Source organism: Acanthochromis polyacanthus, chromosome 20, assembly GCF_021347895.1.
Source record: "Acanthochromis polyacanthus isolate Apoly-LR-REF ecotype Palm Island chromosome 20, KAUST_Apoly_ChrSc, whole genome shotgun sequence".
NCBI classification, from domain to species: Eukaryota; Metazoa; Chordata; class Actinopteri; family Pomacentridae; genus Acanthochromis; species Acanthochromis polyacanthus.
This window is the reverse complement of record NC_067132.1, coordinates 8936551-9008639: the sequence shown is the minus strand read 5'-3', so window position 1 is coordinate 9008639 and position 72089 is coordinate 8936551. Positions and strand designations below refer to the sequence as shown.

Below are 72089 nucleotides of genomic sequence, written 5' to 3'. Positions count from 1 at the left end.
AGGGGTCATGCTCAAGTAAGCGTGCCCTCTCTAGATGGACTTTTAAAGGCTGTAAATCATACAATTGCTCTTGCCAATATGTGGTAATCAGAGGGTTTTGTTACCAACACCAAATTAGTCTAATATTCTAATCAGAGTATAATGTTTTTACCAACATTAGTGTGTAAGTTTATAGTGTGTGCCACTGCCAAAACTGAGCTTGGTCAGGTTTGCTGGTCTACATAGCTGTGGTCCAGACTGCATGACAGAATCCTGATAGCCAGCCTGAGACATCAACCATCACATTGCAAACTGTGGTGTCGAGTACAGCGTGCCTTTCAGAGCCATGGCACGGTACATAGATAATGAGCAGCCCCAAGCTTTGTAAGCTCTTTGACAAGTGAACCATCTGGCCAAAAAAAAAAAATCATCTTTCATTGAAGGCTGATGATCAGGCTTGAAGTTCTCAAAATTACTGAAGGATATAGAACTATTTGTATAGTAATTACATGACTGTGATCATCAGCATGATCTACAACGGATTAAATGTCAAATTTTGGTCCCACAAGGTTGTAAACTATCTTAAAAATGCATGCACAAATCAGTACTCTTTACATTTGAGATATTAGCCTCAGTTCTTACAGTGCCTATCATAAGTATTCACCCCCTTTGATGTTTTACCCTTTTATTGCTTTCATAAATCAATCATGGTCAATAAAATTCAGCTTTTTTACCAAAAAATTTATTGGAAAAAACTCTTTAATATCAAAGTGAAAACAGATTTCTATAAAGTAATGTTAATGAAAGAAAATTATATAAATGAAAATAATTGTTTGCATAATTATTCACCCCCTTTTTAATTTAATGGTCTAGTTCAATAGAGGTCCATCAAATTGTTGCCAATAGTCTCACAATTAGTGAAATGAAGATCACCTGAGTGGTGTGGGTGTGTTTCAAGTGATTGAGTTGTAAAACACCTGTGTCTGAAGGGTCCAGAGAGTGGTTGATCGGTATTCCTGGCTACCATTACACCATGAAGACAGAATAACACTCTAAGCAACTCAGGGAAAGGGTTATTGAGAAGTACAATTCAGGGGATGGTTACAAAAAAATTTCCAAGGCACTGAACATCCCCCGGAGTTCAGTGAAATCAATTATCAGGAAATGGAAGGAATATGGCACTTGTGTGAATCTGCCTAGATCAGGCCGCCCTCGTAAACTGAGTGACCGTGCAAGTAGGAGACTAGTGAGAGAAGCCACCAAGACCCCTACAACTACTCTGAAGGAGTTACAAGCTTCAGCTGCTGAGATGGGAGAGACTGTGCATGTAGCAACTGCTGCCCGGGTTCTTCACCGGTCAAAGCTTTATGGGAGAGTGGCAATGAGAAAGCCACTGTTGAAGAAAAGTCATATTAGATCTCGACTAGAGTTTGCCAAAAAGCATGTGGAAGACTCCATGGTCAAGTGGAAGAAGATTCTTTGGTCTGATGAGACCAAAATTGAGCTTTTTGGCCATCAGACAAGACGTCATGTTTGGCGGAAACCAAACTCTGCACATCACCAAAAACACACCATCCCCACTGTGATGCATGGTGGTGGCAGCATCATGCTGTGGGGATGTTTCTCAGCAACTGGACCTGGAAGGCTTGTAAAGATAGAGGGCAGAATGAATGCTGCAAAATACACTGAAATCCTCGGTGACAATCTTTTTCAGTCTGCAAGAGAACTACGTGTTGGGAGAAGATTTATTTTCCGGCAAGAAAATGATCCAAAACATACTGCAAAAGCTACACAGGAATGGTTAAAAAAGAACCAGGTAAATGTTCTGGAGTGGCCGAGTCAAAGCCCAGACCTCAATCCTATAGAGAATTTGTGGCTGGACTTGAAAAGGGCTGTTCATGCCCGATACCCGCACAACCTGACAGAGCTTGAGCAGTTTTGCAAAGAAGAATGGAGCAAAATTGCAGTGATTGAGACCTATCCACACAGACTCACTGCTGTGATTGCTGCCAAAGGTGCATCTACTAAATACTGACTTGAAGGGGGTGAATAATTATGCAAACAATTATTTTTCATTTATATAATTTTCTTTCATTAACATTGCTTTATAGAAATCTGTTTTCACTTTGACATTAAAGAGTTTTTTCCAATAATTTTTTTGTTAAAACAGCTAAATTTTATTGACCATGATTGATTTATGAAAGCAATAAAAGGGTAAAACATCAAAGGGGGTGAATACTTATGATTGGCACTGTAGTTGTTCCTTCTTCAAAAACAAATGTATATTGGTCATTTATTGAGCTGGAGTGTGTGACATTTACTGCTGGTGCTTGGTTGACTGATGTCTGCTCTGTGTTGAGTCCCTGAGTACAGGAAAGAGACTGAGTATAAATCAACATCGTAGCACAAACATATGTTTGTGGAAAACAGAAAAATATGTGGCCATCTGTACTGTATATTGCCACAAGTGCATTCAGGCCAAGGTTTCCACAGAGCAATTTTCTATTATTATTAAATAGGCTTTTGCTTAATACAATAAACAAATGCTGACTGTGATTAGTTTGAAATGTCATCGTTGGAATTATCCTAAACCAGCTTTGGTAGCATCAAGTAGGTACATTGATTAGATTATTTCATAATTGCATACAGATATTCAGTTTGTTTTTCTGCAGTTTGCAAAGACCTTCAGATCATCAGGAAGATATCTGCCTGGCAGGGATTACACACGTTTCATTTTACCTGAACATATGACCTATACAGAATACATTTCTAACTTGGCTGTCTCCAAGCAAAGCTCATCGACTGTATGGATTTCAAACAATAAACAGCCACTGCTCCACCATCCCTCCTGATGACCCCTGAGGAAAAATACGGGAAGTATGTTTAAGTCAAGGGAAAGGAGTGAGCTTATCCCTACCATCAGTAGCGTAATTAGGCCCTTTGCACTTGATTAGTCATAGTTAAGAAGCAACCTCTGACCTCCTGACAACATTCTAGTGGTGATATCATCGGGAGCTTGTATGTGTAATGCAAGCAAAGGACAAAGGAAAGAATCAATACAAAGCGAAAGAGATAAGAATTAGACATGTCTGGTGGTGCTAGACAGGTCATGTGAGTAGGGCAATGAGAAACCTGACCTCAGACCAAAAGCTTGCTCATATTTTGTGGAGTAGAACTGCTGAAAAATGCCACTGGGTTGTCTGTGGAAATGATTCGAGAGACCTAATCTTCTTATTTCCCTTTTCCTGTCAACAGCCTCCTCTTAAGATTCACCGATGACACATTTGACCCAGAACAATCAGCAACAATAGGTGAGTAAAACACGTGAGTTAAGTTTATGAACAGTGAAGTTTGGCATTGTTAGTTACAACTACAGTATTATCAGTAAAGTCAAAAGGAGCGACAAACTTTAATGGTAGTGAACGATTGCTTGGGTAGAGCTTGAATTTGAGGAGTTACAAGGTGTGATCAAGAAGTACAGAGTCTGTGCCTATTATAAGGAAACACTATTTGTTTTAGAATTTCACCATGATCCCCTTCAAAGCAGTCTTTCTGTGCAGTGTTCCCAGCACTCCTGCCTCAGTTGGAATGCTCTCTGGAGGTTCTGTTGTGATCACTTAAAGGTTTTAAACTTTGGCAAAGAACAAACATAAAAATCTTGGTGAAAACGACTCAGCCTTGATGTTACGGCTCATCTGTGGTGACAGGTTTGAGTCTACAGCTGTGACCAAACAGCTGTCTTCACAGTGGAAGAGCCCACAGTGTCCAAGACTTAGGAAGGAGCATGAGGTCAACAAAGCTACCAAAAGCATGTTCCTCTTTTTGTTTGACGTTCTCGTGGTTGTGCGTGAAGAATTCTTCCTCCGTGATCAGACTGTCAGTGCTGACTTCGACTGTAACATCCTGAGGCATCTGAGGCAGAACATTCAGTGCTAATGACCCAAACTGTTGCACATGCCGTCATGCCAGTGCACACCCGCTCGCAGCCTGTTCAGAGCGCACAAGTTTGCTGGCCGTGCCAACACAGTTCTGACTCCCTACCCACTCTAATTGCCAGGTTTGGCTCACTGTGACTTCTTCCTCTTCCCCAAAATGAAATGCGAGTTGAAGAGTCGCTGTTTTGAAACGTGCTGGAGAGATCCGTGGCACGTCAAAGGTGGTGCTTGATGCGTCTACAGAGTGAAACTTTTAAGGAGTGTGGTAGGAGTGCAATGAGTGGTGTATCGCTGCACAAGGAAACCACTTTGAAGCGGACAGGGACCAATTTTAAATCAGATGCACGTTTAGCTTTTTGGAAACAATCTTTGAACTTCTTGATCACACCTCATATGAGCAGCTCATTTACTCATGAAAGTCATTTGCTGGTGTAGTAGGAAACTTACTAGCTTATGTTAAACATATTAGCTCATTGGTTACTAATGACATCCATATGTGCAGGAATCGACATGGTAAGGATTATTTCAAGTGCAAGTGCACTTTAAATTGCAATGCATATGAACAAACAGTCCATTCTGTGGCTGCTTTGCTACATACAACCTGTAAAATCTAATGTGATCAAATATAACATTTCAGCCTTAAATTCTATCTTCACATAGTTTCTAATATTTGGTTTGGATTAAGAATACAGGAGAGATATTCACTGAATGCCTTCATTAATGAGGTTGTAAGGGTTTCTAATATGTTGCCCACAAACACAGCACCACCGCTGTCCAGGACGGCAGCTCATTAGGTCAGTGAGAATATTTGTGCTGTCCAAAAGATTGTATGGAATTGGAATTTTAAGAACTGTACACTACTCCTGTAAATAAAATTAGCTATCACATTCACTCTGCTTCCTAGTCCATAGTTTGTAGGCCCTACTGAGGCTTCTGGCAGATGCTGTACATGGTTCTTAACAACAAATCCCCAAAGTGACAGATCCCTTGTTATGTGCTGCAGGGCCAGCATTGGCTCGATAGACAGTTAGATACTTTATTAATCCAGAGGGAAATTTAAGTGTTCAGCAGCTTACATACAACATAAAATAACAAAAAAAAGCAGGTTAGTAACACTGACAGTAAAGGTTAGTATATAAGCTATGCTAACTTAAAGGGGAACTTCTGTTTTTTTCAACCTGGGGTCTGTTTTCATATGTCTTTTCATACATGTGAGTGATGGAGAAATGAATTTTCGACATAGCTCCAGTGTTTAGCCAGGCAGGCAGCTTCGCAGCTCCGCTAGCAGCTCAGCTAGCGAAAAGTATGGGGCAACTTGCCCCCCTGTGTCAAAGTCCGCCCCAACATGCTGTTTTTCCCCACACTGACCGGCTCGGATAGTCTCAACGAGTGTCCCACACCGGCAAAACCGGTGTTTTGGCGCGAGCTATCGCGCGATTTCGGAACGAGATTTACTTTCTAGCGTCCTGAGATTTGGATACAGACCACAACAAATAGCGATCGCCAAGTAATGTGGAGGTTTTCGTTCACTTCTCATCTCTAGTATGTTGTGGGACACTCATTGAGACTTTCTGAGCCGGTCAGTGTGGGGGAAAAAAAGCACTTTAGGGCGGACTTTGACACGGGGGGGGGGGGGGGGGGGGGCAAGTTGCCCCATACTTTTCGCTAGCTGAGCTGCGAAGCTGCCTGCCTGGCTAAATACTGGAGTTATGTCGAAAATTCATTTCTCCATCACTCACATGTATGAAAAGACATATGAAAACAGACCCCAGGTTGAAAAAAAACAAAGTTCCCCTTTAAGATCAATAGGGTCACTAGGAATAAGATCACGAGGCAGGCTTCATGTGTTTATTCCACTCCCACTATTTACAGCAAATAATTTCAAACAGAACTTAAAAGTCAAGCATTTTTTTTTATATTGGAATCAAAGTCAAGCTGAGGTCACCACACAGACATGTGGCCTGTTAGGAAGTTCTGCTAACAGAAGGTCTGAACCTTTAGCAAGCTAAAAATAACAGTCACTATGTTACGACTAGGGATGTGCGTAACGAGTCGTCATTTATTAAACGTTTAGTATTTTACTAGTCGGTTAAACGCTGCATTAAGCATCATGCACCTTGTTCTTCGTGCGTCTGCCTCGACTTCTTTGGAAACAGGCTGAGCAGCCAGGGAGAGAACTGCTCCTCCTCCCCTCCCCTCACGCACACGTAGCAGGGGGCAGGGCCACACAGTTTGGGGAAGAAAGTTTGGAAAGGTGATTTGGGAAGATGGCGACGCTCCCGCGTAAGAAAATCAGCACCGTTTGGCAGTATTTTGACGCAGCAGATGACAACAAGGTCGCCTGTTGGCTGTGTAAGCAGAAACCAGTGTTGCCAACTTAGCGACTTTCTCACTAAATCTAGTGACTTTCCAAAGCGTCCTAGCGACTTTTTTTGTCAAAAGCGACTAGCGACAAATCTAGCGACTTTTTCTGCCGTTTTGGAGACTGACAGAAAACTCGGATCATTCTGCAGTTACTGTCCTCAACAAGCAGCAGGTGCTGCTGTGAGCTTCTCCCCGTCCTGAAGCACAGGCTGTCAGTCCAGTAACCCCGCAGCAGTCCTAGTGTCTGAGTGAGTAAGGGAGACAGACATCACTCCTCGGCCAGACAGCAGATGAATCGCGCATGCGCAAAGTCACTACAGATCCCATCCAGACTTGCGGAGCGGAATATAAATGAAAATGTTTCTTTACTGTCATTATGTGGCTTTATAGACTAGTCGACTAGTCGCAAATTTTTTTTAGACTAGTCGGTGGGGAAATTAGTCGAAATTCCCATCCCTAGTTACGACACACCATCACAGCCACAAAGCTCTTTGATTGATTTTGAGGAGTGTGAAAAAGTTCTGCAGCAGACCACACTATCCATCTCATCTTGTGGACTTAATGGTGCATTATTTTACAAGTAGAGGTTTCTCCAAATTCTGGCCAATCTGCAAATGATATTAGCGTATTTTAATGGTGCAAATCATTTGATACATCAAGGACGCACCTGCTGTATTTTCAGGTGGTATTAAAGCTGTAGCTACCTTAATGGCTCTAAGTTCATGAAAGTGTTGAACAGCTCAAGATTTATGATGTTCTAGAAGAATTTAGATGTAGGACTCTGATTTCTGACTCTGATTTATGTGTCTTTGTGAAGTGCATATAGCTCACAAGACTGCCTTTGTTAAAACTACCAAAAGCACAGATTTCATGAGAGGCTGCACCAGTGAAAACACTTTGTTTTGTCAAGGTCAAGACAAGGACTGCTACTGTTTTACTTGGCCTGCTGGGATTCTTTGCCAAACAGATGTCTTTACTGGATTCAGTTTTACCTCTTTGACTCAAGTCTGTTAACATTCAGTCTCAAAGCATTTCATCCTCATCACCTGAAGCAGTTCCTCTGCGGTTGTATTACTTCTTCTGTCAGAAAGCTGACCTTTTGGCCTAAAGGTATTAAATAATCAAGAACTGGCCACTGCACCATTGTTTGTAAAGGTAATAAGCAGACAGGTGAGCAGGTTAGCTGCCATGGTACTTTGATAACTTCAGCACCTCATTACTTCATGGCAGCATCATTGCAAAAGGTGGAAAGAAAGACAATAATGGGAAACACTGACAGATCATTTCTCCTGCTAACTGTAACTCTCAGCATATGGCTTTAGTAGAATGTGTTGCAATGGCCCAGTGTATTTGTATCATACGATGAGGACTGTTTACGGATCTGCCTCAAACGAGTTGGCCTGCAGAGATCGGCCCAGCCTTGACGCCGAGCATTAGTATCATCGTGTTGTCTTGTGATATTACAAACAGATGCTTAACTGTATGTTCCCTGGGAAAGACCTGTCTGAATTTGTAGTGAATTAGAGCAGGAGAGACCGGTCCAGGTTTCAGCTAAATGTTTAGTGTAAACTCGTTTCCACATGCATCGGGAAGCAGTATCTGAGAAACCCTGCTGGACTGGAGGAAGTTGTAGTTGTTGTGATTGACTGTGTGTATATGTGTTTGGGGGAGGGTACACATACTGTATGTCATATATCCTAAGCCTGTCTGCATGTCCCCTTTCTCCTCCTCTGTCTCTTTTCTGTTTTGGCTCTGAACTTAACGCTCCTCCCCGGTCCCAGATGTAAAAACAAGCCTGTCACAAGTGTACATTTCCCTGGTAAATCTGTCAGTGGACGCAAAAAATCAGGCCAATATGTCATCCAGACACTGCACGCTCTGCACACCAAGACACTGCACAAAGGCAATAGAGGAGATTTACTTGTTGAGGATAAGAGGGACAACATTGTTATTTTCATGTAAATGTCTGTTCCTTTGGGACCTGGCAGGGATCTTTAGGGGTGAATCATTGCTCTCTGAGCCATTTCACAGGTGGTGGTGGGTTTTCGTTTTTTTAATACAGACCTGTATTGGTTTCAGTTTAGGACATTAGACCACACTGTCCCTTTTGTGGTGGATATGAATGCACAGTCACACCATAATTTAAGTACAGGACATTGGATGGGCGTAGTGCCAGTCTGAGTAGCCTGGGTTACCAGAAGTTCAGAGGCATTGTGTGGTACGTGTGTTTTGACAATTCATCATCGATAATTATAGTCTGTCGCCATGATATAATATTCTTGGCAATATTCTTGGCTAAACCTGTAAGAGTCATCATACTGGGACTGGAGTAGGATGAGGTAACCATGTCAGTTTGAGTGACAGACTGACTTCTCTTTGTCTAGGTGTTGACTTCAAAGTGAAGACCATTTCTGTGGATGGCAACAAGGCAAAGCTGGCAATATGGGTAAGTTACAACTCAGTTATCTGTCCAGTACTTCAGTAACACTCATTTAAACACACAAGCAACTCTTGTCTGTCAGTCAGAGCCATGATTAACTATCAAACACCTCCAAGACTCCCGTTTTGCTATTCTCTCATGTATCCAGTAGATGGCGCTAATGCAACACCGTTTCTGCCCAGATGTGCCTTAAGGAGCACAGAGGAGTGTGTTGTGTTGTTCACGTCCATGTGCCCTGGTTTTCCTTGTGTTTGAGCCACTACTTTGTCTTGTGTGTCCAGCGGTGCTGAGCTGTGTGTGTTTTGCAGGACACTGCAGGACAGGAGCGCTTCCGAACGCTGACGCCGAGTTACTACCGTGGTGCCCAGGGAGTCATCCTGGGTAAGCAAAGCCGTTGACACCATCATTGTTCAAGCAGTGTATGTGTGCGTGCATGCATGTGTGTGCGCCCTCTTAACTTTACAGTCAGGCTCCTGTAGTAAAGAGAGTGATGACTTTTCATCCTGTGACCCACGCATATACACACACTCTCTCTGGAAGTCAGTTTATACCCTGAAGTCGGTCTCCTCATGTGGGCATGCATGTACAGCATGTGTACACACACATATACAGAGGAAGTAAGTTAAACCTCTAAAACAGACTTCCTCTGCAGTCCATGGTTTTTGACCACACTAATGATGTAGAGAAACAGAAGGCGTCTTTGCTGTATCACTGGGATCATGAGCTTAGGTCCATTTTTTGTGTCGGCTATTTAATTTAAATTATTGTTCTTAATATTAGTAATTTTGTCTTAGTTGTATTTTTAGTTTTTATCAGTTGAAAGAAGTCAGTGGTCTGTGCTTTTAAAGCAATCAAATGTGTTGTGAAATTCAAGACTTCTTCACTCTCTACCGTTTGACTTCATTAGTTTTGAAGACAGTTGTGTGTTCTACTTGGTCCTGTGTGAAAGATTTCATTACCGCAAGACATGTGATTATTATGCTGATGAAATTATTCCGATCATGGAAAATAATACAGCTGTATCATGGATTCAGAATGCAGAATAATACAGTTAAGTAGTTTGTAAATGTGCAATCAGGGTACATATTGGCTTTGGTGAGATAGACCAGTTATCAACAGTTGTCAATTTTTTTCAATTGTAAGTGTTTCTTTCTTAACCCATTCCCTATAGAATATCTTAATATTAAAATGTGGCACTTTAGCCCTAATGTATGTCTCATCCTCTCTGTCTGTGGTCTCGAGTAATCTGCCCACACGTCCCAAGTAATATTCTGTCAACACTGAAAGGTTGATAGACGGTTAAAAAAAGCAATTTTAGGAAAGTTTTATGTTGGAGTTTTTATTTGTCTAAATTTTGACACCCAGCTTTTAATTATAGCTGCAAACATAAATACAAATACCAGTTATCTCCTTGATTACCAATAATCAGTACTTTTCTTGACGTAAACATCAGGTCAACACCTGATTCTCAGCATGTTTTGTTCATTCTGTTTTCCCCAGTGTATGATGTCACACGACGAGAGACCTTTACCAAGCTTGACAACTGGCTCAATGAGCTCGAGACGTACTGTACAAGGAATGACCTTGTAAAAATGCTTGTGGGGAATAAAATTGATAAGGTGAGTGGGATTACGGTTGTGTACAAACCGGCTGCAGGCTGTTTGAGTAAAGATCAGCAACAAATTAAGATTTTTAAATTCAGCTTCAAGTACATTTTGCCTCTGCTTTTTAAAAAGGTTTTATCTCATTTTTAAAACTGTTTAACTGCATCTTCAGGTGCAAAAAATGCATTATGGAGCATCATACCATGCAGAACAGGGATATAAATTGCCAGAAATAATGTTTTTAAAAGTCAGCTTACACCTAGTTGACAAATTACTGAACTGAATAACAGTGGCACTTTCATATTTTTGGCAGCTGGTTCTTTACCAGGATACCAGAATAAGTCTGTGGGGATAAAGATGCCCACTAAGTACAGTATTATGAATTTATTGTGTCCTGTTCTTTGTCTGTGAAAATCACTTTTCCCTCTCTGCCCTTTGACGACCACAGTAGCTGACAGCTCCGCCCGGCAGACCTCAAATAAGCCATTACCTCTCCTTTGTTTTAGGAAAACCACGAGCTAGACAGGGCCGAAGGGCTGAAGTTTGCAAGAAAACATTCCATGCTTTTTATAGGTAAGTCAAGAGGATTCCCCGTTTCTACTAAGACCTGCTGGGCACATGAGTTACAGCAGACTGTTACACAGAGGAAACGGCTTTTGAAATAACTGTCATACTTGCTGAGGAATGCTTGCATAGATCTGTTTATAAAACAGGCTGCATATATCATCTTCAGTGTGCTCTTCTTTTTTCCTCACTACTTTATCTTTGACATATATCAGTGAAGGAGCATCTAAAAGAGTCGACCTGCTCTACAAATTAAACATCTAGTTTTAATCTTCATCAAGTATTGATAAATAATATTTTAGAAATGCTTGTTGGAATGCAAACATTTGAAGCTTATCTCTTCGTTTTCCAAGTCATTTCCTACTATATTAATTCTGATATGGTTTTCTAAATAAGATTCATTTCTTATCCTGCAGTTCTGACTGTTGTGATGTTTCTGGAAGTTGTCATGTTGTGCAGCGGGTGTTGACTATATCCCCTAATAACCGCCTAAGGTCCACTATTAGTGTCTGGAGTTGACAGTTATTGTTGAGACATTTTCCACCAGTCGCTGCTCCCGTATGGTGGCCCTGCCGATGATGACATCAAGACGCAGACATTAACAGTTTTCGTATCTGTCTTTCATCTTCTTGTCTCCACCCTTTCTGTCTTCCTTCTCCACACACTCATCTCTCCACTCTGCACCCTTTCATCTATTTCTTGATTTTCTCAAATCTTGTTTTTCCTTTTCTGTCCCTGTCACTTCACTCTTTTTTTCCTCCTTCTCTCCGTCTACACTCTGTTCTCTCAGAGGCGAGTGCAAAGACGAGGGACGGTGTTCAGTGTGCATTTGAGGAGCTGGTGGAGAAGATCATCCAGACTCCCGGCTTATGGCAGAGCGAGAACCACGGCCGAGCTGTCCAGCTCACCGACGAAGATGCAGGAGGTGGAACCTGCGGTGGCTACTGCTCCCTTGTCTAAACAACATACTCATCTACATTCACACACACACACACACACACACACACACACACACACACACACACACACACACGCTCAAACATAGACATGAATACCTTGTCCTCGAACACAAGCATGCACAAACACACACCCTTGAAAGAACAGCCCCCCTCCCACTATGTGCTGTCCTGAGCTGAGCTCCCTCCTCAGACATGAAGGCAGTGGATGTCCGACTGTCTCCCCACCGCTGAGCTGAAAGGGTGGACCGTCCACACACTCTGTGTTCACACAGACACTACTTTTGCACACTTTCTAATAACAATGCTGCGCTAAAATGCAAATACAGCTCAGCTTTCCTCTTAATGGAATTTGAGTGAGTGTTTCTCTCTTCTGTTTTGTTTTGAGTTACAGTTTTTTGCAGTTTCAGGACCTTGGTCAAAATATGAACCATTCTCGCTTGATACTCCTTTGATTTGGTCGTAGCATTGCATTCAAATTCGTCCAAAAGTTTAAGCCAAAGTTAGTCAGACATATGGCTAAATCTCTGAAGTATGATAATGAGAATGGAAAATGTTGACCAAGGTTCCTTTGTGTCTCCAGCATGCTTTTTGTCCTCGGAGCACTTTGCCTTAGCAAGCACATCTGTATCCATGCAGGGCCGACGTTTCTCCCTCTGCTCTGTCCTGTTCTTCATCCTGTCCCCCCAAGCACAGGCTCTAGGAATATTATGCTGCTTATGGAGAAGCTTATCAAGCCAAGCCGTCTCGTGTTCCATCTCACCACTCAGCTAAAGGCTTGGATCATGTGTCTCTGTTGTCTACACAACTGTCTGATTGCTTTCCAAGTGTTTGGAACATTTTTTTATGTCTTTTATTGACTTGGACTTCAAACCTTTGCTGTGTTTTGAAGAGCGCATAAATCAAAGAGACTGGCACCAGCAGGCTTTCCACTGGGTGCTGAAGAAGAGGGAACCTCTTAAAACTGCACGCCTTTTTTGTAACAAGTTGCTTTAATGGAGTGCGATCTACTGGCACTCGTTCACTCAGACAGATAATATCAGTAATATCACTAGCAATGCTACAGTCCTTCATATAGATCCCTTTGACTGGACAGAGACAAAGGAAAAGTGTTCAATATTAAACAGGGCAGTGAGTCATAAGGGTGTTTCCACTGAAATTGGAAAATCAAAGAAAAAGCTGTGTGCTGCACATTGCTAATGGATTTTACAGTGCTCCCATCTCTGTGTTAGTATCTGAGAAACAGTTATAAATGTACTGTGTCCCTGACCTCTGACCATGTTTGTAGTATCCGAGTGCTGGTGTATATTCTGGGAAACGTAGTCCTGAGAGTTTAATCTCTTTGCAGGGATGGTGAAAGTGACATGGATTCAAGCATGTCTTCTCACATGTAGACTTTTTTTTTTAAATGTCTTTTTAATTGCATGGGAAATCTGTGTGCCATTCTTTTGTGTTTGTCTGTCCAGTGAATGACCTTCAGAGGCTATTTACTGTAAACACTTTAACTTATATTTAGCTAAAACTAAAGCTTTGCATTCAAGCTTGCCGTTTGAATTCAATATAAAATAAAACTGAAGTAGGCTTTTACTTATTGAACTGCTATAGCTGTCTTTTTTGTGTGTGTTCAGAAGTATGTTGAAACAAGTATACCTTGTAAATTGTGTTTATTTTAGGAATTTGTTGGGATGATTCCTGTATGAATTGTAAAGCTGAATGTAAACATATTTCATTACAAAACCGCCCTGTGTATTAAACTAAATAAAATTCTTTTTTTTAAGTGAATAGAGTGGATTCTGCTTGTGGTAACGCAAACTTCCACAGCTGCTGACATCTGCTGCTTAAAGAGCCAGGAAGAATAAGCCTTTTTATAATTGCGCCGATGTCCAAGTCTTCAACGGAGATGACCAATAACTCTGCTGTCATCGTTGCCATGTTAGAAATGTCACTGTTAGGTGATGGGTTTTTCACTCAGCGCCCTTCACATTCCTCTGTCCTCAGAATAAAGACTTGTGTTTAAACAGTGTCCGAGGAACCCTCAGACCCCAGACGTGTGATCCGTCTAAATCATCTTTTTGGCTAGCGTCTCAGGAAACACCACCACAGCCATAACTCACTCTATCACTGCTCTAACTGGGATGTGCATAATTCCTGGGCCATTATGAAAGGGTTGGGGTTGGCAGCTAGACCGAGGACTCTTCCCGTGTAGCAGATCCCTCATCTCTTGCCGCAGTCCGGGCAGCTGTCTGGAAATATGTCTCAGTCAAACAACAACGGAGGCATACAGCGCATTAATGCCTTCATGCGGTCCAACCATGTGCTGAGCTGCAGCGCTGTTGCTTCCTCATGCCTACACTGGAAAAACATCAAGTACTCTAGGAGCTGAGCTGACAGTTTCTGTATTTTTGAGGATAATTTGTAGAGCCGCTTGATTCCCACTCCTTTTATTGCTGCATTGTGAGAAGCAGTGTGGATAGTTACTGAAAAAAAGCTCATGGTGTTTTGAAAATTAAAAATTACCTACTCTATAAATTTAGAAATATATTTTAATGCGCCTTTTACAGTCTACTTGCTAGCAGTGTAATCACACAATTGATGAGTACCCCAAAAATTTATTCTGGTGTTCTACAGTATGATTGTCCAACTTTTACACACATCTGGATCTGAACTTGTAATTTGTTGGGCAATTTGCCTAATTAAAATTCTTAGCATTCTCACACATTTTTAGTGGCCCTGTTTTAAACTCCCAGGGGCCAATTTGACTCAGTTTTGATTTTTTTTTGTTTTGTTTTGTTTGCTAATACATTGGACATGCATTTGAGAATGAAGAGAGCTCAGTGTCATTGGTATGAATGCTGAATATTACTTCTGCTCCCACGTTTCTGCTGCCTGTACCTCTCATTTACTCACATCCCTGTCTATAAGTTATCTGCATCTCCATTGACAAGTATTTAGTACAATAACAACCTCCTTAGCTCTAAGTGTCGCAGATGTCTGACTACTTACCAACTTGTGATTTCTAGTCTATGACCCCACTCTTAATATGCTCATTATCATTTCCAATATAGTCGCACTTGATTGTCTCATGAAGTCCGTACTGTTTGAAGAAATGCTGTGTGTTGAAACAAGAAAAACACATTCTCCTTTGCTAACAAGAAGTGATAGAAGACTGCTAATATTTGCCCATATTGATGACACTAGAAGTAAATTCAACCTCTCTGGGAAATGTACCCAATCTAACAGCAATCCATCCAACAGTTGTTTACAACTTGCTCAAAACCAAAAGCTTGTCATGGCACTACAGAAAGATCAGGGAATCGCCAAACTCATAGTCTTTATAATCAAATGATCATGAATGTTTGTACAAAATTTTGTGGCAAATAATGCAATAGTTGGACTAAAGTCATGGACAAACAAAAAGACATTGGTGGTGTGTGGTCATATCCCGCAGCTGGTGGCAACAGGTCAAAAGTACTCATTTCATCATTCTGAGGGATCGCAAGCCAAAATGCTTGGGGGTCACTGATATACTAGCAGTACGTTGGTTTCTGAGCCACAGACTTCTTCCAGCAGCAGAGCAAACACAAAAAACAGCCGTGAGGATTGGCTGTTGTTGAGATTGAAGAGAGGACCAAACACTCTTTGGCACCCCATGCTGTAGTAACATGCCAGACTCCCAGAACCCTCATGTCCTGCCCCACCTTGTTGTCTCAGAAGCCTGAGAGCGGCTCTGCTCTCTGGGACTGCTTGATGGACTGCTTTCTGTCCTGCTGTCTGTGTCTGAGCATGCGGCCAGGCGCTAAGCTACCAGAGCAGATCTGGCTCTCATTAGCACGGTCCTGTCTCCGTGCTCCTTATGGATTAGCGTTCAGACGAGCCCCTCAGGAGAGCAGTCATGCTGTCGTGTGTAAAAATGTTACGAGACGTCGGGCATCGTTTCATAAGGTGTTGGGTTCCCAGACGTCACTCACTTTGTCATGCTTATTGCCGGTTTGCTATCAGGTAATTGTTTTGCCATGTTGACTTATAAGAGTGAAGAAGAGAGTGAGAGGATGATTGGAAAGATCATCCTCTAGCACCACCACCTGAACTGCATATTGAGGTAAGGGACTAATATGTTGGCCATAAGGACAGCTTTGTGATAATGAGAACGTGATAGGGCAGGGCGACATAGAGAGGTGCAGCAGGACTTCACTTTAACAGAGCCTCTAGATGAGGGTTCAAGGCCCTCTTGGTTTGGGGGCTGAACCTTTGCAAACAAGATCAAACCCTTTTTTCTCCCAACTTGTTCTGGGTAAAAGGAACCTGTAGGTCTGCACACTGTTTCACTGTTTACATTCTGAGGTGAGGTAGAGGAAAATGCCCTTCTGCTCCTGCTCCTTCCTGCCTCCAAAGTCAGTCCAAGTCAAGCTTTGGCCTCTCTTAGGTTACCCTCTGAGCACCAGAAGACTGTGAGGTAATGACCGGCATGACCAGAACTGATGGCTCTGTCACTGCAGGTGGAAAAACTTTGATTACGTGGAACGTCGTGTTTACATTGTTGCACCCGTTTACATTTAGACCCTCTGACATTTCATCAGGCATCGAGAGCGTCCCGTTTCAGGCCTGATCTGTTTTGAGCTGTGTGACCTCCTGTGTCCTTTGGGTTACAGAGAAGTCAGTCAGTCCCCCCACTCCTCTAGACTCACTGGGCCAATCCCTGAACCTTCTTGTGTGGGCCCGGTGTAGGTATTTTTTGTATAAAATAATATTTCAGCCAAGACGACTACCTGAATGGTCACCGTGTTAAATGTCAGCTAAACACATTTTTGAGAAAAAGGTGTGTCAGGAAATATTATGGATTCTGTCAACACAGAGGATGGCTCACATCTTCAGAAGCAGCAGCCTTGTAGTGTAGCTGTACCCATCAATCATATCAGGCCCCCTATAACTTAATAAGAACAGGCCCTGGGTAAGGAGGAAACCTCTATCTTTGTTTGGTGTGAACCTCTGGCCTCCGATCCATGTAAGTCAATTCAGTTAGTAATAGGGCTGTAATTGAGTTTCCTCATATTTGATACCCTGTCAATCTAATTTAAACCTAAATGATTGTATTGTAACCCACTCTTGTTATTTTCCAAAACACGGCACCATGTGTACAGGCCCTAAAGTAAGCAGGAGACAGGGACTCCTCACCCTCCAAGAGAAAACTCCTCTTGCCGTGGGGGTTGCTTTCATCCCGGCCTCGGGTTACTGTGGCAATAAGCACAAAGGCCGGAGACAGGCCAGCAGCAGGGGCACTGCTGCTTTATAGAAACAAAATGGAAGGATGAGCAACTTCATTCATCATCCCACCACCCATAATTCCCCATGTTCGCGGCGCTCGCATCCCGTGTGGCATATCTCTGGCCACACGCCGCCTCTCCCTCTCAGATTCCGCGGTCGTGTCGTCATTCACCGTGTCAGGATGCCCGTCCAGATCTCACTCATGCTAGTGCTGCAACATGGAAGCAAATACCCATGTACTCAGGCCAGCGGCTTCTATAATAAACTAATCACATTGTATCAACATGGGCTGGGTGTAAGCTTTCCACATGCCTCAAACATTTTCATGGACTAGACGCATGCTCAGCTGCAGTGCTTTGCTTCCAGCGAGAAAAAAAAATTAATAAACTCCCTTTTTGGGTGAGATGATTGGCATGTATAGAAACAAATTCATTATTTTGTATAAATAATCTGGCCCCTGTGTAGTAATTTCACTGCTTATTTTTCTTCGCCAAGCTGATCTCAATTTTGGGGTCGGACCAGAGAATTTGTTGCAAACCACCAAGACAAAAAGACCCCAATTTCACTCACTTTGAAGAGACAAGGAGGTCTGGAAGGCTGTAGAAGATCCACAATTGCTTGACAGAGCCTCTTTTCTACCAGGGCAGACCTTCACCGAGCAGAGACTAGAGAGAAACTTTTTGGCACTTTATGTAGGTCTCACAGGATCTTGTAGCTTGAGGCCTTAACCTTAGTCCTTTGTGCCTTGCATGTAACCTGAGTTTAGGTTTATTACTACAAACCACAGGAAGCTCAGGGTGCTTGACTGTATAGTGGACAATTGAATTTGAAAACACAAAGCCAGCCTCTACCTCTCCCACCCTCCCACCAGCACGCTAAAGTCAAATAAAGCTCTCTCCAAGGAAATCGTACCCAGGTCACGCAAACACAAGATACTTTCATTTCATTCGGGCTGTGTGTATCCACTATCCACTTTGTCGCAGGATTTCCTTTCAATCAGATTATGTGGAATAACAGAGGCGTGACAAGTGTTTTGTAACCACATAGCTTGTGAGAGTCAATTAGTGGGGTTCAAGGACAGGTACCTCTGTCTGTCTAATGGCCTGAGAGAAGACATTGTTTGATCTCTGGTTACTCAAAGCCACAGTTCAGGACATGAGGAAGCAGGTCTTTGAGTGGAGATTTGTCAGAGCAGTCGTTCTGAGCGAGTACACTGCAGTTCGTCAGCTTTGTACTGAAGAAATTTATAAATAGCCATAAAAAAATCCCCAAAAAACCACAACCTACAAATCTAGCTTAGCAGAGGAACATATGATTTAGATCAAATCAAGATATTTCACAAGATCTTCTCGTCTGCATCCCTTTTACTCATAATTAGATGACGCATGGTTTTTGTAATTCTTTATCTTCCCGATTTTAAAGATGTTCTGTAAATAACATCCACGTTAAAATCTATACTTTTACAAACAGTAGTCTGTTCTTGTACCAGATTTGACTATAGAATATATTTTTTTACTGTGTTTAGATCAGCTAAAAATGTCACTATTTTACAGATAGTTGCTGATTTGTTCAATTACAGACAATATCTAGTAAAATCATGGGGAAAAAAACATCAATCTATGTTGTAAAAAATGTCTAAAAATGTTCATATCAGACATCTGTATTTTCATGAATAGCGTTTTGGTATTTTACAAAGTGTTGCCATAAAAATCCACTGAAAATCTCATTATTTTACAGTTTTAGTAATGTTTTCACCTTTTCTATCTTACCTTTTCTAAAGCTTTTGCTGCCAGATTGTCTTTTTATGAGATGTTTTTAACAATATTTTGTTTCCTTGTCAAGAATTTATTGAGAGGATGAATGCCACTCTCACTTCTGTATGCTAAATGGACAATAAGCAGCTGTTGGCTTTAGTTTATCATAAAGACAAGGGAAAACAGGGACTCTGGTGAAACCAGAACTTGTTTATACACTTCAATTTTTGTATAAATTAGAGATACAGTGTGTTAAAGAGTGAGCTTTTGATGCTGGTACGGGATTTTTAACTCTAGACACAGTCAGCTAGCTGGTTTCCCCTGTTTCCAGTTTTCATGCTAAACTTAAGCTTTAATCCAACCAGCTGCTGGCAGAAAAGTATCCATCTTTTCAGCTAACATTCAGCAAAAAATAAGTGAATAACTGCATTTTCAAAAAATTTCCCCTAAAGCAGCAATTCAGAACACAGCAGGACCTCCGTCAGTATAATGTAGAACCAGGGAGGAAGAGGCAGAAAGGAGAAACAGAGGAACATCCACAGTGGATTTGGCGTTTAAATCTGGTGTGTTCTGGAGACAGCAGCCAGCCCTTGATCTCTGCACAGTGGAGGTGGTAATGGATGGCAGCTCATGACCTCACTGAAATATATATGTGCTACTGTCTGATGCTTGATTGGATGAATGTAAATATTTGAGCGCAGCACGGCGGCCTGCTGGGAAGCCGAGCCCAGACATCCAGCACCATAAGTGAATTTGGGAGCCGCTCTGGGCCTTGTGAGCCAGAAGCCAAGGTTGGAGCGGTAGGGAAGGAGAACCGTGCAACACCCACACACACACTGCTGTTACACTATCTGTTCGCAGCCCCAGGAGGGCAGCAGGCAGCAGTAGGGTGAGGTGGGGGGAGTTGGTCTTTTATTACAAGCCCACTCTGGGCACGGTGTTTGTGAAGGCTGATGTAAAGCAAGACAAGGAGAAGAGAGCTCTGCTGCTCTGCTTTAACACCAGCTGCAGCTCAGCGGGGCGATAACATGAGCCATATTGCAACTGGGGTATTGAGGTGTAGACAAAATAGTCACCCCAGTACTGTAGCTACCTTTACACCCCAATACTCATACACAGAGTCAGAAAGACACTGCAGGCAGGCAGGCATAAAGGAATGCCCACATGGACGCACATCTGGTTAGCAAGTCTGTGGCATGAAGGTGTCAGTTTCCAACATCCAACATCTGAAACAAACAATCAAAAGCAGTTCGCCTCTAAATTCCAAGAATAGCACAGACCCACAAAGACAAAACACAGTAAATACAGAACTGGTTAAACATGAGCTGAAACAAGAAAATGGTATTTAGGCTTTCACTTTACATCTTCAAGTATCATGCCATAGAAATGTGTAATTAAAAAGACTGTAAAATTTACAAAGCTTCAAAAGCTCAAGAACTAAAGACGTTATAGGAGACAGACTCTGAACTTAAAGAATCCTGAATAGAAATTAAAGGAGGAGCTCTGTAACACCAATGATGGTGGTTGAATGAAACATGTCCTGCTCCTTCCCCTCAAAACACAATCATCTGCTTTTTAACAACCGAACCAGAAAGTCAATCATTTTGTTGTACAGACACAAGTGCAGTGTTGTCTGTGTTGTCTGTGTGTATGAGAAGGGCAACTTGCTGGAAAAACACCTTTTATATCAGATATTATATCAGATATTGCAGGAAGCAGCATTTGATACCACTATGAGTGAGAAAGATACATTTACACAGAGTACTAATAACAGAAAACAACACATTCATTCTGACACATTTTTGTTTCAGAATCGGTTGTTTTGACTGATCTGTCTCTCCAAATACAAACCAAATGGGCCAACAGACTTTCTCAGTTGCTACAGTATAACTCACTGATGTCCGTGCTAATGCTGGAGCGGCCAAGTTGCCGCGGGTGCAAATATTCTGACAGTTGTCTCAGGTGAATGGTGCAATATTTGCTTTCTGTCATGGCAACACTGACAAGTTGCATGCACAATTGACGAAATGCTTCAGGATGTGACCTGGCACCACTGAAACCAATTTTTGTGGGACGTATTCAAAAGGAGAGAAAGAGAAAGAGGGGAGCTCAGACTTTGGAGACTTTCTGCAGTAGTGTGAATACAACCTCACTCCTCTGCAGGCCCCTTGTTAGTAATGCTGATTAACAGAATGCTCTCCTCTCCGTCCACCAGCGCTGACACCAAGCCCACAATGGTCACAGGCAGGCGACTCTGAATGAAAAGGATACTGTATGTGACCATATATGTCTCCATGTGGTGGTCCCACAGCCACCTGCACCCAAAAATGGTATAAAGCAGGATGATTGAATTTAGAGGAAGGCTGCTGCACACTGTGCACTCTGTAGGCACTGAAAGGGCCATATTTTCCAGAGGCCTCGGGAGGTCCTGTGCACTTCTTGCCAAATGGTGCTAAAGTCACACAGCAGGCTATAAAGCGCTACTGTACACATCGCTGAGGTCTTAGATGATCCACAGCTGAAGATGGGACTGAGGCGTCTCCAACAGCAGGAAACCATGCAGAGGTCCTTTCTAGAAACTGGGCTCAGGTTTGGATTCAAAGCACCTGCTTTGGCTTACGCTGCTTTCCAGCTATGAGCGTCTAATTGGTCCAATATTTTAAAACATAATTCCCCACGATGTGTCCAACAAACTCGACAGGGTTTATGCAGTCTGACCAAAGCAGTCAGAGTGTTTACTTTGTTATAATAACACTGAAGGATTAAAAAATCTAGCTGTTGTCGATTGCAATACCTTGCAGTAGTCTTTCTGTTTCTTTATGCATTGCTACAAAAAAACATTTAGGGAAAAGGAAAGAAATAAAAATACATTCAATATCTAACTTTCCACATTTTTTAACCTCTCGATACACAAGTGGGTCAAAAATGACCCAATGAGGTCGTTTTCTTGCAATATCTTTGTAATGAAAGGTTTTTGTCATTTCAATGTCCAGCTATTCCTCAAAAACATGTTTCTAAAATCATTCCATTTAAATTTTTGAGTTACCTTTAATATTTTTAAAGAAATTGTAATATCAGTATCGCTATCCCAATCTCTTTATCACTTATAATATCATACAAGAGGTGATGTAGGGACGGAGAGCAGCAACAGTTGGAATAAAACAGTGGAAAAACGTCAAAAAATTGTTTGTTCTGAGAAATCCGTTTCTTTGTCAATTATCAAAATCTGTGAAAGTGAAAAATAAACATTGTTCAAACATGAAATTATTCTTGTGTGGGCAAAAATAGAATACAAACAATAATACAAATGATTATTCTTAACCAAAATGACAAAAATGGCATAAAATCACTTTGATTCTTATGTGGGTCATTTTTGACCCACGTATGGAAAAGTGTCGGTCCAATAAGGCTTAAACAAACAGTTGTAATCTTGGTATGTCATATGAATAGTGCACACATTTGAAAAATTACCCCTTTAAAAACAGTTTTCAAAAGCTAAAGTGGTCTGTTCATAATGTACACATAAATAAATGTAATCATTGTCATACATTATATAACATTTGTACATAGTATTACATATGCTTAATAAATGCATACAGCACAGTATAATGCTTTTGTAAGCAAAATAAGTTATTCTTTGACAGCTTCTTCTATCACGCATCTATACACCGTTATTAAATGCTTGATAATACATTTACACAGTTTTCTGCAATTATAAATGACTGCAAGCATTAAAAATTTCTCACAGCTTGTTGTAAACCACTTTATCAACTGTATCAAAGATCACAAATACATAATAAAAGATGAGTTTCAGATGCTACACGTTTGTAGAAGAATCTCATCTTACCAACTTACAACTACATTATAATGTGTCTCAAAATGTTCCGCATCATTTCCTAGGTTTATAAAAACTCAGAAACATATTTCAATGACAATATAAAGCAATGTAAAGTCTGCTGTAAAAAGTTCATTTACAATCACAACACATCTATTTGTTAATACATATTTATTGAAATGATGAATATCCAAAGAGGAGAGTCTTGATTTTGGAACATCCTTCACAAATTAGTCTCTTTCTGCTTCTATATTCTATCCCATGCATATCTGATACTAAATCACGCATACCACAAAAAGGGTTTGACAGTAAACACCGCAAGTATTAATCACAAATGTGTGATTAATGTAACAACCAGCAAACAGCTGCTTTCAATTACGGTTTACACACTGTGGAAATGCGACGGTATATTTATCACAGACAGCTTCAAATGTGAAAAGTAGTTCACCGCAAGAGAGTTTAAAAGTAAAGTGCACTGCATTTGGTACCAGGAGGCAACTTTCTGTATTTTCAAATTATAGCCAGTGAATAAAGATAAATTCGAGGCAGCACAAAGAGAAACGTGGTATTCCAGCAGAGGCATAAATTGAGACAAATAATCACTCCTCCCAGCACTAATGGCTTGGATGTGAAGAAAGACGAATGGGTGTTTAATGCAGCGGGATCTGTCCTGACTTCTCCATACCCGACGGTCACATACCCACACTTTCTGAACAGGATTGGATGTCTGATAAATGTCAGTCCGCTACAGCAGTGAGTGAAATCAGAACCTGGCTTCATCAAAGTGCAAAACACCTCTTGAGGAGATCGTGAATCCAGACAGCTTTTTACACCAAACATGTGTACATATTTATCTGATGAGAGGGAGGGTAAAAAACAAAACAAAAATAAGAGCTCCATAACTCACATCTGGAAGAGTGAGCTCCTGCATTGGCCGAGTGTGCCCATTTGATTCCAGATTTATGGTAACATTACAGCTTTGGCTCCTGTTGTGTGCTTGTGCAATGTGAGGCCTATTTATTCGCTGGCCTTCAGACCTGGCTGCCACACTCTGCCATGCTGCCTGCCAGGTCTCCAGCCTCTCACACCGTCTCCCTCCACCTCCCTCTATGCTTAAGTATCACAATATGCTCTTATAAAATGCTCAGATGTGTGTGTGTCCTGTGTTTGATGTCTCTGGCTGTTCATTAGTGCCATCCTTTTAAAGTTAGTCTTGGGAGTTTTATTACATCTGGACAAAGAGGTCGCTATGTGTGGGATTCTTTTTGAACATGTTGATGAAGGAGATGGGACCCACCACACTGTCCCTTCACACACACTCATATACATTCACATACACACAGGCAAACGTGATTCTACCCTACTCAGTCTATCAACAATGTATTTTTGTGTTCCCAAACACAAAGTGTTAACGTGAGAGGACCTTCCAGTCTCTCTCCAGGCCTCGTTCACTGCCAAACCGCATTCCTCCGGCAGCTGCCATTTCTTACATCTGCTGCATTGACGTGGTTTCACTTGACTGTAGTGAGGAATTTATTTAGCTTTTCTGTGATGAAATATTACACAGAGACATCAGGCCCTGCTCTCCTCTATGTCTTATTTGTGATCCCCCGGCTGTCATTATGCTCTGAGTGGTTGTGGCTTCTGTTTTACTCTGCAGTCTGCCCCGTGCTGCTGCTGGTGGTGCTGCTGGTGGTGGTGGTGGGAATGCTCTCTGCCCTCACTGGATTTCAAGCTGCATCCCAATGTGGGCTCTGGGTCCTAAGAAAAAAAATGAACCAGCCCACTTCCACTCCCAACACAGCCACTCATGGGTGGATTTTAAGTTTGTAACCAGACAAAAATGTATTTTAAGGTTACTTTATTTGACATTTTTGCATTTATTCAGACAGTGTAGTAGAAGCAGACAGGAAAGAGACCAGAGGAGCGACATGTAGTAAAGATCTAGCATGTGAGGACATGAACCTGGGTCTCACTGCTGATGGCTGTTGCACCTATTAACTTGGCTGTCGTACCATCCTGTAATTCAGTATTTTCATGTAATTGTTATTTGCATAAGGCTGCATGTGGCTCAATGGTAGCACTGTTGTCTTGCAGCTAGAAAGTTCGCGTCTCGACCTGGAATCTTTCTGTATGGAGTTTGCATGTTCTCCCTGTGCATGCGTGGGTTTTCTCCAGGTTCTCCAGCTTCCACCCACAGTCCAAAAACATGCTGAGATTAATTGGTAACTCTAAATTGTCCGCATCTGTGAATGTGAGTGTTATTGTTTGTCTCTATATGTAGCCCTGTGATAAACTTTTACCTGTCCAGGTGTCCCCTGCCTTTGCCCTCAGTCAGCTGGGATAGGCTCCAACCCCTCCACAATTCTAATCTGAATTAAGCAGTGTATAGATTAGGGATGGATGTTATTTGTATAGTAGCTTTTAAATGAAAGTTGCTTAGTATTAAGCTAAACTTCAATAAAAACTAAAATAAATTTTAATTAAAGGAGCAAAAGCATCTGCAAAAGCCGCACTTGTCCATATTTACACTACAACCATGGAAACCAGAATTACGGCCTCATATGTTTCCTCAAACTAGTGAAGTTGCAGTTTACATTCATGTCTATCCAGACTTCACTTTTAACTCTTTGGACATTCAGTGTCATCATTTCATCATTTCACCGTGCTCGACATTTGTATGAAATTTCATCATAATCAATGTATGAATTCTTCAGTTACAGACAAAAACATGTTTTGTTGGATACCAGCAACTTTGGACTTTTGACCACTAAATTCTAATGAAGTGTACAGGAGCTCAAGAGAAACCAGATTAATGAGAATGGAGACAGATGGACTTCCAATGTGCAAACATATAGATGTTAGGTTTGTAGACATCCCAGAAAAGTAATACATATGTGTAATGTCTAGGTTGTGGTTCGTAGTGATAAGCACACAGACTCATGTTCCTTGTCTCTGCAGTTCTCCCATAGGTGTATATAAAGATGTGGACAAACTCTCTTGGACGTCACACATGGGTTTCCTGAACAGCAGTTTTGAAGCTCATCCATGCATTTGAAGCTTATTCCTAAAGGTGTCATGTGATTGGAGCTGAGGCGGATCATGCAAACATCTCTAAGCAATGGATTTTCCTGTAATGGACTCTTAATTATGCATAACATTACCTCCTAATACAATTTAAACAGGTGAGTTGTCACAAATAGAAAAAACTGCTATAGAGACTGAAATCATTTTTCTTGTAGCAGGCTGTAAAAATGTTTAGGGTGATATCAGCTAAAATGGGCCACTTTTTGGTAAATCGCTTGTAGCACTAACAAAAAACAATATATTCTATTAAAATGTGGTTTTATGGCTAGTAATGGATGTTTTCTTTTAATTTTGTTTTGAAATTATCTAGTAAATAGGATTGTTTAGTTCCTACAGGTCTTGATACAACAGCTGTGCCAATTTTTTTACACAAGCAAAGTTCAGGTAAAATGGGCCAGCTGATCAGGTAAAATGGGACGCTTATCAGGTAAGTTGGGCCAGTCCAACTGCAAAGGGATAGTCATCAATTTTTATTGTAAAAAAACTGTCAATATGGCAACTTACTGTGTAAGAACAATTTAATAATATCAGGACAATTCATTACATTGTAAATGATTAACTGATCTGCTCATGGCAAATGTATTGAATCCACATGGCACTGTGAACTTGGGTATAAAACACATAAATAATGATTAAAAAAAAACAACTGCAACCTACTAGGCCTACAAATGGGATGAATGCATACACTGAACCTCAATAATATCTAAATAGTCAAAATTTTAAAATGTGTGTGTGCTTGGGTAGGTACACATGTCATGGCCGAGGCTACTTAAACCACAAATTTAAATACAGTCCTGACAGGTGAAGCCGTCATCATCATAGATGTCGTTCTCTTTGCCACAGCTCTCATGGCACCAGATTGAACACTAGACACTTGATCCATTCCTCTGTTGCCTTTGGGTCATCTCTTTTCCTCTCTGGTCCTTGTTCCTCCTCTCTTCATCTATCCTCAACTGTTCTCTCACTTTCTGTCTCCTCTGCTTTCTTCCTCCATCTCTCAGTCCCTCTCTCTTTTCCTCTCACTTGCTTCTTGTTTGCCATACTCACTGCAGATAGTCAGTGGATTGTTACTGAAAACACTGATCATCATTATTTTTAGGCAGATGCATCCTTTTCACATAAATGCCTACTCCGTTCCCTTCAAATGTGTACATGTGTGCATGTGTGACTGACAAAAAGGGTGGCCCATTTTAGCTGAAACCAGGGGGCCCAACTTACCTGAATAGGTTCAGCTAAATTGGGCCACTAACAAAAACGTCAATCTTTGAAAAATAATGTCCAAATACCAAACTTTAAGCATTATTTCTGATAGGTGTCATCAAGACAGATATTATACATCAAAAATTTTATATATACACATTTCTTTAATTGACTTATCATCCTTATAATTTTTATCAGAAATTCTTATGCCAGTCCACTCACCACGCAGTTTTCCGGTGCAGTGTGAATTTGAATCTTATCTCCGCCCACAAAAACAACCACAGACCAATAAAATCTGTTGTTTCATGTTAAGTACAGTTGTGGCAAACATTTGAGACCATTTGCTGTCATTGGCTCTAAAAATCAGAGGGGCTAGGACATCCAAAGCTTAAATGGCCCATTTGACCTGATGGCCCAATTTACCTGATATCACCCTATTTCACTGTGAAGTTGGATATATTAGCAGAAGGGCCACTGGAGATTGACTTTATCCAGGACAAAAACTCCACTTGAGGAGCTGCAGATTTTGAATCACAGTTATATCAGCTGATGTTAAGATAAACTGTCAGTGTTGTTAAAGCTGCTGTCCGGAGTTTGAATCGCAGTGTCTCCCAAAACGCTGTTGGTCCCACCCTTCCTCCCTCTGATTTCACCCCTTTATTTGTGCACGCGCGCAGTACATGAGAGAAGTGCCCGGAGTGCTGCAGCATCTCGCCTGTTTTGCTGTTTTCCCCTCTTCTGCATTTAGTACATTTAGTAAATAATAAAGGAATTACGTTAGAATGCTGTATTGAGTCTAACTTGTCCTAATACCAAAATAACATGAATCTGCTAGGACGAACGAGTAAAGTTTCAATATGTGATTACACTCGTGTATCCCTCTCAATGACGTTGTTTATCAAACTTAGTGCATTTACGCGTGTATATGTGTTACATTGTTTATTTATTTCTATCTAGAGTTCAGAATTGCATGACTCCTTTGACGAAGAGTATGTCCCAGACGCCCCAACATCTTCCTCCAGAGGTCGGGCATCTAAACGAAGCCGTCAGGTGGGCTATGGAGGCCGTGGTCGGGGAGCGACGCGAGCACCCCGACCACAGCATCTAAACGAAGCCCGCAGGCGGGCTATGGAGGCCGTGGTCGGGGAGCGACGCGAGCACCCCGACCACAGCATCTAAACGAAGCCGTCAGGCGGGCTATGGAGGCCGTGGTCGGGGAGCGACGCGAGCACCCCGAGCCAAAAAACGTCCTGCAGTCTCTTGGCCTGACAAGCCGTGGGATTGGTAACTTTTCTGGAAGTTGCTGATCCCTGATGCTCTCTCAGCTCCTCCACAAGCAAAACAAATGTGCGCGCGGTTGCGTAGTGCGTAGCTCGCCCACCTCTGCATGGGCTTGCTTGCTGTGCGCGTAACCATTGATTGACAGCATGACAAAGCTGAAGCTCGAACTTGATTGGTCGGCAGCGACCGGCGCTTTTTGGAATAACATGGGGGTCTATGAGAGGAAGGCGGAGCTCAGGAATAAATTTTCATATCGCGTCATACTAACTTTATATTATAGTATCGAACTAGACTAACACATTTAAGCTTTGTTAAACAATGATACATAAATTGAAAACAAACGGAAACTCCGGACAGCAGCTTTAAGGCCCCAACCTCCCTGTCATCTGATTCAGTAGCTGCTGAATCAGATGACAGTAAGCTAGTAACAGGTAGCTGCCCCTGTACTTTAGTGCTTGCCAACATTTATTAGTTTGTTATAAGGCAAAAGATTAGAATGAGCCCTTATGCTTGTGTATATGTTATTATAAAGCACTGACTGAGTGTCTGTACACAGAAAAATGGACGTTAGATTGGCGAGCCTCTCTGTAAAAATTCAAGATTTTCTTTTTTTAAGTTAGCGTGTGAATGTGGAAGATGATGCACCCACCTCAATGAGACACTGTCTGTGCAAACTGCAAACCCTAAAAGATTCCACTTTCCTTAACAACCCAGTCCATCAGGCAAAACCCAGCACTCAGAGCCTGGCTGAGGGCTACCTCCACATGGAATGGGCAGTTGTATCGGCTTCGGAGAAGGAGCTCTGGAGGGCAAAGTGGCTGCTGGTGACACCACAGAATGCGAAAACAACAATCATGCAATCATGGCATTTGGTGCTACCATGAGTGTTATTTTTGATTTATGCTGCCTCAGTGACTGGCAACACCCAAAGTTCATCCTGAGGAGCTGAAATAAGACTGCAATCATAGCTCCAATGCAAAAATAATGCCTGATTGTACTGAAATATTTGGAACATCACAACCATGACCTTTGCTTGTGAACCACGTCCTTTAGAACAGTAGATCCTCAGTTTCCCAACATGCCATCTGCTGTACTCAGGCCTAGAGAAAGCAGTTCCCAAGCTTTGTAGCTTGTGACCACTTGAAATTAAGCAACATCTGCTTATGACTCCACATCACAGGTTATAGCGTCGGTGGGGACATGAGTTGTGAGCCGTTTAACCAACAGGCAGTTTTTTTTCATGTGAGGTTGGTTCACTTGAAGGATTCTTGGAGATCTGAGATTTTAAAATATCCAGGAATTCAAAAATAGGCCGAAGAAAAAAAAACAAGAAAATATAGGTTTTTTTTTAAAAGATTGAAGCTGCAGTGGGCAGAAATCTGGACACAACAACAACCTTGCACTAGGCAAGCCTATGTTTCAGATGTGTAAGAATAGTCAAACCAAATGTCAACATTCACTTGTGGATTCACACAAGATTCATTCTCTTTTGTGAAAGTCCTCAGTATAACACACTGAGTCACAATATCCTGCTCCCAATGCAGAATTTAATGCTGTTAATCATTTCTTACCTGATCTGGGTGAAAAAAAAACAAAGTATTACATTTTCTAAAAATGAATTGGTTAAATAATCATGACTCAAAGTGCATTCACTTCTTATTTCCTGATGCTTTCATCTGTTTTTGTTGTGGTTTTTGTTTGTCTTCATTTAGTCTTTATGAAGACTAAAAGATGCAGCTTGCACTTGTACTTGTAATTCTACCATCAGTAAAAGTTAAAAATGTAATTGATTTTCATTCTTATCCCTTCGATAATCTTTCAACATATTAGGTTTATCTTTGGAGCCCTTTGGGAACCTTGATTTCCAAACTGGAAACCACTGTCTTAACCTTTACAGCAATGATCAGAGTGAACAGAGGGACAGAGTCAAAAAAACAGTGTTTACCACTGACTGATGAATGTTGGACAATGTCAACACAAAATTAGGGAGGGAAGAGCCAAACACACCGTAGACATTTCAAATCTATTTTTGAGTCCAGCTTTAGACCATTGTACTTTGATGAGGCTGAATCCCTTAAAGCTAGCAGCAATGCATTCTGTGAACTCACTAAGTCAAACAATGACTGTGAATAAGCCTACGTCTGACTGAAATAAAAGGAGTTCAAAACATTCTCAGGGTAATTTCAGGAGCTGAAATGCCGCCTATCATCAGGGGATTACATGTGTATATGAAAATAGATAGGTCATCTTAACTTTTGTTTGCACCAACAGAAGTTAAAGTACCAGTTCTCACCCCACAGCTTGCATGTCATTCTGCTCTCCACAGGTTCTGAGCTTCGTCTTGATCCCGTGTTGGCAGCTGTGCTCTGGCTCGGACCCACGGTACCTCTGGAAGGGGTCTCATTGTTTGTAGCAGCTGTTTAGTGGGGCTGTCTGAGGAGCTCAGGAGAACAGCAATTACGAGGATTTAGGCTGTTAGGAAACAGCTGAGGTGCAGGCAGCTAAAACGCCTGCTTGTCCAGCCCTGTTTCTGTTACTGTGTTTGTGTGAGAGACTCTTGGATGTACTGAGACATGGGATCCAGAGAGGAAATTCACAATCATTATCCTCCAATAAACAAACAGGGAGATCCACTGCATGTGGCGGTGCATGGTGGGCCTGTTTGGATCTCGAAGGCAAATGGAAAAGAAGCGCACCAACCACTGAACAACAGCACTGAACATGGGAGCTGTTGTGTTGCAGGGCTTTGTGGTGAGACTTTGTCTGGGATTATGTCAATTTACAGCAAAGAGGGACAAATGATTTGCGTGGTTGGATTTGGTGTAAGCGTATTCTCGCCGACTAACACGGTGTGGCACATATATGAGGAACTGTGGTCGATGAAATCATGTAAATGAAAGCGAAAACTTGACACCAGGTATCAAAGCAGAGATTTCCTGCATTCCCTCGCTCCCAAAGACCCATTCCTGTTCCGTTCCATGAAAAGTGTGTCTCCTTTTCGGTGAGAGCAGTTTACTCTGGCAACCCCACCACCTACATTTATCCATTTCCCAGTGCTCTCAGGTCAGAACAATGTGCATGCCTCCACAGTCTGTTCTTACAAGCGCAATTGACCTTTTTTGTTTAAAACTGGCATGTGTCACATTTTTCCCCCAGACCCTTTCACAAAACAAAATGGAGATGATGTCCACCTGGAATAACAGCCGGCATGTCCTCATTTGGCCAAAATCAGCGTTTACTTGCGGTTCCGTGTAAGCATAGCTCTCTCCATCTTGTTCCTGGTGGTTTCTGAAGAAGTTTATTATGAGAAATGAAGACAGGAAATACTTTTCAACTGCCTAAGGTTAGCTCAACAAGGACGAGACTCAGAAACTTCCTCACAACAAAGCCTAATCCAGAAGAAGAGCAGAGAAATGTGGCCTTAATATAATAATGGAATCAAGAAGACAAACACGGAATGTATCGCTGACTTTAAAGTAAATGATTTGAGGAAATTATATATAATGAAATGGAACATAAGACAACAAAAGGGAAATCTAGAAGAAAGAAGTAGGGATTTAATTATTTCTTGGGTGAGAATATCCACAGCAGAAGCCTTGAGCACAATGTAGGCAAGACTTCATGTTTAAAATTTTATATTTACAGGAAATTCAAAAATCAGAATTAATTCCAAAACACCACATTGTTCCCTAGTCGTACTGCTTTTATTAAACTAATTAATTTTGGCAGTAATCTGTGTAAGCGCCCTGCAGTTGAATTCCTCCTCCGCACTAGCTAATGTTTCCGAGGATCATCCAGTGGACACTCCCAGTATCACGCAAACTTCATCTGCAGACATGCCCTGCAGCAAAATATGCTAATTTACTGAGTGTAATTTGTAAAGCAATAATGCTCCTCTGACCCTTCGTCCCCTGTGTGATTAGGTCTGGTTAGCGCAGTGTCCGGGATCTGAGCAGTGGCCTGAATGCCTCGTCTCCTCAAACACCCGTGAAGTTACAGCTGATCCAAAACAGTTCCAATCCTGAAATGATTGCAAGGCCGGAGTTTTTAATCAGTCAATTCTTTCAGGAATCCAACAATTAGGCCCAGCAGTTTCTCTCATATTTGCGTCCAAGGGCAGGAGCAAGCAAAAGACAAAGTTCTGGCTCTAATGAACGGGGGCTCCTTGGAGCATCCTTCACAGCAAGGTAACTAATTACTTCAGCATGCGACAGGAGTCATATTTCCTCATCAAATGGGAAATGATTTTCAGAACGTCTGTGTTCTTGGATTTCATTCTGTGTGGTTTCACCCTCTGACGGTGCAGCGGAGTTTCTGGCCGACTAAATGGCCAAGGTGAAGTCTGGAATCTGTCAAGTCGTGGCCAGAGCCAGGCGAGAATCTCCACTTGTCCGTCTCCTGCTCTGAGATAACCGTGCACTTCCACGACTTCTTTCAAATCTTTCAGCAGCACACAGAAGAGGCACGGATGAAAAAAAAAAAAGCGAATGGAGAAGCTATAGGCAGCGTGGAATATCACTTAGGATTTCAATGGAAAATGTGCCTCAGTGAATCTGAAGTTCGGCCAGCTCAGTGCAGTGAGGGATGAGAGGTCAAAAAACCCGATAGGATTGTTTCGGGAAGTGTGAGTGTGAGCCGTCTCACGGTGCTGAAATCCAGAGGCAGCTGATATACAGGAAAAGAACCAATGTGTCTTGTCCTGATTGTTTCTCACTCATAATGGAACCGTTGCACGCAAGACCTTCCAACATGTTTGTAGTGTTTGCTGCTACAAAGGAAGACCTGCTGTCAATGTCTCTAGTCCTCCCAAATCACTTCTTGCAGTCGTGCTTTCTCTTTTGCCATCTTCCTCTCTTGACGTGAGAGAAGTTTGGGCTTCGGCTCTGTGGCAGAGCTCAGGTTCAGGACTAGCAGTGGCATGGTAGAGCCATTAATATACAGGAAGGAGAAGGGAGCCCCGAGGAGAAGGACACACCTTGGAAGTGTGAGACATAAATCCAGTCTTTCCTTGGCTTCCTGATGCCAGACACTACACAAAGACTTGGTTGTCTATTCGCGCTATCATGCAGGATCCACAAGAGTTCAAATTATATGTACAGACTACCCTAGGTATCCACGTCACGACAGCGGATATAGAAAACCCAAACTTGATGAAATCTTTATTTAAAATCATTTGTCTCTTGCTGCCGCTGCTGCCCTCTTGAGCTCCCAAGAGACAGATTTCGATCTGATCCCGGGTCAAACAAATAAAGTTAAACACCCAACATCCTTGTGAAGGTAGCAAAAATACACAGGAGATCGTGAACGCTGGGGCCCAGACCACTAATGTGTGGTATGTGGTTGAGGCAGCTCCCTACTGTATACATTCATCTCTTCCACTGGTTTGTCATGATTAGTTTGTTTAGCTCTTTAAAACCGCCTCGCCTTTTGTGTCGTAAACAAACATCTCCTATATTGTGATCAACGTTGAGTGGTGGCTCATGGTTAGGAGGAAGACTTTAGTCTGGTGACATCAACAAAAGAAAAGTGGAGTTTCTTGAAGTAGCTATTTAGAGGCTAGAATTTGTGTTTGTTTTTTGTTTTCCCCTCAAAGAAAACAGGAACATAAAACTGACACTCCTGTATAAGATTGATTGCATTTCTCTTGCAGCTGGACTTCTCGATATGTATTAGTAACTACAGTAAATAACATATGAAGGCGGCTGCACTTACAGATAATTATCACAAAACTCTTCAGATTTTTGTAGCAGCGTTTAGTAAATTGTGTTGATTCACAGTTCATAAATTTACTGTTTTCACTCAGTCTCACCACTCTCAGAAACCTTTTTTCCAGTTGCAGTTACAGAAATACAGCTATGACAATGTCGCTACCAGTTTACAAAACACAATTGGTCAGGTTGAAGTTGCTTAAAACATCAACAAGTGCAGCTTTAACAAAAAGAAACAAGATGCCATTCATTTCATTCAGAGGTTTATTCATTGCTTTGACCAAGTAACAACTGTTTTTATAAAAGAAATTTTACATGAGAGCAAATTGGACAATACAAGGAGATATGCATTTGGTCATTGGATTGAAAATCCAGTCTCTATCAAAATGAACAAAAAAAATCTCAATTTATATAACTTAACAATAAAAAAACAAACTATGGTCACCACTTTCTTTGTTCTGACTGTCCGTAATAATAATTTATAAGCTTTAATACACGCCGTTGCGTTCCATCTGTCAGCGTGGTTGTGAAAGCAGGGTTTGTGCTGGAGAAAGGCATGTACAGTACCCAAGTCTTGGCTGTAGAGACCCATTTGTTCGTCTTCGTAGTGTCGCTGTTGGGGGAGTGATGGCAGGTCGTAACAACAAAGGCAGCTCTGTTGTCTCTTCAGCCTCCTTCCCTTGCTCTGTCTCTTCCCAGCGAGCGGGTATCGTGTGAGGTGTGAGGGTCACAAGCGGTCCAGAGGTTCAGAGGTGCAATTAGAAACACAAGGAGCGGCCCGGCACTACCCCGCAGCTACCCTGCCTGGATCAGGTGTATAAAAAACACATGTGGGAGCCCACGGCCCCCACTGCAAAAGCAAATAGTGCCTGGGGATTGGCTAGTGTGATTCATTTCATTATACATCCATAGGCACACTAACAGGAATAATATAGGGTTGCCCTTCATTTCTTTTTACCTCTCCTCACCTTTATGTGAAAACACCTTCATTGAAAAACCAAAAACCATAAGTGCAGATTTCTTTTTAACAGTTTGCACATTCAAGACACATAAAAAGGTCAAAAAGTCACTTTGTGCAGCTTCACTCCCTCCCAAAGTCCTTGACCATAAGCACAGTCTGGGTTGTCAAAAACAATAAAAACTGCACAATTTATGAAGGAGTGTACATTTTGACACACATAAACAGTACCTTGAAGATATACATAAAATTAAAAAGTCAGCACAGAGAGCCAACTTCAGTTTCTCCCATAAGTCCGACTTGATTTCCCACGTTTGTGAATTTGGCATCCGTCACCACAAACGTTTATAACATATGCACCGTACAAAAGTACTTTCTCTCACAGAGCTTCTTTCCATTGGATGACAAAAGGAGCTCCTAATGCAGTACAGTTAAGAGAAACCAAGTTTTGATCAGCAAAAAAAAAAAAAAAAAACACAACCAACCAGACATATACAGACTGACAATAACAAATACTTTGAACACTTGCTTGGCTGACAAAGAGATAATACTGAAATGTATTTTTGAAGTTGAGAGGGGAAAAAGAGTGGGGGAGAAAGTAAAACTTTTAAGCCTCTCCTCTGGCTCCTTGTAAACAGCAATTTGAATGTAATGCTAAACAGCTGAGGGCAGAGGATCAAAAGGCTGGAGGAGCTGGTGGTGGTGGGGGGGGGGGAGGGGGGAGTTTTGTGTGTGTGTGTATGTGTGTGTGTTATGTTCTTTCATTCACTCCGGACTATCTTGTTCTGAGCAAAACCGTGAAAAGGCAACACAGTCCACATAAAACACTGATAATGCAAAGCAAAAACATCCCTTTTAGGTCAAGGCATTCATCAGCTGAACCTTTAAGCACGCATGTGGAACTGCGTACATCTGTGTCACTGCGTAGGCGAATATGTCTTCATTTGGGTCCAGCTGAGCGCTTGTGCACGTTTCAGCAACTAAGAGCCGCGATAAGAAAGGAATCCTTCGCTGGTTCATAAAATCCAAGGCCGAGATGTGAAAGCTGGCTGCTTATCGATCTGCTGTTTATCTACACATGCAGCAGTTACCGTCGGCCTGCCAGCAACGAGAGTCCGACTGAGACAAAGCAGTGTTCAGTTTACAGTCAAAATGAAGACTACAGTCAAAGCAAGAACAATGCCTTCAGAGAATCATGCTGGGCATTTTTTCTAAGAGTATCTGTATGGGTGTGTGCTATTTGAGCTCATCAGTGCCTCGGATGGTGAGCTCATTCAGTCCTTAAGGCACATGCTGTTGTGGGGAGTTTTCATTCACAAAACAAATCCTGAATCATGACTGCGAGTCTACACTCCATTACATATTCCTTCACAAACTTCCAGAGGCACCTCAGTATCTGTACTTTGCATTGACCACAGTCAGTGAGTTATTCGTCTGAAGAACAAAGGCACTTTGGCAAAATACAAAATTTGTGGCATAAAAAAAGAAGAAATAAAAAAAAACAGATTCATAAAAAATAAGTTAACATTACAAAAGTGTCTTGTTTTAGGAAATACTGCAGTGAAACTATCACTAACACTCGCACATCAGCCCAAAAAAGAAAAAGAAAAGGCCTCAAAAAATTTGCCAATAACAAACCAAAAAGAATGAAAGTTCTCTTTTTGTTTCACACTTCCACACTTCAAATACCCCTGCCCCTAAACAACAGTTCTTTTCATTTCAGGGGGAGTTTATTTGGACTCTGGCGAGTTTGCTGAAACAGGAATGTTTGCTGGTTTGCATAGAGGGACGGGAGGTTGACGTCAGGGCTAATATTTCTGCACCAGCGGCACTTTAACAGTCTTTATCTCTGCTATATGGGAGGACTTCTGGATGATGCAGCTGGTGGTTCCGGAGACGCTGTCCTTCCCCTGCGCCAAGTTGGTCAAGGCCATGGCGGCGTTGATCTCCCTCCAGTATGTCTCATCTTTGCCCTTCACCTTCTCCTTCTGCGCAGCTCCGACGCCACTGCTGCCACTGATGATCAACAGAACACGCAAACATGCACAGGAAAGAACAAAACAGACGGCATTAGAGGTCAGGCTCAGCTTGTAATTTGAAGGATCTGATTTGGGTTACAAGGTAAGAGAAAGTACACTCACTTGTCACATTTACTTGATCCATGGTCTGTAGTTTCTGAAAGCACAAGGAGAAAAAAAAAGGTTAATTTTGCAGAGTTCTCTGGGGTCAATGAGGATTTATTGAAATCTTGCTAACATACGCATTCAGGAGTTGTGTGTGTGTGCACGGTTTTGTGTGAGGTCTGTATTGTACTGTATGTGTACTCTGTCCTGTACAAACATGTGTTGCTCTGTTTTCTCTCTCTACTCAGATGCTGGAGAAAAAGGACGTTTTGCAAGAAGCCGTCAAGAAACAAGGTGACTAATAGGATTGAGTTGAAAGATGTTTCTTATGACTCATAAACTCCATTCTCTAATATTTTGTTCGAAAACAAATGGGCCCCGGCCAGCGTAATTGAGTTGTCCGAGGAAATCAGATCGAAAATGACTTGAGCGTAAAAGATGTGAGTGGGAATGAAAAGGCAGCAAGTGAGTCAGTGAGAGAAAGATGGATGCCTGCTCTCTTTTTTTCTCTTCAAATGGGAGCAATCTCTATCTCATATGTGAAACATTAGCGGGGAATAGCAAAGTCATTAAACAATGAAACCAAACTTTTCTTGAGGGCAACCAGTGTATTTACTTCACTGAGTGTGTGTGGGGGGATTCGGTGGAGCATGTGCTTGCGTTGAACCTGTCTTCTGTCTGGGGTCCAGCTTTAGGTGAGTTTTTGCCCAGCAGTGAATATGATGACACAGGCTTGGCGTTTCATGAGGCACTAAAGGAGAGCAGAGCATCTGGATTTTCTAGCTGTGCAGCCTCAAGGCGCTCTCTTTAAGTTACCTAAACACACAGCTAAGGACCTGTGAGCTTTTAAGAAGTTCAGTCTTGACCAGGTATAGATGACTGGACGACTTAAGAATGTTCAAAGGAGGGTACATTCTGCTAAAATTTCCATTTAGTCCAAAGGTACCAAAGAGTTTGTCTTCCTGAGTTCCACCTTTGTTTCCCAGATGCCACACCACACCCTGACCCAGGGACACCAGGTCTCTTGTACCCCCCACGTGATACTTCCCAGTAAGGCAAATGTCTAAACCTGAGCTGCTGTTTTATTGAGGCCCTCCTTGCATCATCATCACCACAAAACAACAGTGGACAGGCGTTCCCGAGCGTTCCCACTTGCTAATGAAAATCTGCGAAGTTCATTACTGCTGGAATCTCATTTCCATGTTTGCAGGAATGACTGGAAAAGGTTGCGCAAGGACACTGTGTTCGGGATTTAGCTTTCGTCAACAGACAGCCACAGAAGCTGAGAGCCAAAACTCCAAACTCCTTCAACATCAAGAGAAAGTACACACAAGACTTTGCCGTTCCGATTTTTCACCTCTAACCTCACCAAAGCCCTCCATAGATGTTCCAAATATCTGGATACAGTGTTCAGGCTTTTGCAAGCTGCCATGAGCAGCTAATTATTCCCAACGCCTTGTTCTGTTCTTCCCTTGTTTTCCAAAACTGTTCCCGTGTAGCGTGACCCAAGCTGACAGAACCGAGTTTGCGAAGCCTCGGGCTAATGTAGGCCTGATTATGAAATTTCCTGTAGTTTTCCCATTTGTTCTGTAATAGGTGTATTCCACAGAGAAGAGATAGACTCCACTTCCCACAGGTTTCTTCTGTTGATCGTTCTTAGACAGAAGGAATGTGAGCGCACGTGTGAGAGGGAGATGAGGACATGATAACCCAGAAGTACAAACCACGGGATGAGATTTTAGGTTTAAGTGCGTCAAAGCGTTCCAACAAAATCCTCACATTCTCGTCTGGCCACCACTCCCTGCTGTCCTATCTTTGCCTCAGCCTTTATCTTGCTTTATCAGCGAGTCCCTTTGCCTTTATTGATATTCCTTGGGTCCCTCATCTTCTCTCTTCCAAATGTTCACCTCTTGCAGCAGTGATTTGCTATAATACCCCGAGATCCAGGTACTCGAGACTGGCCATTCCTATCTATCTCAGCCAAAACAAATGCTGTGTTTCCCGTCTGTTTTAATAAAGGGCGACTCTGTGCTGTGTCAGGAAGTTTTATTTGAAAGCTCTTGATATTTTCCATCTCTTCTTCATCTCCAATTTTTTAATTAAACTATACCTTTTCAGCCATTTTTCAAACCTAATTGGGAAAAGCAAGCCGATACTTGAGGACTACGAAGCCATTCTGTTTGTATTCTATCTCCATCTACTTTCTTGATTGTTGCCAGTTCTCCGAAGCAGATTGGTCCTGATTAAAAATATGCATCACTCTCCGAAATTACAGCACTGTAATTGCAGGCCAATTACACTGTTTTCATGTGTTGTTTATGTTCCCCCCCAAGATATATTAGCTCAGTGTTTACTGCTGAAATGCCCAGTGTAAGGATTGGCTGGTGACAGCAGTGAGAGGGTCAATAGCAGCGACATCAAAGACAACCAACATGCTGAAGAAAGTGTGTATTTGTGTGCTGTGAAGTCACTGCGGGCTGTGAAGTGCAGCCTGTGAGTCTTTCCATCCACAGCTTTAAGTGTTTCCAGTGAGTGCGAGGCAGCCACTGTCCAGATGCTGAGTTTAGAACATACAGAACAGAGGTTTCAGAGGTTTCGAGTAGATGGCAGTGTGGACAAAAAGATGACCCAAGCCACACTGTTCCAAAAAAACCCAATTTGGTGCTAGACACCCATCCTGCCCCTTGGGAACCAGAGACCCTAGAATCTGTAAATGCACCACTGCATGCAAAAGCTCAATTTCCAACCCCTGTTGCCTAAAACATCTAAAAGTCAAATTTTTTAAAACAAGAGCAGAGCCAAAGACTCAATAAATCGCCAATAAATCACTGAGGGCCTTTTATTATTTTCTCCTTTTTTGCTTTACTACTTTGCTACTGAACACTCAGTCAACTTTGCTGTTGCCTTTGGGCTTCACTGACAGTGGGGTTTCACGCACCGCCAAAGGGGAAAGCAAAGAAGTCTGATGGTTTCTGGCATCGTGCTGGAAGTCCAAAAATACTTGCTCACTTAACATCTCGGCGGGGTGACTAAGGGAGAGCAAAAAAGGGTGAAAAAGAAGAAAAACTACTTTTAACAAAACATGGTGAAAATCAGAGAAAACAAGTGGGGGTTGACAAATTAGAGAGGGAAGGAGATTCCACCTGTTAAGACGACTGTCGACTATCATCATTACCATCTGGTGCTGTTGTTAGCAACACACAACAATAAACAAGGCCTGGCCTGTTACACAAATCATGGGCTGGGCTGGATTAGGCAGACAAATAAACACACACATACACGCATTTTATGACATCTCGGGCTTTCAGCAGGTGGTCTTTTCAGCAAAGTGACTTAAAATAAGTGCCAATCCGTGGATGCGAAAAAGTGCATGTTGCCAAAAAAAGTCATCAACGGCTTTAGCGATATTCCACAGGAAACAACAAATTAAAGAAAAATACAGAAACAGATACATAGAAGGTAAGGATATTAAAGGAATAGTTTGACATTTTAAGGAAGTATGTTTTTGAGTTATAAGAATGATACCACATCATATATCAGGTCTGGGCTTTAACTATGTAGCCAGAGCTAGGAGTCTGTTAGCCCTGTAAAACCCAAATATAGAAAACAATGAGCAAAAACTTAAAAACTGACAGTGAGTTTTACTTTTACTTTACAGGGTTAGCCTAGCTCAGCATTAATACAGGAAACAAGCTATCTCAGATTGCCTGGCTGTCTCTAAAAGTTGAATTCTGCCTTGACTAATCATAAAACATCATTGATAAAGACATTAATTACATCAAGAAACAATGCCTTAATTAACAGAAATTAGCCACATAGCCAGGCTAGCTGTATCTGATTCCAGTCTACATACCAAGCTAACCAATTCTGACTCTATGGTTTCATAGTTAATGCATGGTATTGATCTTTTCAAAACACATAATCATTTATTGTAATTATAATGTGACATCCTCCCTAGGCGGTGATTAAACCATGTTCTGTTTTCTTACTACTGCCAGAACAAACTTTCATACTCAAGTCAAGTAATAACAACAGAGCCAACTACACCTGCTAATGCAGTTGAAGAATCAGTTTGGGGATGTTGAGTTATGTCAGAAATTTCTAAATAATAAAAGAATCAACAAAAAATTAAGGCAGTAAGAAACTCCCCCTTAAGGCAGGGGCAGTAATTATACAAACACTGCAGACGTGTGCTTATGACATATGCTTTGCTGTCAATTGTTTTCAGTTTTAGACTGTTACACTTGATCTGAATGCTGAGTTTATTTTTATCTGGATAATCAAACTTTTTTGGGATGCCTCTTTTCATCTTACTCCTAGTTGCTGTGGCCAAGTCCGCTTCCGTTGCTCCATTGTCAAAGGCACTACTAACTGGTATCACAACTTGTTTCCCAGCATGGAAATGTCACCAGAATAACCAGCTTTAACACTCCGGTGTTAAAACTTGCGCTAAAACTTGAGCTGGTTTCTTAAGGATCTAACATTAAACCGTCAACTCATATTTTAAAGATATGCGCAATTTGCTTTGTTGATTTTTTTTCCAAGCATGGAACACAACAGAACAGCTGTTTGTGGAATTGTAAAAATAAACCTCAACTGGAAGGAACGGGTTAACAACAAGATCAGGGATACAAAATAAAGATGTGTCCAATCTGCAATGTTTACATCAAGAGCAGAGTCAATGAACTATGTGACATGGATAGCTAAATATACACCAGCTCACTCCTGAATACAGAGAAATTTAACTGACACTAGCAGGTTGTGTGAACTCCTTTTGCTTGAATATACCAGACTTCCATTTCTATGTAAAAAAGCTGCACTCCGGCTTTGAACGTTCACCTTATATTGAGAATTTGACACGTGCAACTTTTGGCTTTACTATTGGTGAAAAGATCAACCTCTTGATTCTTTAGAGGCCAGTTAGAGGAGCAACTTTTAGGTTGCCAGGTTGTGAAAAAACCTCTCTTGCTGGTCATCAATAGCCTTCTTATTATGTCTAATAAGTCAAACATATGTCCTGCTGGAGCAGAATAAACACTACTCAGAAACCTGGCAACTCAAAAGAGCCACAAAATGGCTCAAATAACTCATCAGTAAATTAACAATTATTACAGCTGTTAGCTTGAACTAATAAACTCGGTAGAGAGGAAGATGTATTAGAAAGTGGGATGAGAAAGTTGTATGTCACTGGGCAGAAAGTGCAATGAGTTTACTTTGACCGGCGTGAGAAGATTATTCCGCCTCTGGAGGGAGGCCGATATAGTCGCACACACAGAGACAAGTCCAAACTCAATTGTTGGGGCAAGGAAATGAGCTAAGCTGATTTGCTCTAAAGCACCTGATGAGAACCAGAGTGGTGTTGCAGGCTCTACAATCTCCTTGCCGCTGACCTGTGCAACCACAGCAGAGGTCAGTATGAGAACAAATCATCACGCCGTTATGTAGCTGCTTTGAAGTCTCGGGCAGCCAGTCAAGGTCTGAGGATGAGTCACGATTTACTGTCACCAAAGGTGAGTCATAATGCTGCACTGGACAGAAAGGGTAGCATTCAGCAGGCTGCTCTTTACCTCCAGCAACGTCTGTGTTATGAGACAGCTTACTGGAGGTCAGAAACATTCATATTATTAAATGTGCAGACTTGTGACCACTTGGATTTATCACTTTTTGCCAAATGTTTTTGGTTGAGACCAAAAAAGGAAATGACAAACCCTTCAGGCGGCATACTACGACGTCCACTGATGCTATCTTTGATGTGAGGTGTGAGACTCATGCTTCTGGCCTTTGAGATCTATCTTTTATGGATTTCTCTGATGATCTGTGCTTTTTATAATGTCAAGAAGAGTCTGTAAATGAAGTTAGAGATGCCTTGGCACTCCACTAACTCGTGCTCTGCCAGCACTACTTTTATATTACCCCTCCCTGCCATTTCTCTCCTTCTCTCTCTGGCTCTGCTGGTACTAAGAGAGTCCGAGGCTCCAAAAAACCAAAACTGTCAATTCCACTCAGTTAGCCAAAGACATCATACATGCCGTGAATTTAATGTCTTCTCCGTTTGTCTTGACAACACTTTCATCGCTTAAAAAAATTGAATAATTAGCTCTTACACTATTAAATAGAACATACATGCAGTGACACAGCCAGACAGATACTGAGCTGCTGCCCAAGAATGACTCCCCTATTCACTGCACTGCTTTTTCTGTGCTTTTTTTCCATGTCTGCCCGGCAGATGACACACTGGTGTGGCTGCGGTTGGGGCAGATAACCAAGATCCAGCAATGAGGATTGCCTTGTGTCTTCTTGCTTGATGGAGAAATAATAACAGTGTTTCAGATGTTTAAACACTGCCAGGTTGTCATTGTGTTTACGAGTGCCAGTAAACAGAGTGTAATCAGGGCCCCCGTAAATCAGCCAAAATGAGGAGAGCGTCTCGACGGCGAAGTAAATACGTTGTCATGGCGAGTGTGTGAGTGTCTTGTCTATGTGGGTGTGGGCAGACTGCCGCAGTGTCACGGACAAACAAAAAGGAGGAACCAACAAGCTCATAATGAGCAGGGATCAGGAACTGAGATTTGGCGAGACAACGCCAACGTGATCATCACAAAAAGACTGAAAAGGAGACAGTGATAGCATCTACGGATCATGGAGCTCATGCCTCACAAGCTGACTTCATGACAACAGGGACGCATCGCTGATGGTGAACAGATGAGCCTCTTATCGCTGACTTGATACAACAGGTACAAAAGAGACAAAACAGTGCCGAGTCTCCAGCGCTGTGCCCTGTCGTCACAGCGCTCTGAGTAACAGGACGGTGTTTGTGGTGCACAAAGCACACACATTAGGAAAGAAAAAATAGCAGAAACCACGAGTAAACATTATTCGGATTTTAAGTGTTTACATGTGCGGGAAAATAGCCTTTTTTCGGGAGCTGGAGGCCAAATGATATGTTTGCGTTGCACTCACTGCATCATTATGTTGCAATTCTTCACAGTGGTAGTTGAACTGGCCGCTCACACTCTTGGGGGATTTCTGCGTGTGTGTGTTCCGTGTCCTCCCTGGGTCACACCTCTGCTCTCTCATTAAAGCTCCCTATGTTCTCCTCCATCCCGTGGGAACACAATGGCAGCCTATTGTTCTAGACACGGCTCGGTTTTTAAAATGGAAACAATTTGTGTTTTATACGGACCAGGGCAGTGTGGCTCAGTTTCCCTCGACTAGGCAGGCAGCTGTGTTTTCTGAATCTGATGACCTGATTGTGTGTGTGCGTCCATCCCAGAGAGCTTTGGCGTGCCGATGATTTAAAAACGATCAGGTTGAGAGGGCTTATTATTCTGCACTCTTCCAGTTCTATGTTAGGGAGCTGAGCATAAACAGTGTCTGTGCTGATGTTTGTCTGTTCACACTTCTAACACAGGATGACGGCAAGAATGAAATCCGTCTCAGTCTGCTGCTGTCTTCTCTGTTTGCCTCACACCCAGCCTCTGTTTAGTGGTCGGAAGCCAATAGCCCATCTTGCAATGACAGAGGTTCACCATCAGGGTTTTTTTTTCTTCCTCTCTCTGTGTCTGTCTTTTCATCCACCTTTCCATTCGCATGAAGCTGCACCACAGCTTAATGCCAGGATTATACCTCCCCTCAGCCAACTCCTGGTTGTTCCCACCATTAGACCCGCCACACCCTAAAAGACACCTCACCGCCTTTCTTAAAAAACAGACCTTTATGTAATCTAGTCGGTTGCTTGTGACAAAGTTTTATTATCCACTTTGTTGCATGCCCGGGACACAAAGACTTAGAAGAGAGCAGAATTACAGCTCTAAGACTGGAGTATACCTTTTTACACATTAAATTACACTGGAAATAAAAAAAAAGCTTTGATTTATATCATCTGACGAGAGGAATTCATCAAAATAAATGCCATTTTACTAAAAAATCTAGCCAATAAATAATCACATAATAAGCGACAGAATATAAAATGAACCCAGGCTTTAATCTCACTTAACACATGTCAAACTAATCTTTCGTTTACTTTCTGTAGGGAAACGAAGCTTTTACAGCAAAGACTGCATTTCATGTGCATACATTACAGTTCAGAAATTTGGGGTCACTTACAAATGTCTTTATTTTTGAAAGAGAAGCATTTTTTTCAATGAAGATAACATTAAATTAATCATAAATCCATTCTAGACATTGTTAATGTGTTAAATGACTATTCTAGCTGGAAACGTCTGATTTTTAATGGAATATCTCCATAGGGGTACAGAGGAACATTTCCAGCAACCATCACTCCTGTGTTCTAATGCTACATTGTGTTAGCTAATGGTGATGAAAGGCTCACTGATGATTAGAAAACCCTTGGGCAGTTATGTTAGCACATGAATGAAAGTGTGACTTTTCACGGAAAACATGAAATTATCAGACTGTTGAACAGTAGTGTACCTGTACCTGTGAACATAGAGATCACTGACGTCACATAAGGCTCTACTTTGCAACCATATTATTTTTGATTAGACACTACGCTACACTAAGCTAAAATCCAACTCTGGACAACTATCATAAACATCTCTTTGTGGAAATATCCTGGAAGTGTCCTTCTATAAAACATCCACAAATGTCCCTCATACTCTGTCCACACACAGTTCAGTGTCTGTAACAGTATCTCTCAGAGTCAATATGGCAGCACCCTGAGGTGCCTTAGACAGTTATTGATTTTGTTCATTTGTTTTACAAAATTCAAAAAAGTACCTACAGTCAACATGTACAACATTTCTCCAAGTGTTCACAGGTGTTACCTATAGATATTTTGCTAATCATATTTTTACAACCTCAGCCGTAGAAAGATGCATCACCATACCAATATATCTTCCAATAACTCCTCTGTATACAGTTTTTGGTCCATATCACAGTTAGTTTATGGCTCATTTTGTTTTATTTTGGTCTGAGTCTCTCTAATTAGTTTCCATACTTGTCTAACCAAAAAAGCCGAATTCATTTGGTTTTATTTGCCGACATTGTGAAAATGGTTTACGCCGAATTATTGAGTGAGGAATGTGGGATAACATGATCGTAATAAAATCTCACTATTTTAAGCTCAGATTGGATCAATTTTCCTGATAGAATCCCACATAAATAGTTCAAAGACCATTGGAAAGTTGAAAATCCAATGATTCTTTCTGTTTACACAGCTTCTTGCTTCGATAAAGTGTGGAATATTGGCTATTTTTTAAAGAAAGCATACCTTTCAAAGCCACTAGTGGAATCTGGGGTTCAGAGAGTTAAACAGAAAAGGGAAACACACATAACCATTCAGCATACTTAACTGTTCTTACACTCTGCCTATCTGCACATCTGCACTGCAGCACAGCATGCTGTCTTCTCCTTTTTGTAGTAATTGAGATTAAGTTCATATCAGTTTACTTAATCTTATGTTAGTTCATGTGTCACCTATTTTACATCTGTGTTATGTGCTTGATTAGTTTCAAAAAGTTTAGACAGTTTTTACTGGAGCTCCTTTCAGCAGAGAATGCTGCTGGCAGGAGGGACCTGAAGAGATTTTTCAAAGCTCTGAAGAGCCCAAATCAAATTCAAATCATCTCCACTTCACTGACAGAAGTTTCTGAGGCAGTTATTACGATTATTAACTGTCTGCATTGCCAGACACCACTAGGGGTGAGTGTAGAAATATTGGTATGTTACTGTAATTTGGATGAACTCTGCCTTCACCTCAGTTTAATTGTCAGTCTCACCCTCTCCCCAAGTCCCAGTCCTCTTCCTTAAACAGCCCCGTTACAAAGTGAACTCTGGCCATCTGTCCTTACTTTGGTAGATTTTCCTCACCTTCCTATCTTTATGAGAAGAAATTCAAGAACACACACACACTCATTTGTTCCAACCTCTGTGTCTCTTAGTCACTGCCACTATGCTGTCTTTCTTCTCCCAGCAGGCCACTGCTGGGGAAACTCAACTCTTGATCTGGATGGAACAAGTGCCTCCCTCCCTCCCTGTCCTCCCCTCATCCCTTCCACACTGATTTCTAAAGTTTAACCTGAACGCAGTGAGTGTTGGCAAAAGCTGCTGCTTTGGAACAACATCCCAAACCCCCTCCTCTCTGTCTTCTCTTTCTCCTTTCCTATGAAACTGTGGAAAGAGCAAACTGTAGCCAGTCCATCCACCTCTATGGATTCCTAAGACAAGTAGGCTGCATCCATCACTGTCCGGGAGTGGCTCATTGTCATTAAACTGTGTTGAGCTTTGTCTTTCCTGTTGCTCTGTGGTCTACGATAAATTACACCGTCGCCCATCAGTCAGCGAGCGAGACATCAGAGTCTTAAATCATCCCTCAACAACACTGCTGTATAAATCATCACAGTTGGGTTTCTCTTTAGAGAGGAAACAAGGGAGACATTAAAGGTAAAGGAAATCCAGTTGAGTATATCTTGTTAGTCGAAAATATGAAAACAACCATGATAAAAATCTCTTTTTATCATCGGTGACCATCACATGAACAACAGTCACATCTACCTTTCTACCGCAAGACAAGAAATCCAAACACTCCCTTTTTTTCCACATTAAGATTAGTTTTCTTCCATTCACCTGGACAAATCCAGAGCTCCTTAAGTGCCACTAAACTCTCCAGGATTCAATAACTGTCTGGCGCTCAATGTGACCTAATTTGAAAAGCCCTCAGGATCTAAGCGGCTGCCGTTAAACACTGCTGTTTTCGTGGGATGGATTTTTAAGGAATCTATGTGTTAAATACCACCTGATTTAGAAATAAGTCACTTTTCTGCTGTAAAGTATCGGGAAGTTTGCTTCTTTGTGAGGCAGAAATCCTCAGATTCATATAATCGCTGTCAGAAAATGCAATAAAAGAAATAACAACAGTAATTTTGGCAAGTCTGAACACACATTTTATCTTTACCCACGCCAGACATTCATATTCCCCTCATGATGATTTGTAATACTTTTGGAGGTCCCTTTGCTTGCTTGTTTCAGTACTTTGGTTTATGACCAAATACATGCAAAACTAATGACATTCCCATCATCCTCCGCTGTACTTTATGTTTAGTGCTCAACAACAAATCTTAGCGTGCTATCATGCTAAATTAGGATGGAGTACACGTGAAACGTTATACCCGGTAAACACCAGCGTACTGTCGTCATCGTATGCATATTGTCATTATGAGCGCTTTAGCATGCTGATTCAGTTAGTACTGCTGTGACTAAGTAGCTCCAGCCTCACAGAGCACATAGCATGGCTGTACACTCTCGCTAAATTGTGTGTATCAGACAAACAATGGACAGACAAACAAAACAATTCGTTTTTGGCATGGCTCTACGAGTTCGTCCACCACTTTAGTCCAGAGTGGAACATCCTGACAACTATTAGATGAATTCTCATTCCGTTTTGTGGGAGCGTTAATGTTGTCCAGAGGATGCTGATGTTTCCTCTAGCGCCACCATGCAGTGGACATTTCTATCTTTAGGTGAAAACTAATGAAAATTATTGCCATTAACGCTGTATAACTTTGGTGACCCTTGACCTCTCATCTTATGTCATCAAGTTTGCCAAAAAAACTAAATATAACCTCATCAGTGCTTTACATTTGGTGTTCAAGGCAGAATCAGCAAAAGTAACCCATTCCATCCTCTGAATTTTTGGCAAAATTCAGAGAATATCCCTTAATGGCCCACAAGCTGTCTGTTCTGCGTGCTAGTTAAAAAATCTGGTGTCGTGACTCTGTAAAAGGACATTAGACCAATTAGAGAGAGAGATGGAGGGGGAAAGTGACGATGGGAGTGAGAGGGCCGGTAAGTCTGGCAAATGCTGCCTATTTAAACATGCTAATTAACTAAATATTCAACAATGCCCACCTTTAAACAGCAAATATTAGCATGCAAATATGTTACAAAATGTTTGCAGCAGATTTGTGGCTCATTTGCAGCAAAGAAATCAGTTTGCCAAAAGCATCATAAATCATTGGTTACCGCTGACAAACTGCCAGCAACATTCTGGAAATCTAGACAACTTTTCCACAGTTTTCAAACATGTTCAAAGGTGGTTTTTGTCTTCTTAGCTTGCCATCTGAAATACATTTCTAGTAATAAGTTTACCATTAGTGGTGAACAGATCCCTTAGTATTTTCCAGAAATAGAATTTTTGGCAGAAATGGTATTGTTCATATTTTTCTAGCAAACAGCAAGGTTATGCTTTCATATGTAATTTCAATTTGTGGGAAACTACAGCAGATTTCTGGCTAAGCTTGTGCTGTTGCCTCACAACAAAAAGGCTGGGAGTTCAAATCTGCTGTTTGACGGTTTGCATATCCTAATAGGTACTGATAGGTCTGAATGGGGTTGTCTGCCCTACGATGGAGTGGTGAGCCCTCTTACCCAGTGTCACTCTGTTACCGCCTGAAGGATAAAATAGGGAAAGCTAATGGATGAAGTTTTGCACAAAGTTAGCCAGATGTCCACCAAAAGTTTGCCACAAACCTAATTTAACATATTACAATACAACCTTTGCGGCAACGTTGACAAACTTTAACTGTGATGTTTAGCAACCAATCTAACATTCTGACAGCCAACATCACTGGGAAAACTTCAGTATGTCACCATTTTCAGTGTGAGCATTTCAGGATGCTGCACTGAATGTCACTACTTTAATTCAATAGACACCTAAAAATCTAATTCTAGGAAGCTTGCTGTTGATGCTTTTCCACATCAATAGGTGCAGGTTCAAACACTCCACGTTCACCATCAGACCACTGCACTCAGCTGTAACCACAGTCCACGAAGGAGAGAACCTGAGAAAACGTACCACTGTCAATCTCGAGTAAAATGTTTCACCGAGATCTCTCCGTCTGCGTCTGCAGAAACGTTGGGACTTATTTGGCGAATGGTGATCTATATGATATCGGACGGGGTGAAATCTGGTACCGAGCAAGAAGAAAAACATTCAGTCAGATTCCTGCCATTTAATATCCCATTAAAGGGTAATTTGGCATGAAACCCCTGGCATGTGTGATGGAATTCTATTGCTCCTTGTGTTCAATGAAATTCCCCACAGACTCTGGACTGCGGCGTGTGTGTGCTCATGTGGGTGTTTGTACTGGTTGTGTGTGTGCATGTGCTTGTATGAGACCTGTGAATTGTACATGAGTGTGTGTGTGTGTGTGTGTGTGTGTGTGTGTGTGTGTGTGTGTGTGTGTGTGTGTGTGTGTGTGTGTGTGTGTGTGTGTGTGTGTGTCCTTTCAAGCCAGCAGAAGTTTAGTTTTCCACTGGGGTAAATCTACACTCTCCATCTCCTGCCACGTCTGACTGCCCTCTGTAGTCACAGGGGCTCAGGCTGCGGCCACAACAAGCTACTGGCCCATTAACGGACCTTTGGCCAATGGGGCGATGGTTGCCAGGCACGCCACTTTTGCTTTGACCAATCACAACTGTTTTGCAAGCTGGAATTCAGCACAAGAATGTGCAGAGAGACACCGTATTGTGTTTGAGCTCTTTCTTTCAAGTCGAAATTCTTCTCCTCCACACAGCCTGAAAATGTCAGACATTTTGTCATTGTCAAAAACAAAGCAGAGGAACATTCAGTCAGCTTAAATCTGATTTATCCTTTTCTACCTCTGAGTAACTGATAAAAGTACAGATTTATGTGAAATGTGCTACTCAGGGAAACATTTTTCTCTTATTATAAACACAATAAAAGTATTTGTAAAAGGGGAATGTGTTCACTACAGAAATATGTGGAATGTGCCACCCACAGGAGAAAAAAAAGCTGTAGAGGAAATGATGCAAACCTGAGCTTCAAACTGTTCCTCTCTCCACTCTTTCATTTGCTCTGTCTGCGTCGGTGACATCAGATGCAGAATTAAAATTTCATTTTCTCGTCTTTTTTTCGTTTCATTTCTGCAGCCAGGCGATCGGATCGGAGGGCCCCAGCAGGTGTTCGATCCCATGAGTCAACACCGCCTCTGAAAAGTTTCCATGTGTGGATTCAAAAGCTTCTCTTGCATGTAACAGAGTAACACTTCTGAAAAGGTGCCAGAGCCGGAGAAATCCAAGAGGAGACGTCAACGCCAAGAAATTATATTAACCATAGAGATAAAATAGTTACTCTCTATTAAAAACAGCAGGTCAGCCAGGTGAATTAATCCTTTTTGGGGGATTTGTCTTATTAAAATCTGGTAGAGAGGGAGTTATAAGTCTCACTAGGTCTATCCATCTCTTTCTTTCCTTCTCCATCTGTGAGTCTCAGCAGGTGTCTCGCTGTGAAAAAACCTGATGTTCGTTCAGGTCACAGGGCTTTAAGCTTTTCGATCAGGAGGATTGTACCCGTCGCAGGCACTGATGCATTTCATTCAAACCCCGCACTCACACACACACACACACTCTCCTTCACGCTCACATAATATGAAACACATTTGTCCATGAGAGACACAATAAAACCCGCTCTTCCCTCCACAAAACCCCCGATCTCAGGCACTCCACCACCTACACCTTCAAATCCGGCCCCTCCGGGTCCTGTCCATGCTCAACAGAAAGTGAAAACATTACTATTGGTTATGAAGTCTGCCTGAACAAAGGCCCAGTGTTCTGAGCTGAAGAAGACAGAGCCGACCTTGATTGTTCACGGCTCAGACGAGTTGAAGCCCTATGAAAGGCTTTGCAGCAGGCAGAGTTTTATGATTTGCAAAGACCTGACACTAACTTCATCAGCATCCATCACATCACATTTTAAGGTGGTTTGGGTTAAAAAGCTAAGTTTCCATTCTTCCTTTAAAGTAAACTGAAGTCAAGTTATTTTATGGTTAACTCACAGGTTGGTGAAAATGAGTTGTAACTTGATTTCATGAAGCTATTGCTAAAAAAGGAAGTCTCTGGTGAAGCTAAAACTTAAACAATGAATACTGTAATATCTGCTAAATATGTCTTTGGAACTGATTCAAGACTAGTCAGACGCTGCTACGAACTCAAAATATCAAGTTGAATTAATGTGAAATACTGCAAAATCGCATATTTGTCTTATGTGAGTAGAAAAAAATGTGGACAATTTTTTTTCAGTATCATTTATCATTTTTGTCATATCATTTTGTATGTCAGATTTTTTTATTTTTTAGCTTGGAGTTGATTTTAATTGATTGGTTTGAATATTTTTCCAATATAAAATGCTCTAAAAATGTGACATTAAAGTCCACAGGGCAATTTCTTCAAGGATTTTTTCCTTATGAAGAATTCCATTAAATATAATTTGTGCCAAAACACTGTAACAGCGTGGAACATATCTCAGACCAATATGAAAATGTTAAATCCAGGCAGAGAGAGACGGACACAGGAGCCTTCAGATAGACTCCATCTTGCTCTGGAAGATGTTGTCATTCTGTAGAAAATTAACGGCAGCAAATGGCTACTTCTGAAGGGAGGGAACTGAAGTCAGATATCTGCAGCTGTACCGACTATAACCCATGTTAGCAGCAGTGATGTAAAGCACATCTGGCATCAGCTTTTTAAAGCCCCCCTCTGGTCGGCCCGAACGTTTAATCTCTGCGTATCACACTTACATATTTAGACATTTTCTCCATGAAAATAATCCCTTCATGCCTTCCTTTTCTCTCCAATCACCTTGACCTGATCACTGCAGCTCGAGCATGCCAGCTCACCACAACCCTGCTTAAACCATAAAACTATACACATTAACTACATAATGGCAAGTTGCTTCTTATGTTTGACCTGGGAATCTGATTCTAAAGAGGAATGATGATAGAAAAAGTCCCACTTACATTTGCAAGTTGACAGGATTAGTTAATAAGATTTGTTACATATGAAACCCTGGATGTCAGAATTTTCGAGACTGCGATCGCTCTAGATTCGAGGTAGAAATGCTCAGCCATGGTGTTGACTGTTCATTTTGCCCGTGATGCATCTTCCAGCACATAAAAAACACCATATGAACACATTATCATGGTAGAAAAAACTTGGTTTTCATAAGAGGTAATGTTGCCTTTGGTGGAAACTGAAGGTTTTTCTAAGAGATTAAACATTTTCTTTTTTAATTTAGGTCTCAGTCTAAAAAAAGAACTATGTTTTCACACAGCACACACACTAACACAAACACACAGCCTGTGTGCTTTGCCTGTGCGCTCCCAGCAGGACCTCATGGCAGGATCAAAGGCATGCCAAACAGTAGTCTGAAAGTGAGCATGTTCCACATGGCCTTGTTGTGTCTGGCCTGTTAAAGCCTGGTCAGAAGTCAGAAGAGCTGGCTGGGGGGAATTCCATCTCTACTTGGCTGGAGGAGGTGAAAGACAGCCAGTGTACTAGTGTGTGTGTGTGTGTGTGTGTGTGTGTGTGTGTGTGTGTGTGTGTGTGTGTGTGTGTGTGTGTGTGTGTGTGTGTGTGTGTGTGTGTGTGTGTGTGTGTGTGTGTGTTAAATAATAGTACATGGGTTGCTGTGCTGTAGATACAAGAACATGTTTGTGTGTGTGCTAGACACTTGGACCTTACTTTAATCTAATAATATTTTTTAAGGCTCAAAGCCCACTTAACTACCTCTCCACTTTAGTAGTCACGAGAATCGCACTGAGCAACACAAACGCCACGTTAAATGAAAGCAGAAGAGGGTGCGATGGCGACATAGATAGCAGAGATAGAGGGTAAAATGCTGCAGATAGAGGCAGGCAGACAGGCAGGGAGGCAGACAGTTGGAAATAATGGACCAGCTGCAGGAATTAAAACAAAATGTGCAGATGGAGGGGACGAAAAAAGAACAAAAGTGAAGGATGTCGTGTGTGCGAGGGAGACTCTCGAAGGGGAAAGAATGTAAGAAATGTGGCTCCTTACCAGCCCGATAAACAAAGTTCGCCTCAGCCTCAGAGGAGGACGGTGAGAGCAGATCGTCGTCATACTCGTTGGAGCTGAAGGAGCCGGAGTGGTTCCTCTTGCGAGCATCCATGACAGCGTTGGCCACCATGACGTGGCGCAGCGAGTCGTTCAGGTAGCGGTGCAGCAGGCTGCTCTTGTACTTGGGCGGAGACACGTAGTCCTCGGCCAGTGAGGCGGCTTCGGCGGCCGAACGCAGACCAGCGCCCATACCCATACCCATGGCCATGCCCACCATGGAGGAGCCCTCCTTCTTGATGACGCTCTGGTACATGGGCTTGTTGAGCTCCTGAGGGCCGTTCTGTGTCCTCTGAGGGTTGTCCCCATCTGTACCACAAAAGAGGGAAAAAAATAATAGTTTAGATGGAGAGCAGAAATATATTTTATGCTGCAAACAGCATCTTTTCCACACATTCATGTATCATTTCTATGCTGATTCTTCAAATGGTCATAAAATGTGAATATATTTGCATATTGAAATTGTGTTTCCTGAAAATCTAGATTGTCAGAAGACACCTTTGATTGTGTTCTTCCACTAGCAGATCTCCATCACCATTAATCTGTTTTTTATACTCCTGCAGTCACCACGAAACAATTCCAATTACTGTCACTCTGTGTTGCAGTTGCACATTTTCTTCCTAAAATACTGCACGTCTCAAGTTTAAGTTATTCTCTAACTTCTCCTCAGCTCCTCCAACTCACATTTTGGTTATTTTGAGCTGATCCTGAATCCAAATAGCACAGCAGGGAGATTTCAACCTGGCACTCCTGCCCTCTTGCTGGCGTCGCCTCAACAGCAGAAAGCCCAGCCGAGACTTAAGACACATTACCAAATCATAACGGATAGTCGTCGATTTCCTTCCCATCAAAAGCACATTGCCCAACCATTCCCCTGCAGAAATAAATAATTTCCAGGGTGCTCTGCAGCTGAAGAGATTGAATTAAAGCATGGGTCCCTACCTGATGAAAGAAACGGAGGAGGAAGATAAAACACCGCACTGAAACTCCAGATATCCTCCGGCAGGAGGGAAATCAGAGAGAAGTTCACTCTAGATACTGTCCCAGCCAAGACTGTAATTTTGCAATTTAGGCAGGTTGGATATTTGATTCAGCCTGGGCCAAATTAAAATTATAGCTCCCACATATCAGAAACACATGGAAATGGTTGTTCTCCTTCTCCTGCACTGTCTGAGGTAGAATTCAGCATCTCCTCTGCCACCACACAAACAATAATAAATCTGATCTGTCATTTTAATCTCATGATAGCATCCTTTCTCATTTAGGTCTGCCAGATTTTTAAATATAACTTGTCCTTTTTGACAGCATGGCCATTCCAAATCCCATGCAGACAACAGCATTTTCTCTCTTGGACGTGCTACTGTAGTTACAAAACAAGCTGGACCATTTCAGGACAGTAAGAGGAATGTACATGGGGTCAATGGGGTCAGATCTGGCCCCATAAATAGTCTCTGGAACAAAAGCATAGGCTTACAAACATAATGGAGGGCCTTTTAGAGCATGGGTCAGAAGTGGGAGCAGGCTGCGGATAGCTTCATAACCATAATGTGACAGGAAGAAGAGTCAGAGAGATATACAGAGCCTCCGGTGGTACAGTGGCCTGTGGCAAACACAATGCAAACACCATGCACACATTCCTGTGTGAGCCGCACGCTCAGCCTCTCCCCCTCCAAAGTTTAATTAGAGATTACTGACACCACAACGCTCTTCCTTTCTGTTCATTCTTCCAGTGCATGACTATATAAGTTTTATTTTTTCTGTTTCCTGAGCATGTTTTCCGCACTGTCACTGAGTAGAAAAAGGCAGCGTCTCCCCTGAGAATCAGCATGTGTGCATGTGTTTGCACTAAGTACACGGCTGACAGAGAGATACTCATTTCCAATTGTAGGCTGGAGGCAGAGGTTGGCTCAGCGGGGTGTCCTAATGACAGCGTGTCGCTGCCGGCCGGCCTCTACGTCTCTACGATGGGTAACAGACTCGCCATTTATACACACCCAGAACATGCTTTTGAATAGCATCAGCCCTCTTTAGGACGAAGACAGAGGGAGAAAGCCTAACCTTTGGCCCCATTTCATGTCATAATAATACATTTAAATCTTGGGATTCACAAGAAGAATGCTGTCAGATACTTTTCCCAGCAACTCTGTGCAAAGTGCATCGGGTTCACATCACATTTGAGGCTTTATGATGCAATATCTTTGAAGTGATCATCAATCAAAGTGATGGACTGAGCAGTTACGCAAATGGAAAAGTTTTCCACCGTTCTGTAATGTACAGGACACTTGAGTAAAACCCTGCCAGTCAAACTAATTCAATTGTTTTTACATTGGACATACAGAATCAAGGATACAACTGTAGCTTATGATTTCATGTTGATTAAATTAATAGAAGAGAAATGTAAAATGATCTGAAATTTCTGAGAAGAGGTCAAGGGTCACAGAGTAAATCACTGCTGCTCCACCTCAAATGAGTGAGAAAGGAGAAGACATTTACTTAGCAATATTTTTCACTCATTACTAGCACAAATAAAGATGGATAATGTGTTTTGTGTTGCACATCATGTCACGTGAAAAATTAATCAGCCACAATAACCTTCAATCTTTGTACTGTATGAAGGAAAAAGTATCATGTAATGACATCCATTAATTAAAATATTAGAAGTTTTGCAATTACATTGTTACCCAGCGTCCTTTGCAAGACGATGGTTGAAAATTTTCCATAGAAAATAATAATGAGGTACAGTGAGACCATTCTACACAGTGCTGTGTAGAATGGTCTAACTGCACCTCATTATTATCTGCTATGGGGGGAATAAAGCTCTGGTTTGTTTGTATGTCTTTAAACCAATCACAGTTGTTTTGGAAAGGGCTGCACCAACAGTGTTCACTGAAGTACTGACTTTGCAGTTGCTTTAGTAGAACATTTGTATTCAAATCAACAATTTACCCCTAAAAATACTACCAGGGCAATGGAGTTTGAAAATGTAAATAGCAAATTGGCAGAAGAAGACAGTGAGAGATGCATGGCCAGTGGCAAGCCGAAACCTGCTATCTACCTCCAGTGTGTCAGACTGAGCTTCAACTTTTACACGATGACCACTGCAAACTGCTTGTCTGAAAGATAAGGGTTAATATCAAGGCACCTGTGATGCAGGTGTTAGTTTACAGTTCTTCATGAATCCGCCTGCATTAGGCCACAGTGAGCTACTGAGTTTGGACCTGGGGTTATTTGTGAGACCAATAAAAATATAAAAAGCCTCTCAGTGAGAGGCAGCAGATTTCAGGGAGCAAAGACTCAGTTTATGTGTGTGGGACACAGAGTGTGCTGTGTATCGTTATCTCTGCTGAGAAAACTTAAAGTTTAGGAACTCACAACTGACTGATATGCAACACTGTAACACACAGTACGTATATTTGACGCAGAAGACAATGTACGACTGTTTTCACAGCTGAGGGGTACTGCACACGAGTAAAGTGAACTTGGTGAAATATCCTCTTCTTTAATACTATGTGGCAGAAATCAGCAGATGAGAACAATTAGTCCTTCCTGTTTCAATAGTGGTAGAAGCTGTGAGGGCCAAGAACAATATGTTATGATATTTCAGTTCATAATAAGATATATTGAGGTTGTTTTTTTCTGTTTGATTACATGTGGCATTTAGTTGGCGAATGGTCATGCCAGGAGATGAAAAAAAAACGCTTCGTGATTGTTGCTTTATGTTGGTTCTTTGCAATGGCATCATCATTAACATTTTCTGCACTGATATTAACCCTAGGGCTGCACAGTGGGTCGGTGGTTAACACCGTCGACTTACAGCTAGAAAATCCCCGGGCTTCCCGGGATCTTTCTGCATGGAGTTTGCATGTGCATGTGTGGATTTTCTCTGGGTTCTCCGGCTTCCTCCCACAGTCCAAAAACATGCTGAGGTTAATTGGTGATTCTAAATTGTTCATAGGTGTGAATGTGAGTGTGATTGTTTGTCTCTGTGTGTAGCCCTGTGATAGACTGTTACCTGTCCAGGTGTCCCTGCCTTCACTCTAAGTCAGCTTGGATGGCCTCCAGTCCCCCATGACCCTAATGAGGATTAAGTGGTCTATAGATTATGAAAGGATGGATATAAACCCTTTTTCTGAGGTGGATTATTCCAGATAGACTCACACTTAAACAACTAGCCCTCTGTCACACAGTGAACCAGGACTGCTCAGAGCTCATAAAGTTTTGGGGCTCTTGCCCATTTTGGCCAGACTGAGAGTTCGCTCCTGTTTTTTCAGTACACAAATCTTAGCCGTACCTTCTGAGCAGCTGTCGTCACTGCTGACGCTCAGCCTCTCGGCGTTGCCCTGAACATATTTGTTGTAGAGTTTGATCCTGAGCGCCCAGCTCAGGTCTGGCTGCCTCACTGTGTTCTTCAGTCGCCTCCTGGCATTGGCGAACCAGTTGGATACCTAAGAGAAAGACAGAGAGAGAAATAGAAGGAAGTGGGAGTACACGGCAAATAGAAACATATGTTATTGTTTTGATTCCAAACTCCTCCACGTCCATAGCAAAACAAAGTCTATCCTCTATGAAAATGTCTGCTCTCTGCCCGCCATCCGTCTCATTCAGAAAAACCAAGAGAGACCGCGGCAACAGACAGAAACAGAGTCGGGTTGCAGAGCAGCTCTCTGAAAGTGAGCTTTAAGAAACATCCCAGATGCTCCACAGAGACACCCCAGCATGCATCTTTTCTGTATCAACGCCATGCAGGAACATTTAACACCCTCCAAACGCCGGACAGCCAGTGAACGCAACGTTTCATTAACTAATGTTCCGACCGAGATGTACGTCCCCCGTGCTTATTCTGGACTCACACACCATCCCTGCAATAATACATTTTTTCCAACACTGTCTTCAAGATGCAATAAAAAAGACACTTGAGCCGGCGCTCTTCCTTTCACTGGGAAGGGAGACCATTAGATGTTATACTAGAATAACTTTTCATGCTCAATAGATTTCAAGCGGCTTATGAAGGGGCTGGGACAGGGGCCTTATGCTAGACTACTTATTTTTCTGATCCTCTCTTTCAGTATCGTGTTTCTCGTTAACTAAGACCATCCCACATCCCTTTGTCTCGAGCCCAGCGCTGTGGCACACCAGGGGTGAGGCGGCATCTCGTACATGTGGCTTGGCCGGACGGGAGGCGAGGTGAGTCGAGGCGAGGCGTGGGACGGCTCGCTAATGAGGACTGGAGGAAAGACGGCTGTCAATGGGGTGAGAGGAAAGAGTAAGGATGGCACGCCTGCTCAGATGACACCCAGAGAGATTAAAAAGATGGCCCCAGCAGCCAAAACCAGCTCCTTCACCCGTGGCCTGTCTGCACTGTCTGTACCGTAGAGGAGACGGCATGCAGGCACGGCGAGGATTTCAGCGGTGATGGAGAGATGGCAGCAGAGGATTAGCACAAACTCTGAAGAAATAATTTACAACATTTACATGGAAAAAGTGGGCTGCTTTGCTAAAACATGACAGATTTAGGTGCTTTAAACACCTTTTGCCAGGTGGGTGTTTCCAGGGAAAAATGCACAGTACTGGCAGCAGGGACAGCGGTTTGTCTGGACTAAACAGTGGAAGAACTGGGCTGTCCAGAGCCTCAATCAATGGAAGAAAATAAGGCCTCGCAGTGATACAAGTAGCCGATACTTTTAACATAAGATAATTTGGTGATTTTGTTCAGTCTATAAAATATCAGAAAAAAGTGATAATGCTAATGTTTTTAAAGAGGCTACAGCCTGCAAATAGTGCAGTTTTAAGTCTGAAGCATGGTTAACCCTATGCTCTTTTATAAGTGGGTCAAAAATGACCCATTTCAGAATCAATGTGTTTTTGTGCCATTTTTGTCATTTTGGTTAAGAATAATAATTTTGTATTATTGTTTGCATTATATTTTTGTCCACCGAGGAATGATTTCATGTTTAAAATATGTCTATTTATCACTTTATAACAGATTTTGAACATCTTGATAATTGGGAAAAAAAAGAGTTTGAGACAGAGCAGCAATAGAAGAATGTCAACATCCATTTTGTTGACATTGTTCCTTTTTCCTCCAGCTGTTGCTGCTCATCACTTCATCACCTCTTGTGTGATATTATCAGTGATAAAGAGCTTGGAGCAGTAGTGCAAATATTACAAATTCATTAAAAGTATAAAAGGTCACTTAAAATTTTAACTGGAATGACATCATAAACAGGTTTTTTTTAAAAATAGCGGGAAAATGAAATGATAAAAAACTTTTTATTACAAAGATATTGCAAGGAAACAACCTCGACCTGTTTATGCATCTAAGGGTGAAATAAAGAAAAGCAACATTTTCTTACTTTTGAAAAACTAGTAATTATAAATTTGAAGAAATTTTACAGGATATTGTTGGGACACTTTCTCTGTTCATTGGGCATTTTCCTTTCCATATCATCTTAGCAACACAAACTTCATCTACAGAATATCAAAGGCCAAAAAAACACACGACTGAATAAAAAACTGAAGATCTCATTCAAGCTGGAAAATGTGATAATAATTTGCCTGCCGGTCTTCACCCACATTCAACCTTAAGATCTCTGACCCTCCTGCTGGTGCTGGGGTGTCAGCTTCATCATATTCGTGTGTGAGGCTGTATGTACGGTGAGAGTGTGTGTGTGTTCGCAGCACAGCATCCCGGTGTCCAACACAAAGCATTCCTCTGCACTCTGCTCACCCGCACCAAAACAAACAGCTCCATCAGGCCCCCGAAATGAGAACCAGATTAAGCGCCGTGGCGGGCGGCCCGATAGAGCCACTGCAGACTCTGTGAGGCCGTATCAGTGACCTTGTCAGCCAGATGATACTGTACATACACAGCTGCACGTGCCAGACACAAAACACACTCATTTTCACCGCTGGGTTTTCCTGTCAGTGGTCAGTTTGTCAGGCGCTAAAGTCAAACTGTCCACTTTGCCTTTGTGAGTGAATAACATTTCAGCCTGACGTAGATACAATGCCGGCTTTAAGAATACGCAGTATAAAGTACAGTAGATCAGCGGTTCCTGTCCTTTGTGTCGGGGTCTCTTTGAGGTCCCAAGATTAGAAAAAAAATAACATTCTCTCCACTTGGAAATAATAACAATTTGATTAATTTTTCCAGATTTTTCTTGTTTCTTTCTGAAATACAGACTAGTTCTACATATTCGTGCCTCTAAAATTTAATCAAGAGAAATCACTTTTTACCATTTGCAAACAACTTTGTTCTTTCTAGTCCTAAAACATTATGAACCACTGCTCCACATTTATTTATGACTGCATTATGCTTTCACACAAGTGTGAAATTTAAATGAATGAATGAACCGGCACAAGTGACAGTCGCAGCATTTGTAAGAAAGACACAACAACAGAGGGTGCAACCCGACTTAAAACATATGAGAAAACTACAGTTCAACAAAGAAAAATGTTTTTTTTTTTTTGCCACACTTTTTACAACAGATCTCTGTAACTTCTTCAAACTGGTTAAACGCAAAAAGTGATAAGGAGTGAGATGTCGCAAGTTTTTCACAATACTGTGAAATAAAACAGAACCGACTGGCAGCTGCAGCATTTGGAAGAAGGAAAGAACAATATTCACCACTGCATGTCTGTTATATAAGCAGATCAAGATGTAAAAACACATCCTACTCGTTGCTTCTTAATTGCAAATGCAAGTTAACATCCAGCTTTTCAGACCTGATTAGACAGACTCTCAACCACAGAAATCAAATTTCACTTTTTAACTTAACGCCAACCGTCGCTGGTCACACTCTGGGCTGCATGAAGAAATACCTCAATATTCTCATTTTTTCTCATGTTTTCATTGTCACCTGACCAGCTGCTTGAAGGAAGCCACTAGACAGCGGACTCACCTGCACCAGGGTCATTTGCGAGCCGAGGGCCAGGAGGATTTTCTCCGTCTTGGTGGGGTAGGGGTTGTCTCGGTGCTTGTAGAGCCACTGCTTGAGCGGCCGCGCCATGTCCTGCAGGGCCTGACGCTTGTGTCGCACTTTACCACCACTGGGCCGACCCCTGTGGAGAAACAGGCACAGTACGGATTTGGCACTCGGATACTCACTTAATGCAGACATAAGACTGGACAGCCCATGTAAAGGTGAATTATGGGACAAATTTTAACATTCAGTTAATCTAAACCCCCACTGCTTTGTCTTTTCTACCCGCTGCATTTATTCTTTATGAAAATCTGTATTTTTTAACACATAATCTGCAGGATTTGGTCTTCCTTTACAGACACAGGACAGATGGTGCACCCATCCTGAATCAGTACATCAAGCTCATTGCATCAGGACAAAATGTTGGTAAACAGTCTACATTAAAATCCAATTCATCCTTTTGAAGATTGTGATCTAATCTGGTAACAACGTCATAAAATGGAATCAGGATCATGTTGTTTATTGAAGTGAACCAAACAAAGTTGTAGCAGCTGCAAGTGGAGTTCTAAGTGAAGCGGCATGTCCTCTGAATTCGTTAGTCATGACACATAAAGTGAACACTCTACACAGTGGGCAATTTTCTCACCAAACGCACTGCAATTAAGCTAAGAGATGTTGGATTAAAGGAGAGACAGACAGAGAGGCAGAAGCAGAGCGAGAGACTGAAGCAGACAGAGTCACAGAGAGAGAGAGAGAGGGAGAGAGAAAAGCCACTCGCCATTTATTTTTCATTGCGTGTCCCACAAACCACCAACACGTTGCAATGAAACAAACAAAAACATTTTGCTCAGGCGCACATTTTTGCCAGATTAACTTTTCACACCCAGGAGAAGAGGATCAGGAACAATGTAGCTCGGTCACAGTGAGAGCCAAGCCTTCACACAAGGGACCGGCAAAAAGCTGGAATTATACTTCTGGTTTTCCCTTACAGACAAATCCAGCAGGGACTACACCATGGAGCATGGAAGAACAAAAACATATATATTCTTACGCCTCAATACATCAACTCACTGGTGAGTACAGCGACTCTTTTAAGAACATTGTGGAGTCAGAACAAAATATAGTGAAACTGCTATAAATCCATTATGAAGATATCCTGTGAGTCCCTAAAGGAAGATTAATTTTTTTCCTCTCAAGTCCGTCTAAAGGAGTTTGCTGGTCTTCCTGAGCTGTGAAGGTCTCAATCTCACCTGTAGCTCCAGGTTTTTGAACCTGTAGATGTCAGTATGGTGCTGTGCTCTACTTCTGCCTTTATCTCTCCAAAAGCTCCACTGACTGCAGATGTAACATATTTTAGTCTAACCTCAAAGTCTGCCTGAGGTTCATGTTCTACAAATATTTTCCTTGTAATCTAGATCGCTATGAACATCCTAAAGGACGTTTCACTCCATGTTCTGAACTTTTGGTTTAAACACTCGCTCTCAGACACACACACACACACACACACACACACACACACACACACACACACACACACACACACACACACACACACACACACACACACCACTGTTTAATGATTTAATGTTCTTCATTAGTAGTGATGCTTCCCCTGAGACTACACCTTACAGTCACACAAGGTCACTATTATTCTTTCATTATTACTAAAAACTTCTCCTCGAGAAGGCTCATAAAAATTGTTGCTTTCTCTCTGGTCTCTCTCATATGTTCTTAATAAACATGCATCTATAAACAAATAATGTCAGGATGTGATCTTTTCTCACACCTGCTTCCGCTAACAGAAAAACTACATAAAATGTAGATTTGAAAAAAAAAAAAAAACACTGGGCCCTTATGTGATTGACTAGACCACACAGAGAGCTCAAGGGTGAATTTATTTATTGGAAACAGATGGAGACCTCTATAAGACACGCTACTGAACAAGGCTGACCTACTTATTAATTCTAAGATTAGCTGTGAACATCAACACCTAAATAAAGACCAGATTGTTGAGTGGTAAATATGAATTCTCTGATCCATCACATCCTGCTGCATTAAAACCACATGAACAAAGTCTAACTGAGTAGCCAAATTTGTATTTCACTCATGTGATGTATAGAGCATGAGCAGTTGCAGTTTTACATCTATACCAGACCAACCTTGTGGATAATATAGCACTATATTTTTGGTGCACATATGCGTAATTACGCACGGCTAGACATGTTTCTCAACAAATTTGAAATTTAAGACATGGATCTGTATTTTAAGTCAAGCAAGACCATGCACATAAAAAGATTAAAATATAGTTCTATAGGATTGTAACCCAAGAAGTCCGATCTGAGCAGGACGTTTAGTCTGCTCGCTGAAGTTTTACGCACAAGGTGAAGAGATAACCAAATAGCTCTGATAACAAAACCATCCTTGTTGTTCACTCTCTTACTTGCCCTGAGTGAAATAATCGTAAAATAGAGGCATTAGTCATCAGTAACATCCCGGGGGCTTCCAGTTAATCCACATCCACACATGCTGACCAGCAGCGTTAAACAGAACAAAAAGCTCCACATACCCGCTCCGCCTGTGTCTGATCGCCTGGTTGTCTCTGATGCTCTGGTTGCTGGAGAGGAGGTCTGGATGTTGCCCGTCGATGACTTCTAGGTAATTTCTGCTGCTCATTTCCACCTCCTTCGCTTTGTCCTCAAACAGGACCTGACTGCTCAACTTGTTAAACACTATGGTGTTCATGGTTGGCCAGACAGTCCACCGGTTTCTCTGATGCGCAAAAATTCAAAATGATTAAAAAAAAAATCTCCTCGGATTTGTCACAGTGTCCCCGCGTCTCTCCTGTGGAGCAAGTGTAGACATTTTAAAAGGCAATATTTACATACACCAGGAACTATCAGGAACTATAAAATAAAATGTAATGTTTGGTCGGCGAGGATAATAAGAAAAATGCCAGGAGGAATCATTCCTAGATAAGCAAATATTTAAAGCCGGTGAAAACACACCTTGCTCGGCTAAATTACAGCTTCATACCTTCACTTTGATATGTGGATCAGACTAACACTAAGTTCCTGCTCACACATATACAGCCCCGACAGCCTGCAGACCGACCTGAGTTTAATCTGACCGTGCGTAACAGCGCAGTTGTGATGCGTCATTACAGTGTCGCTCTTTCTAAACAAACCAAATCACAACAAAGTATTGTGCAAACTCATCGCGCCCAAAATTCCAAAGAGGCGCTGAGCTGTGCGTGCATCTCCTGTACACAAATCCAAAAGAAATGAATAAAATTCTGAAGATTCCGTGCTGTCAGCAGGTCAGTTATGAGTAATGCGGGTAAATAATTGAATTTTCTTTGTGCGCAACAATTATGCACTGCAATAAAGTCGACTTGTTCTCTTCTTCAGCCACAAATCTGTTTCTTTTTTACATGACAAAATTCCACTTAATTCTATTTAATGTGCCGTCACTTTATTTTCTACAAACAACAGAGAATTGAGAATTAACAGTGCAGTCTTGGTTTGGACTGTAAACACCAAATCTGAGTTTTTAAAATGCGGTCATGTAGGACTGCAGTTCGAGCATCTTGAATATTTCTGCTCTGCCTCCTCTGCACTGCGGTCTCATGTCTATAATCCCTCAATGGTTTATTTGGTTGGTGCTTTCCTTTTTTGAAATGCTTAACAAACAACCCTTCAGGCTTCAGAAATGTGACATTTTGTTTTTCCCTTCAGTTTCAATTTAGAATTTCTCTGCACAGGTTCAATATTGAGTCTGACACGTTAAAAGACGCACCGTGATGTGGAGACATCACCAGCAGCCTGGTGCAAAATATGTGCAGCCTGGTGCAAAATATGAAGAGCGCCAAGTGAAGCAGACACGCAAACTAACATCCTATTTGCAGCATATTTATAATATGTGTCTGGAACATACACAGATTTAGGTTTTTATGTGAGATAAATGTCAGAATAAAGAGCCATTCAAACTCTGTCCGGTTCATTCAAAGTTGGGTAAACGGGCTTTTAGTTTATTTATCCTGTTCTACATCTCTGCTCCTGAACACTTCCAAGCTGAGCCCGTCCCTCCAGTCTTACAGCTACAGTGAGAATGTGAGCGGATCTCGGTCAGTTACCTGTCCCGGGTCCCTCCTGCGTCTCTCTGCTGTGTAGAACAATAATCCTGTTTCCAGTCGCCCATTCCCCGCTCACATGTTCCCCTCCTGAGATCCTGAGCTCAAACCACACGGACCGCCGTCTCCTCCTCCGCTTTATCCGGCGGCCGCCCGGGACTCTGAATATCTCACCCTGCTCATGTTTCCTAGTACACAGCCCGAGCCTGCGAACATACTGTTGATGGTTTACGCCGGTTCTGGGGCCGAGGCCAGCGGAGGGAAGAGAGGGAGGGAGGCATCACGCTGCAAAAAGTAGGCTGTCTGAATGACTGCAACTGTGTTAGAGTTTAAAATGTTACTGACTTACGAAGTAAAAATCATTCCTGCTGATGTTAGCATCTTTATTTAGCAATAATGCTTCAATATATTGTTAAGATATTATTAGATAATTAATAAAATGTTTACATCTGTGATTTTAATGTTGGTTGTTAAGAAGTAGTTTGTAGATCAGGGTTTCTGCACCATTTTCCAGAAAGTAGAAACTTAAACAGTCCAACAAGTCAAAGGAATTTTTGCACAAAAAATTACTGCACATATAAAAACATAATTCATTAATGAATTAATTTATCATAAAACTTTTGATTAAAAAGTAATTCTTAAGGCTGTATTAAAATAAAACACCTTACATGGCAGTCGAATTACCCTGCTGGTTGGGCTTTGATCCCTTGTCTATCTATATCCCTCTGTGTGATCTCAACAGATTCTCTACACTTCATTCCCTATTATGTCATTTCTGTCTGTCAAAATGCAACACCTGTCTGAGGTGATGTAATGAGACAGCAGCGCAAATTTGAAGTTACTAAAAGGACAAATGTGCAGTGAATAGTGAACATCCCCAAAGAAGTGAAAAATAGCAGAGCCAAACAGAATTTATGACTTTTCTAACAGATGAATAGCTCTCAGTGCTGCACCAGACCTGCTGGGTGGATATCTTTTACAGCTTCTGCACTGCTTACTGAGACTGGAGTTAAACCCACTGTCTGCTGCAGACCTACTTTACAGTGCAGTAAACCTGTTGTGGATGCTTGTAAACAGTGTTTCGTGTTCTATCCGAGCAAGATCACAGTTTGGTTCTAAATTATCCTGTGTCAAATTATCATTTGGTCTTACTGTAACAACAGCTTTGGGGTGGCTTTGTGTTCCATACCTGAATTTTCATTTCATTTATTTATTTATGAGGACAGTGTACAATGACATTAAGCTCAAGAGCAAGGATGTTTGTACCAGACTGTAGCTTTTCAAACTAATTTCCATCTGTAGTCCTTAGGGAGAGGGACGTGGGCCAAGGTGTAAATACACATAAAATACATTTGACTATTTCCAAATAGTCCCATTCATAGAGTTACAGAATTAAAACTCATCATTCTTCAAAACCATCCGCACATCTCAGCCATTCATCATCCCAAGCAAATGCCTTTATAATCTCATAAACTTAATAACCTCACTCATCACGTACAAGGTATGTGAATAAAGCTGACCATCTTCTCTTCAGAGCATCTTCATCTTCTCGTGCCTGAAGGTTTCTGGTTAGTGTCAGAACCAGGCCTGGTGCTTCTGCTGCAACAATAATTATTCCATCAGATTCAGACCAAACACAATCCAAGCTAGCAGAAAAAAAACCCCAGAAAGATTCTTACTGTATATAGCCATGCCACTGCTGATTACTCCTGATGCACCCTCTCATTGACTTCCATTATAAACCTGTCACATTATGGGCTCATGACTCATAGGTTCTGAGGTTCTCAGCTGGTTGTTCTTTTGGGGTTTATCCAAGGTAGTGATTCGAAGGACGTGACTAAGCAGCGAGAGCCATATGAAGGGTTCGGGCTCTGTGTAATTATTGTTTATTTGTGCTTATTTTCATTTAACTGGGGAAGCTAACTTTTACTAACAGCTTGTGCAAACATGCTATGAATGGGCCAGTCATGTAATCACTTTAATTAAAGCAGAGGAGGGTTTATTTGCTCAGGTTATACACAATATGTATGTTTGACTTCTCGCCTGAAGTGAACTTCTGTTACCTCCCATGACCTCTCACTGTTATCTAAACCTGCAGCTCAGCACAACCTTTGGGAAACTATGGGGACTTGTTACTAGCATGTCTTTAATCCTAATCCACCTTCTCCAAAGCCTCTGCTTTGGCTCAGAGGTGTTCTCTGTTTCTGACTGCTGACTGTCGTCCAGTGTGGGCGAACAAAACGATTCCACAGGTAGAAGCACAGCATTAATCATGGTGTCCCGCTTCGGAGGGACTGGTGGCAGGGATTCTGCAGGCGATCCCTGTACTCAGCTCTGTTTCATTTCGGCCTGGAAGTTCATGAATTACACTGGCATCTGTTTTCTTTCTCGTCTATTCTTTGGTTTGACCATTAATGGTTTTTGAAGCCTGGCACCAGTGCCACTGTATTTTTAGTCTAAAGGCACTGCGGAGAGGCTTCGGAGAAATTCAATATGTTTGAGCATTTTCATGCATATATGTTACGAAACACTGTCTTTTCCATATTAAATTGCATAGGTTGAAAAATAGAACCTTATGTGATACCGACTCTCTCTTAAGCCACTCCACAGTATGGAAATGTCTGTGATACGTTACAGAATGACAAAATGAAAAATAATCACATAAATATTAATGATAAAAAAAACAAGGACTGTTTTTAGTGTGTGGTTATAATGTCTGATTAGTAGGCACAGTTCAGTTGACTTGTGTAATGTCTTCTCTAGGCCTGTAGGAGGGTAGTCAAGCCTAAGAAAGTAACCTGCAAATGGCATAGTGGTCATAAAGGTAATCTCAGCTTGAATTTGTAGTGTATGTAAAGGATTAAACTGCCAGTGATGACTGTAAATAAATGGTCTTAATCAGGATTCAATCGATTATTGGTCAGGTCAATCATCAGATCTGATGTTCAGCATTTTCCAAATGCAGGGTGTCCCTAATGTCTGGACAAATCTCATCAACTCTATTTTTTATTTTTTTTTTGCCTCCACAGATTAAATGTGGATTTGTTGAAAGAAGAAAGAGTTGAACTGGTACTTCTCAGTGGACGTGAAGGATAGACAAACCAAAAGATAGCAGATTAATTTAATGGACGTCATCCAAAGAGAATTCTACTTGGCTTTTCCAAGGTGGGGAAGGTTGTTAGAATGTTTAAAGAAACCGACGGTGTCATGGACAAACCCTGTTCTGAATGACCAAATGTACCAGCCGAAATTACAGAACTGGCAAAAAAATACATGCTAGCTCCCAAAAAAATCACTTTCCTCACCCTAACCTATCTTTCGATATGTCACGTCCACTGAGAAGTACCAGTTCAACTCTTTTTTCTTTGACAAAGCCATATTTAATCTGTGGAGACAAAAAAATATATAAATTCAATGAGATTTCTTGTGTATAGACTTTAGGGACACCCTGTATGTTAAAGTGATTCCTGATAAAATCAATACAGTCCTGAAAAAAACACATTGGACAATTTTTCGTGCAAAAAGCTGTGAATCATAGGATTACTGGAAGGAGTAGCTGATGGAATAAAATAACTGGCAAGTTCATGACTTACCCAATAGCAACATGGGGCCTTTGGTCCAACAGAGTTTCTTCTTACTGTCTCTGCACTGTGTCATTTCCTCTCGCAGACATTTCTTCTTCAAATTGTGCGTCATATCATTCTATAATTAACAAAGTGGGATGAAAAAAAAATCAGTGCAATAGCTGGGTTTGTTGTCAGTCAGAGATCCTTTTGGCTCAGTTTAATAGTTTAATTTTCTGCATTGTTCATATGCTAGTTAGCCAGTGGAACAATAAGTTCATGCAGTTACTGATGACATGATTTGATTCCTGCCTACAAAACATTTCTCTCTCGCAGAGCAGTTTGTATTTTTTGGCTGAAGAAATTTAACGTCCTTCTCTGGTCATTTATTAAAACTCTACAAACCCAACCCTGTGGATTGAAGTTACATATTTTGAAGTTGTTTTTTCCATGACTTTCTGCTTTAAAATGGTTTAAATGTAACTCTACATTGTTGCTTCCTCTACAATATGAAGATCAATGGAGTTCACATTTTTCTCTCCATTTACTTTTCTTCAGTCGTTGCAGCTTGGGAACAACAGCTCACCTCTTACTGCTCAGAAACAGTAAACTATTCTATCTACTACGACTGCTACTACTACTGTCATCAGCACACTGCAATTACAAGGTGGGATCGCTCAGACATGGTGTTGTTGACTGTTTATTTCGGTCATGATGTGTTTTCCTCCATATAAAAACTCCATATGGGCATGCCAACGATGTACATATAAAGTGGGTTTTCATAGGAGGTGGTCTTTAAACAAAAGCGGATTGTAAAAATATCTACTTTAAGTGAAATCTACTTCTTCTTCCTGTATCAGTGTAATACCAAATCACAGGAACCCCCTCATATAAGGGCCCACTTCCACTATATTTATGTACTGATTCAGATCAGTATATGAATTTTCCAGATATCTTACACTCTTTATCCCAACATCTGGAGTTTTGGTTTTGTACATTACCAGGAAGGAAACATGACTTTAATGCCACCCAACCATCCATCCATCCAAGCCAGTTTAGCTTAATTGTCATACGTCAGTGTCATTTCTGCAAGCTCTTTCTTTTGCGTATAGTTTATGTATACTTTCTATATAAAAGTTACTCACTCTTGTATTGTTTTATATCGCACTGGAGTTCATTTGTATGTGGCTTTTGTCTGGTTTGCCAGAGGGGCGTTCGTAGCGAAAGTTTTATTTCCTCGCACTCATAACATTTGTTTTCTCCTTAAACTTCCACACTTTAACAGAAAACACTCCACTTACGGAGCCAATTAAATGTTTCTGCTTTTTAATAAATAAAACACTGTGGTAAAGAGGTCACAGATATGGAGATCCACACTGTACGGCCTCCACGCTTCTGTGTCCTTTGTTGAAGCAGTGAATATAAAATTGAAAAACAGACATTCATTACACATCATGGATCCAGCAGGGAACGCCCTGTTTTGCTTCGGGGTACTTCATCTTTCAGTGTGTATTAAAGGATCTGGCTATGAAAAGTGGTCATTACTTAAAATCAGTGTTCGCTCAATGTCAGCACCTTACCCCATTACAGTCCAAATTATTTTTTAAACTGCAGTCTGTGCACCCAAAATCTGCCTCTCATTTAAGATGATGTTTTCACTCCAGACTCGGACTTAATTGCTCCATGTAAACCAAGTTGGAATTACATACTGTAGCACACTGACTACTTGTAAAGCCACAGACATATTTGTTCAATAGTTTGCCAGCTTTGGTGGAAAGTGTGACTGAGGAGAAAATTTGCAGGTTGTTTAAAATGACCCAATTGCTGCTTTCGGAGGGGTTTTAAACATTTGGGACACTAATCAGTGAGGTGAAGCATGTGATGTCTGTACATTTCTGTTGAAAGCAATCAAGAGTCAAAACCAAGAGCCATTAGAAGTCACTGGGATTGATCCCTAAAATTGCAGTGGAGAATAATTGCAACTTGGAACACCCATCACTCTTTTAACCCTCCTGTCCTCTGTTTTATCTCTAAATATGGCTTTTCAAGAATACACAACTGGGTGTCAAACAGGCCGTTCTGCTTCACAGGGAGAAGATGCCACCTCAGTATTGGGCCTATCCAGAAGTGATGGATGCATCTTTCAGGCAAAATGCTCCACTGTGAACCGGGCTCTCTGATTTTCCTGCATTGTCGATCCAAGCTGAATTAACAAAACGTGCTTTTTGTGCAAGCTAAGCCTTGCCAAAAGCACTTACTCATGTTAGGATAACAAAGAGGCATATTTGACTCGACCGTTTATAATGCCAGTGTGAAAACTTCAGTGAAATGTTTCAGTTATTCGTGTGTCAGCACCTCTATAATTCTGCCCGTGCTATCTTTGGTTGTTGAGTCTCCAGGTATTTTTCTTCGTGAGCAGACAGTTGCAAAGCTCTGAAGTATTTGGGAGTGCTTTGGGCAGACTGACAGACAGCAGAGAGTTAGACTGGAATAGCGGTTATTTCTGCATTACGCAGAGGGAAAGGACATTTA

At 41.7% G+C, this 72089-nt stretch overlaps 2 protein-coding genes across 2 annotated transcripts in view; one reads left to right on the top strand and one right to left on the bottom strand.

The window, feature by feature from the left end:
- LOC110951094 (ras-related protein Rab-18) overlaps positions 1 to 13624 on the top strand; it is a 14348-nt gene extending 724 nt beyond the window's left edge. Inside the window, exons 2-7 of the mRNA XM_022194014.2 lie at positions 3235 to 3290; positions 8663 to 8724; positions 9027 to 9099; positions 10219 to 10337; positions 10829 to 10895; positions 11677 to 13624. Coding sequence (XP_022049706.1) covers positions 3235 to 3290; positions 8663 to 8724; positions 9027 to 9099; positions 10219 to 10337; positions 10829 to 10895; positions 11677 to 11846 — 547 coding nt within the window. The 3' untranslated portion in view covers positions 11847 to 13624. The remainder of the gene's footprint in view (positions 1 to 3234; positions 3291 to 8662; positions 8725 to 9026; positions 9100 to 10218; positions 10338 to 10828; positions 10896 to 11676) is intronic.
- Positions 13625 to 34215: 20591 nt separating this feature from the next.
- Positions 34216 to 66188, bottom strand: mkxa (mohawk homeobox a). The gene is made up of 7 exons (XM_022194015.2): positions 65998 to 66188; positions 64432 to 64706; positions 61845 to 62004; positions 58235 to 58388; positions 53887 to 54252; positions 37069 to 37102; positions 34216 to 36943 (listed from the first exon to the last, which is right to left on the bottom strand). Exons 2-7 carry the CDS (start codon positions 64605 to 64607, stop codon positions 36736 to 36738), a joined length of 1098 nt encoding a protein of 365 aa, XP_022049707.1. The 5' UTR covers positions 64608 to 64706; positions 65998 to 66188; the 3' UTR covers positions 34216 to 36735.
- Between the last annotated feature and the right edge of the window lie 5901 nt (positions 66189 to 72089).

Excerpts from the sequence above, each read along its gene's own strand:
- mkxa (XM_022194015.2), bottom strand. The coding sequence starts at position 64,607 with ATGAACACCATAGTGTTTAACAAGTTGAGCAGTCAGGTCCTGTTTGAG. Across the intron at positions 58,389-61,844 it reads CGCAAATGACCCTGGTGCAG|GTATCCAACTGGTTCGCCAA; the intron begins GTGAGTCCGCTG and ends TCTTTCTCTTAG. Across the intron at positions 54,253-58,234 it reads TGACGACAGCTGCTCAGAAG|ATGGGGACAACCCTCAGAGG; the intron begins GTACGGCTAAGA and ends TTTGTGGTACAG.